At 47.1% G+C, this 72,089-nt stretch overlaps 1 long non-coding RNA gene across 3 annotated transcripts; it reads left to right on the top strand.

Moving 5' to 3' along the window:
* Positions 1-15,925: 15,925 nt before the first annotated feature.
* LOC129386755 (uncharacterized) lies at positions 15,926-50,832 on the top strand. 3 transcript variants are annotated; one of them, XR_011889891.1, is made up of 4 exons: positions 15,926-16,927; positions 24,413-24,524; positions 38,461-38,581; positions 50,592-50,832. It is a non-coding gene; the product is annotated as an uncharacterized lncRNA (long non-coding RNA). The 3 variants fall into 3 exon arrangements; XR_011889890.1 differs by lacking the exon at positions 15,926-16,927 and adding an exon at positions 19,675-19,898; XR_008614063.2 differs by lacking the exons at positions 15,926-16,927; positions 24,413-24,524 and adding an exon at positions 19,675-19,898.
* Positions 50,833-72,089: the final 21,257 nt, after the last annotated feature.

Below are 72,089 nucleotides of genomic sequence, written 5' to 3'. Positions count from 1 at the left end.
CAGTTGGACCATGTAACATGACGTCATAGATTGGAGTGAAAATGTCTTTTGCTATCTAGGTGCTGTTGGGCTAGCTGCGACGGTAGGGACGCCGTTGCTTTCGGTCGCAGCCAAGCGCGAGCACAGCGGTTTCGCTCCGGCTCCGAAATGCGTAGGCCACGCGTCATACGCACTCCTGAGGAGCAGGCACCTTTTGATCAGCAACGCCGCGAGCAGAACCGGGAACGAGCTCGTCTACGCCGTGCCAATGCTGCTGCCCGGGCACAAGAACAGGCTCGTGCAGCCTAGCGCAAGCAGAAACTCATTACCAAAGATCCGACAGCCTACCAAACCGTCGTTTAATGAACCGTTGGGATTAACCTAGTGGTAAACACTGGGACCGCGCGTTTCGACTTTTCTGGTTAACCGTCTCTGCGAAGTGCTTGGGTGGTCACTTTTTTCTAACTGAATGCGAATCTACTCCGCGGGAAACCGACCAGTGATCGATCAACGACCGACCGACTGACCCAGGCGAAATAATGTAATGGTAGAGAAACAAAGCCTTCGCTTTAAAATGTCTTCGTAATGTTAGTTCAAAAAACAACGGCTCGATCATGGGGCCTTTTGCAAATAAAGTTGACCTCTGCCTTTCTCTAGCACATTCTTCAAAGAACCTAGCAGCTATCGTCGTAGAAGTTCGATTGGTACCCCTGGTACGCTGATGAACGTTGAAGAAGCAGCGATTAAAGCACGCGCAAACACACGTTGCGGTGACATGTTTAATCGCAAATTTGCAGCTTTTCGTTCACACAGACCTCAATGATCAGCGTTCGCTGATCATCGAGGTCATCGAGAGGAATTCCGGATCAAGCTACAGAACAGATATTTGGCTTTAACTCAGGAAGAGGATCTTGGTGTTGAAACAATGAACGACAATCTTATGGGCATCATTAAGGAGTGTGCAATAGAAGTCGGTGGTAACTTCGTTAGACAGGATACAGGTAAGCTATCGCAGGAGGCAAAAGATCTGACTAAGAAACGCCAATGTATGAAAGCCTGTAACCTTACACCTAGACTAGAACTTGCATAAGTTTCCAAGTTAATCAACAAGTGTAAGATAGCAGATATAAGGAAGTATATTATGGATATAATCTCTTAGGAGCACAGAAAGCCTAAAAGCAGTGAAGAAGACAGTAGAAATAGGCAAGAATCAGATGTATGCGTTAAGAGACAAAGCCGGCAATATCATTACTAATATGGGTAAGATAGTTCAAGTGATTCAGGAGTTCTATAGAGATTTATGCAGTACCAGTGGCAATCACGACCATAATGGAAGAATGAATAGTCTAGATTAATTTGACATCCTACAAGTAACGCCACAAGAAGTAAAGAAAGCCTTGGGAGCTAGCTATGAGAGCAGGTTACCATTATCCCTCAAGAGAAAAGTGTATAACGGCTGTGTCTTACCAGTACGCACCTACGGTGCAGAAACCTGAAGGCTTACGAAAAGGGTTCTAAATAAATTGAGGACGACGCAAAAAGCTATGGAAAGAAGAATGATGGGTGTAACGTTAAGGGGATAAGAAGAGAGTAGACTTGGTGAGGGAACAAGCACGAGTTAATGACATCTTAGTTCAAATTAAGAAAACGAAATGGGCATGGGCAGGGCATCTAATGAGGCGGGAAGATAACCGATGGTCATTTAGGGATACAGACTGGATTCCAAAAGAAGGGAAGCGTTGCAAGGGGGCGGCAGAAAGCTAGGTGGGCGGATGAGCTTAAGAAGTTTGCAGGGACAACTTCACTTTTTTTATTTCCTTACTTGGCCACAATTAGCAAATGATCGGGGTGGTTGGAGAAGTACGGTGGAGGCCTTTGCCCTGCAGTGGCCTTGCCAGGCTGATGACGATGATGACGATTTTAACACAGACCATAAAAATTTTCCTAATATTCAATCTACCGGTACACGGGATTCCCCTTCCAGTTTTCCTACACAGATTGCATTGCCAGTTTCTATTGTTCTTATTGGAAGTGCTGGCGCCCTGCACAGCTGCTAGTTCTCCATTTCATCGACTAAGGCTTTTCTTACAGTAAACTACTACTACGTTCGTATGTTAATTATCGAATCATTTACTCCATCCTCACACTCTTTGGTTTTTTCATGATTTACCTCACGGGAATTAGACTGTATGAACAAATATGTGCACGCTTTTTTTCGCAAGAAATGAAGGTCTGTTTTTTATCGCGCAGAAGGCTTAGGGGAGGAGACGCATTTATTTACTCATTATAATGTCCGGCATGGTCAATCCTGCGACCTTAAGTAAAATGAGTGTAAAGATGAAGTTGTTTATTCGATAAATAATACACGAACATAGTAGTCGCTTACTGTAAGAACTGGTTTTTCATGAGCAAGTACATTTATATTATGTCGAGTTGTTTTATCATATATCCTGGCAAATATACGTCTCTACACCTTCAGATAGTGTCTTTGCCCGTGGTCATAACTGTAGCAGACGAGCATCCGCTTTGCCCGGTGCCAATGTGTCCGCATATGCAATATGCATGATAACGCATGGCTCTAAAGGCGACATTCTATCATGGATTCAAACCAATTTGCCCGCCAACGCATTCTAACTAAAATTAACTAGCATGGTGTCCCGCGTGCACACGTAAACATGAACACACCTCCCTCGATGAGCGCGGAAACTGCCGAAATGCTGGAGTGAGGAATCGCGGCAGCAGCAGCGATCGAATTGACCTTCGTGCATCTCTCGCTTAAAGGCGAACAAAACATTGAAAACACTGTGCAAACGAAGCTACCGGCACTACTGGCACCCTGCAAACATTGCGGATCGCTTTGAAGATGAGGCCCGCGTGGTCGCGGCCTTTGTCCACGTCACAGAATGCTTTCAAGACGCGGCGCCCGTACGGCCGTGCCGTAAGCAGCAACAGCCGGAAAAGAACGCGCCCCCTCCCTCGCCTCACCCCCGTGGTCCGGGCGTAACAGGAGAGGACGCGTTTCCTCGCTGGCACACGCAAGAATGAGTCGCTTTCACCGGGTCACCCTCGTAAGCTTTCACTCGCACATACAGAATACGTTGCGCAACGACGATTTCATTGCCCTTGGGCTTTATACGGGACCTCATGGCGACGGCGACGCCAACAGCAGAAATGCGCCAGCACCATCCATATAACTGAGAATAGAAAATAATAAGAGAAACACTCTTCTGGCACCTGCGACCCTTCGCATGCTCTGTGCTAACATGTAACCCATCTCCCCTGCATTCATCTGGCTGTGCCTTTCCATCTTATTACAGCGAAGTTACATATGGCTAGCCGATTTGTCCGTCCTTCCGTCCGTATGTCGTCTGTACGCAGAAAGCGCCTCCGACGCACCTCCACGCACACGCCAGAAAAAAAAGAGAAAAAGAGATAGCCCCAGTTGTGGCGTACTCGCACTCCGTTGCAGCCGAGCATGCGCTCAGCAGTTTCTCTCCGGCTCCGAAATATGTAGGCCACGCTTCATATGTACACCTGAGGAGCAGGCAGCTTTTGATCAGCAACGCCCCGAGTAGAACCGGGAACGAGCTAACCCGAAAAGGAAGAAAGGACAGATGTCTAAAGACTTTCGTTCTGTGCCATTATGAGCGTCATCGCGGTGCAAAGACAGCATGTATCATTTCATCTTTTCCTGAAAGAAGCAGACGACGCGCATCGGGGAGCGACTTGGGTAAGAAGCTTCCGCATTGGGAAAATGTGGCTCATACTATACCGGTTTGTTCCAAACACTTCATTCAGGATTACTTCTTTCTTCCCGGCGAGTAGGACATTGCTTTTCTTTTTTTATTTTAAATATCTTGCTGGTATTTGTAATCACGGGATGAGCTCTGTTTTGGCAAGCGCATTAAAGGGGTCCTGAACCACCCCTGGACCTTGGTGAAATAGCATAGTCCGCTGGTAGAAAACGCTGTTGCGAAAACCTCAGCCCAACTCACGTATTTCACCTAGCCTTAGTGGCTACGCGAGTGCCAGATGTCCGATGGAACTTAAAGGCCTAAAAATAAATCACTGTAAAGTGCGCCACATGTAAAAGTTGTAAAATAACGGCAGTCTCTAAAGTATCCTTACGTGATTTGAAATAGAAAGCATTGTGACTTTTCTAAGTTATCACTGTTAAATACTTAAGTACATCAACGCGCTTGCGTTCCGTTCTTCCGTTTCCTTTCTCTGATTTCATTAATCAAAAGACGTAAACCATTCAAAACTCATAGCCAAGTCACTGTGAGTTCATATTGTGATTACTTCATTACATGTTTCATGGCGCGGCACGTAACGTGACTTCATGCATGAGCATCTCGGAACCAATTTCACGTCCAGTTACCACGCGACCTTGATAGGTGACGCGATACACTGCTACGTACCCTTAACAACTCTATCATAATCCACCTTGCTATAATTTGTAACAACCTTAATCCAATTTATTCCATTGTAATCAACCTTCATACACTTTAGTTCACATTAGTTCACTTTATTCCACCTTAAGTCAGATTAGTCTAACTTAATTACCCCGCAGGGGCGTCAGCGGCAGCAGGCGTTTGGTGTGTTGCGACACCACGTACCTGAGCACATGAAGGTCGGACCCTCCCACGTGTAGCTGTGCGTGGCTTAGCCGTGCCAAGGGAAAAGGGGATCCTGGGGGTTCAGCCAGTGCCGTGTATTCGGACTTTCAAGGCCTCCCGCCGGAGGCAACTAACCTCTGTTGTGTCTGCTTCACATACACAGGCCCTCCAGACTGGCCCACCTGGAGTAAACTGGCTGTTGCCTTTATTATTAATATTAACATGTGGTATTTAGAAGTTATTGTCGCTTTTTATTTGCGTCGGAAGATTGACGTCGACATAACGGCGAAGGTGTTATCATGACGATTGCGAAATAAGAATGGAACAAAGTTACTGAAGTGGTGACACTAATAAAACGACATCGTGACAATGACGGCAAGACGGGAGTTTGATGACAAAGCTAGAATGGCAACTATGCAACGTCCACGATGGCATTATCGTCTCGTCAAGAAAAAAAAAACAGCTTTTCTCTCTCGCACCTTTTGGAACCCGTGCCAGCACACGAACGGCTGGCGATTCCTGAAATGAGACACTCGTAATGGAACATCATGCGAAGAACAGTTCCAAGTGTAACAAAGGGCCAACGTCGCCATCCAATGAAAAAGAGAGAAAATCGCTTCGGTTTTGTAATGAGTTGGTTACCGGCGTTATATAGTCCGCGATCTGTCTCCTGTGCACATGTAACCGTCAACGCAGTTGAATTATGGGACAAGCTCGCTGCCGGCAAGCTAATGTTTGTCGCCAAGAAAGTTTTAAAAAAAGCCAGGTTTGGAAACATTCCGTGGAAGTCGTTGACGTGTAGACCCTATAACCAGTAAGGAAAGGGCAGTGCGAAAGCTGCAAAGCTTTCTCCGGCTATGATTGTGGGAAAACAGGAACGTCGCACCCGAACCGCAACAAGTGCAAGACTGCAAATGACACCACATCGATGTCTTCCTTCTTAAACGAGAAGGAACCCTAGGTTTCATCTAGCGTTAAGGGGAATCTGACGACTGCGTGCGTCAAGTGATGCGCACAAGACATATAGCCATTTGACGTTGTTTGCGACGACCGCTTACTAAAAGATGCCGACGAGCTGATTGCTATTGATGCCATGTACGAAAGCATACTAGCAAGAACCTTGATTCCGCATCCTTTCGGCCGTGTCTCGCAGACGGTTCGAAGTTGCAAACTGTGACAAGTGGTGATGTCTGAAATCCAATCAGCGTTGAAGGCAAGTCTCGGCTCGATAACGTTTGACATGTGGGCCGACGCCGGCAAGAAAGTAGCCTATATCCCATCAATGGTTCATTATGCGACCGAAAAATAGAAACTCAGGAGCCTTGTTCTGGTGGCTAGCGACTTCCGCCCAGAGAGGAAAACGGAAGAGAACATGTGTAAAGATGTTGTACGACGCAGTGCGAATTTCGGGATTGATGAAGGCATGTTGAGCAAGGTGGTGTTCGGGATAGACAAGGGTTCCAATATAATTAACACGCTGCGTCCGTACGCCAGAATGAACTGCAGTTCTCGCGTCTTGAACACAATTTCTCGGAAGACGTTCGATGGCCGGTACCTCATTCAGAAGCTGCCCCAAATTTTCGAACAACTTAAAAAGAGAAGGTTATCCTGACTGCTCCCAAACAGTGCGGACTGATGAGCCAGCTGCCATACGGTGTGTGCAGGAGAACTGCGTACGGTGGAATTCGTAGCTCCCCATAATCAGCTTCGCTGTAAAAAAGGTCAAGGAAAAAAAAGTAGGCCGCAGAGCTGCAGCCGGATATTTTAACGGCCAGAGCCCGGTATGGAGCTACAGCAGGGTCATCAATAACCGAAGAAAGCTGTACGATTCAGTGAAGTTTCAGCTCAGCACTCGAACCACACAACCTGCTAGTACAGAGGCGCCATACTTTAGCTACCATGGAGTAACAAATTTCGCGACATGGGCTACCGCAGCGCAAGCGAAAATCATGGCCACCTTATTTCATAAATTGAAGTAGGCTGAAACCGCACAATAGCTGCAATGTGGACTCCCGACTTCATCTCCCGACTCCCGACTCAATCACGACAAAATCATTACGACTTAAGAACGCACAGGCAACAAACGCGTAAGACCAAAAATAGTTTTACTGAAATGTTGAGAGCAAAGAGCCTTTATTTCGGCTGAAACAGCCTAAGTTCAAATAGTTGTCGTAAGAGGTTCCCAAACAAATACAGTTTTCACCACTCAAATTAAAGAGAACTCATAATCGAAACCGACAGTTTCCCTTCTTTTCGTTCATTCATGTCACGGGCCCTGCGTCCGTTAACATTTTCAAGTGGGCTAATAGATGTAATGGAGCAAGGAGAGAAAAAATTGAGTCACTTTAGCATACGCCAAAGAAGGTTACGACAAAATCGTGTGCACCCAACAGACATTCATTAAGCTAATTTTGATTCCCATTCAAATCCGTTGTTACTTCTTATTGCTTGATTTCTCCCACCAAAGGTCGTGGGTTCGCGTGCCTTAATTGACGCTACCTGAATTACTTTTGTCATAATTAACTTCGCACTAATCAACATTGCAGTTCGTTGGTTCGACTCCTACAAAATGTCGAGGGTCCAGCTGGCGTAAATAAATTTATATTAATTGTTTTGTCTTAATTAAGTTCGTCTTAACACCAAAGGTAATGTGTTCTACTTCAACATAAGCTCCACGGTTTGACTCCCACCGAAAGGGGTGGTTTCGATTGCCTGAATTAGCTCTATCTTAATTAACCTTGCCGTTTTATTTTGGCATCATGAGGGACATCGGAGCCACCTGTGGAAGAAGATGCCGATGAATGCGAGAGGAGCGGCGAGCGCGTGTCTCCGCGAGGCGCGCTCACGTGACTTCATGTACCGCACGCCACGTTTTCCAGACCATCGGCGGCTTGAGTCAACGCTTTGGCCTTGAAAATTGTTGCAGAGTATGCGTTGAACTGGGCCAGCGGTTTAACTTGACCGGACGAAACTTTGTATTGAATTGGTTACGATAATGTAGAGCGGGCTGCTAATGGACGAACCTGTCCCTACAAGGAGGGCAGTTTCCTGTAAGTGCTCAATATTTTATATAACATTGTGTTCCTTTTATTCATATATATGTTGTTATATAAGTTAAAGAGCACAGATGCGCAAGCTGGTTTCTATATATATATTTGTTTTCGAAAGAACAAATATTACAGCATTTCTGGTTTTTACACCGAGTGCGTTGTGATGTGAGGCATATTGCTCGCAGTCTTCTATCACAACATTCCTTTAACTCGGGTATACCACTAGCTAGCGTTGTGACTCATGCGGAATTCTGTTTCAATAATGTCAAAGCTGAAATGCCAACAGGTAAAAAACATTCGCCGGAGACACTTAAGATTGCTTACGTGTATGAATACTAAAGGATTGTAGTCCCTTAGGTGAAATGTCATTTTCCCGCGTCTTCTTTCTTATCACATGCTCTCGCCTGCGTTCTAACTGCGCTTCGGTAAGGCCAAACACAACTCGGTCGATTGCCCTCAAGGAGTTCATAACTCGAAGGACCGCTCAGTGGCGTTCGATTGGACCCTAATGCTATTTTATTTATTTTATACAATCACTTTATACACTCATCACGTGGCACCACCTAATACCCACTGGCTGCGCCATTATGTGCCCAATGGCACATGCATTACGCCACACCTTTCGACGTGACGTGTTCGATGACGCGCACTGAGCACACCTTTAGTCATTCAGAGCCATGGAGCCGCCGAGACGACGGGGAAGCGTGCTCGCATCGCACCCAGGGGCTCGATTCCCACCGAGCCGGAAATTTAGCAAATTTTCTATTCGAAGTCGTCTTAATATATGTGACGTCAATCCAAGCAATTTCAACGTGTTTTTACTCTCTGCTTCTTCGGCCATTTTCGGCATCATCGCTCGGTGACGAGGCCGAGCACGGTGTACTTTCGCGCAATGGGGAATACAGCGATTTCGAAGTAATAAAGGTAAACTGCATGCAGCTTACGTTGCCACTGCGGTTTACGTAGAGATGCATTCAATGTAGTACAGAAAGATTTTCGAAGTTTTAAGACCGTTTGTCCATGTTTGGCGGAACGCGCGTAGTCGCAAGAAAATGTCACACTTCTACAGAACTTCATGATCAATACTACTATTCAGCGCGCAAATAAAGTAAATGTCAGAGAAGGAACGTGTCAGCAATCATTGACGTCAGCTGTTCGCCACAAGTGGGCAAAATAATTTTATGCGTGTGCTAGTGACGATGTCCAGAATATGAAGAGCTCATTAAAGCGTTCAAATAACCTTTGAAGATTCCACTCGTGCGACGTCAACAGATAGGTTTGCTGCGCACTCCATGCATTATTATTTGCATCCCTTGGTTGAAAACCGTAGAAATGCTTACTGCGCACATCGCTTAGACATTCTTTTCTGCAGAAAGTACATAAATGGAGGAGTTGACCAATCCACATTCCTTGTTTCGCTCTTGCATACCTCATTGTCAATGTCCTTGTTTGCAAAGTTGTGATAATAAATTTGTAATGAAACCTAGATAACAATGTATTAAAATACAAACTAAAGCCCTTCGAGTCTGTCAACTGCAAAGATTTCCAGACAAACATAAGAAAATTTGCACTATCCGCAGATATGACAGCAGTGCTGGCTGACCACTCTAAGCAACCCAAACGCTATAAACAAAGCAGCGCAATACCTAGTATTCCACATCGTATTACATTTATGGGTGATATTGCAGAAAATACAGTATAACAATCGAACGGTGACCTCGGGATCTCACATATCGTCTCGGCAATTCATCAGGTGTCATTATTGAAAGCCTATGAATAAGTTTTTCTCGCCAACATAAGGCGCCGCTAATGTAAGATGTGGGTAGGCTTTCAATGAAAATTCTGGAGGTAATACTGGTAGCGCAGTTAGAGGGATCTGCTTTCTTTAATGGATTTGCATTCTTAGGGTCTTGATGCTCTGTTCGGGTGCTGGCTAGATAACTTTGAATATTTCAATCTAACCGTTTTTTCTCTCATATGGTTCATCGCATAATCCCTGGACTAATTGGTAGCGCATTGGGCTGCACGGCTGAGAGATATGCGTTCGTCGGACAAACCGTGGGACCAGCTTGAGTCATTGACTATGGGTCATTGTGTCCATATGTGCCGCTCTGCAACGAACCTCTTTCACAACGGCATCGCGGGACTGGGTAGGTACCGTTGCTCCTTGAAACCTCTTTGACGCGCCCGTAGGTGCGTGTCGCTATTGAAAGAACGTCCTTGACGCAAACTTAGGCCTCTGGTGATGCTCCACTGAAAATATGCCGCTCTACACGGACGAAAAAAATGGCTGTGGCTTAGCTAAGGTCAAGCCCAGGATGCGAAGCATACTAGCCTTTATTTTAGTTGTTGAACCACAGTTTAGCCTGGTGAACTACTGTTGCTTGGCTATATTTGGTTCGGCTAGTAGAAGAAACAACTCATGCGTTACTCTGCTTCGCCTTCAAGAGTGGAACGCGACAGCGTTCCCGTCGACCCGCCAAGGGGTGTAAGACAATGGGCTACGGCGCAGCGACTACGCGCCCCGTATTGGACGCGGTGAGCGTCGAGCAACGCAGCGTTCGCCGCGGCAACGAAATGTGCGCCTGAGCAAGCGACGCACGCCTGAGCCTTAGAAACAGCTCGTTTCTAAGGCAACACCGCATTCACTAGAGGCGCTTTTGTACCGCTTCGCAGCATCGTACTCGTGGCTCAGTGGTAGCGTCTCCGTCTCACACACCGGAGACCCTGGTTCGATTCCCACCCAGCCCATCTTGCAAGAGTTGACCCAAAGCCACCTAGAAACAAGCGCAGCTGCTTATATACCACCGTGACGCCGCGAGCGACGGCGCGAGTTGGAGCCCCGTTTCTCCTCTGTCGTGACGTCACGGTGTCACGTGGTATTGAAGGCGACACCGCCGGGCCTGAGGAGCTGGGTTGTGCTCTAGTAATATGCTTCACATAAAAGAACCCTTAAGTGTTTTGTGATGCTACAAATGTATCTACGTCACAGGGGTTCCTCAAGTACACCAACCGGACGCTTGAGTAGAATGGGCCACAAATGCACTGGGCACGGGCTGTTTGTCAGTGAACGTGTTTCACGCAAACGCTTTACCGAGCTGCTCCATGAATACGCTGGGTATATGCCGCTCTTGAATGACCATCTCGCCACCTCTAGTCACTGAGTATGTGCCACTAGTTCTGCGACAAGCGAGGGAACAACCCTTGGCGTTCGCAGACGCAAGCGCGTCTTTTGAAACCTTTACTGAGCCAACGCGGGCAAAATAGGAAAATATACTGTGAAATCCGTGGCGTTACAGCGCCGTGCCAGCGTAAAAGTTTCGGCGCGCAAAAAAAAAAAAATGAACTTTCAACTTCAATTGCTTACCTACTAATTACCCTATTAACGCAAGTGAACCGAATTAAGATTTTCATTCTGACCCGTTAAAGTACATGGGGGGAATGTTGCTTAAAAAGAGTTATGAAAGACACTCGGAATTCTTATGTAAACGAACATTTCTTGTAATGTGCTGCTGCTGCTGCGTGCGTGTTCAAAATTTTGCTTTTGTTGAAGGGGTCCATATATATCTAGCCACAGCTAAAAGCTTACACTGAATTCGTTTTATAGTGCTGAAGCCGCGAGCCACGACATTGTCCGCAGAATAACCAGTGGCCATGGCTGCAGCAGCACGGCATGCCATCTGGATGGTCATGCCAAGCATGTATTAAGTGTACGTGCTTCCAAAAGTAGGATCTCAGTATCGTTTGTGGATACGTTTATCGAGATATTACTTCGTGAAGCTTACTAAACAGGCTAAATATTTATGCAACAATATTCCACTTGCTGCTTATTTTTGTTCGTAGACACTATTGACGCATTATCGTGTTCTATACAAAGTAACACTTAACATGTCCTGACGTTTAGAATGTTTTCTCGTGTCAATCGCTTGGCTGCAAGTTAAATTTTATTTTTGCTTAGCACAGTATATTTCTCTCTTTATTTTGGTTTTATTTGTTTGAAACTCTTTCCTGTGCTGTAGCATTTATTTTCATATTTTTCTTTCTGTTTATGTTACACGCATAGGCAGTGGTTGTCCATTAAGAATTCGAAGTGCAGTGTGCCATATATACCACAGGTCTAAGCATGTGCCGTGCATACCAATGTTTTTGCATACCATTTCTGCTGTGTTCTAAGAATAACTGTCACTGGCAAATACACATTTGATGAACTCAAGTTTCCTGAAATAAAATAAGAAGTGCACTATTCATTGTGCTGAAGTTATTTCGGTAATAAGCTGTCTTTAGGTTAGTTTGCTGTGTTTTCTCTCCCTTTCTTTACATTCTTTGCAAGCTACCGACATTCATGCAAGCAGGCATTGCAGCAGTTCTGAATGTGTGTCTACTGCAACAATATTGAAGCTAGTTTGCACACACTACAGGATGCCAACCGATGCCCATCACGGTTATTGTACATTTCTCAGAACCAGTCGAATCCACTAGGTGAAGTTTCTAGTGCCCGTTTGAGATCGCCGGTCAGTTCATGTAACTTTTCAGGAATTTACACAGTAAAGGAAGGGAGACCATACAACATGACCTCGGCTAACAAAGGGCTCTTTAAGTTGATCTAAGGATTTAAAAACTTGCACAGGATGTGCGTTTCTATTATGCATAGGTTAATTTGAGAGGGAAGGCAGAAGTTGTAATGCAAAGGCATCAGATCACAATAAACGGTGTTTGCATAAAAAGAGTATTTAAATAGGCTCAGAATAATTTCTATCCCTTGCCATCAAGAAAGGACGCCTTTCTTCATGCATTGATAATGGCGGCTGGCTCGCACGTCTTGTTTTTTATGTGGTATGCCTCACTGATTTCTCTTCCCTATATTAAACGGTGGGTGAAAAGAAATAAGAGATCTCAATCCGGCGTGAAGCCCAATTGTGGCAATGAATGGCCAAGTCGGACGAGCACACCGGTCTTTTGATTGGAATATGTTGATCTTATAGGTACATATTTGGCACTGGCCAATCTGCCCTGTGCGCCATTGACCACGTCTGAATAGAATATAGTGCACTGCGTCTGAAACACACGGGAAAAATTGGCGCTATCTTTAACAGAGCAAGCCTCGCTCTCCTCCTGGCCTTTCTCACTTCAAATTGGAACAGTTCTGTATAATCTGCATATCTGATTTTTTGTAGAGTGAGAGAGAGAGCAAATGATAAATGAAAGGTAGGGAGGTTAACCAGGACTGAGCCCGGTTGGCTACCCTACACTGGGGAAAGGGAAACGGGGACGGAAAGATTAAAGAAAGAAGAGAAAGTCCACCGGGGATATCGTTCAGTCACTCAGTCCGGATCACAGACGCTTACTCAATCCTGTATCTTTCAAATATCGCAGCAGCGCTTTTGTGGCCTTTTGTAGCTGCGATATGTGAGGCCATGGTCCCAAGATCTTGTTCAAGGTGAACGGTTTTCTATCTAACTGGTTGAGAGCTGTGCAGAGTTCTTGTCTTTCATTTTGAAATGATGGGCAGTAGCACAGTAGATGGTCTATAGTTTCTTCGACACCGCAGGCATTGCACTCGGCGCTATCAGCCATTCCAATTAAAAACGTATATGCATTCGTGAATGCGACGCCCAGGCGTGAGCGGCACAGCATTGTTTCCTCATTACGCGGAAGCCCTGGTAACAGCCGCAGTTGCATAGATGGATCGAGGGAATGCAATCGATGTTGAGTGAAATCCGGTGTGTGCCACTTCTCCAATGTCATACGGTGCGCTAGCTTGCCTAAGTGTTGGGCTGCGTCAGCCCGCAGTAAAGGTATAGAAATAAGGGTTGCTCCTTCATGTGCTTTCTTAGCAGCTTCGTCAGCGACGTCCTGATTTATATATATAGGCACCTAGGCAGTGGAGGCTTGCTTAGTTAAAGATACTCAAAATTTGTCTCGTGTCTGTCAGAGGTAGTGTATTCTATTCTTTTGATCATGTGTATATTTAGTCCAATATACATGTGGCATGCAGACTGGCCGGTGTCTCAGCAGGCGCCTAGGAGAGCACCATAATTCACTCAAGGGACCAATGGGCTCGTCCCACTTGAGCGCGCATTGACACGAGGAGCTGTGCGCCAGATTCAGATTATTCGTCTGTTTTGTTCAGTCATGGTGAGCAGTTGATGCAACAAAATTTGTGACGAATACGAAATCCGAAAAAGGGGCATGTGTCAGCCAACATTCATTATGATTGCATGACAAAGAGGAACGCTCTCTAAGGACATGGAATAGCAATCGCCATGCTTATTTATTCAATTTTTATGCACGTATTCATTATCATGCTTTTATGCATTCTTTTTCAACTTGTGCCCTCCTTCTGAAAGAAGCGCTCTGGTCTAAACGATAGAAAACACCAGACATGATGTGGCGTGTTTCTTGATTGGGATATATGCCAGCAGCTTTGAGGCGAACACAGGCATGACATAGTAGGCTTGTAATGTACGCGAGCTGTGCCAGTAGGTGATGGAGATATTCTATAACGACTGGCACTTGGATGTATTGGGGATGCATTGGGTTGCCCATACACGTGCGCTCCTATGCTCATTTCCAAGCCGAATCATCGGATAGTGAAAAGATTTTCGAATTCCCGCTAGCTATCGACAGACGCTGCTGCCATTTCTCGAGTGCAAACCGAATCAGCTGAACTTGTTCACAACATGTACACACGCCACAGCGGACCCACGCTGTATGTTTGTATAGCCAAGAGCAATTTCCGCATACTGTAGTTACTGCTCTACCCGAAGGCCACAGAGTCGTTTCTCAAGACCTTTGTTTGAACCGACGTCGCATAAAATTATAGCGGAACTAGCTATACCATCTCCGAACCGTTCTGCAGCAATTCATACAGTCTGTATTTTTATGGTTGATTGTCAAGTTTTCGTAATTTTCTGTCCTTTCTCCCATGCAGAGTACACGTACGCTCACTTCAAGACGACGACCCTCACCTCAAGAAAAGCCTCTGCTCAATGATAACTAGCGAGATTAAATTAAATGAAAATATCGCATCCTTAACAGAGGGATACTATGTTTTACTTTCATTTAACCTCCTGCATTGGAGGAAGCATTGTAATTCTCAATAATTCTTTCTGTTAACTTTCTTTCGTTGAGTAAGGTCCAACATGCAGCATATGTACGGGCCCACGTACATGACAAATGTGCTGCACCTTTGCTTATATATATAAATATATAAATATATATATATATATATATATATATATATATATATATATATACATATATATATATATATATATATATATATATATATGTAGTCTGCATATATCAAGCAAAGAGGGCAGGCACAGGTAAAATCGTTAAAAAAGATCTGACTGCCATCGGGACACATGCGAAAATGTGATCACCTGCGGCGGCAAATCTTGCTATAGAAATTATGTGAACCCTGGCAATCTAATGCATGAGCTCATTAGAGGTTCGTTAGGAACAGATGAAAGAGCCACAAGAAAACTGCTGTGGCGCGCACATTAGGAAGATCTTTCATGCTCACAAGAAATACACTTGTGAAGTATTCAACAGAAAGAGGGCGTCCAATATGTTTTACAATAACATTAGGAATGTATAAGAAAATTCCAAAGAGACACATCAGAAATTCAAATAGCTGTGGTGTCAAAACTCATTAGACTTTCATGTGAACCGAATCTCATATTTTCTTCAGGGTAACCGCAACCGATGTACGGGCTGTACGCTCAAGTTACCATGACCTTTGGTGACGTCCCACTCTATAGCCTTCATCGGCGGTGATATAGGAAACGTATTGAAGGATTCAAATTGCGAAGAATTATACAGGGTGTTTCACTTAATTTGAGCCCAACTTTAATCTATGCGAATCCTACGTAGCTACTATAGAGAAACAAGATAATGTTGTTTGCGATCGCTTGGAGATACTCAGATATGTTTTTTTGCATTCCCGCAGATTCGATAATTAGTCTTAATTATTAAACTGCTCAATTAGTGTATTTAGATGTAAAGTCTCAATGAGAAAATTGTAGAGCAACATGATAAATTCCCGATATAGCTTTCTGTTGCTCATCACGTGCTGCACAGAAATGTTGTGCGAGTGTGAAAGCTCGCGAATACACACAATGTGCCTCGAGCGGCGAGTCGTGCAGCAATATATATATATATATATATATATATATATATATATATATATATATATATATATATATAAAGTGAGTGTGTGTGTGTGTGTGTGTGTAAAGAAACTTGTAGACTGGAACTAGACCAAAATAAATGTACGGCTTGTCAACTTTTGTTTATAGACAATCTATAAATCGGGAGTAGACAAAAATAATCATCTTATCGACTCTCGTCTGTTGACAATTTACAAATAATCAATAAGGATAAATGGAGAATGTATCGAATTTAGCCTACAGCTAATCTACAAGGCGGGAGCAGAAGAAAGAAACAAGCATCATATCGACTTTTTTCTATAGACGGGCTATAGAATGTGAGTCGACTAATATAAATAGATACCTAATCAACTTTTGTTTATAGATTACCTATAAACTGGGAGTAGACAAAAATAAACACCTCGTCGGCTATCCTCTATAGAGAGTTTGTTCACATAGAATAGAAAAAAACAGAGACTGTATCGACTTTTGTCTAAGATGGTGTATATTCGGGAAATGGACAAAAAGAAACAAACACCTTATCTACTTTTTTTCTATAGACCGTCTATAGAATGCGAGTAGCGAAAAAGAAATAGAAACGTTATCAACTCTCTTCTATAGACAGCCTTTAGATTTTGTATCACCAAACGACCAAATCTATCGAAAGACCAAGTCGTCTATAAGAAGTCTATATACTTTCTATAGACAGTGTAAACTCGAGAGGAACCACCTCAAAAATGTAGTGTTTTGATTGATTCCAACGCAGCTCTACATTGCTTGTTTTGCACCTTGCGCAGTGGACCTAACGAAAAACCCTTTCTAGAAACACGAAAGCTGCTTCATCGTCTCGTCGAAGAAGGACGCGACATCACATTTCAGTAGCTCCAGAGACAGGGTGTGGTGTAATGGCCAACGATCATGCCAAAGAAGCTGCTTGATCTGCTCATGAATATGGCGTGCAGGAGCCAATCCCGCTGCCAAGAAAACATGCAGCATCAAAACATCGAGTGTTGCAAATGATGTCACACAATCGTTGTGGAACACACCTAGTCTCCAGCACACACGTCCGCATCGATGGGACCACTGTCTTTGACTTCGTCCTGCACCTGGACCATACCGAGCCGAGGTAACGGTACTTTCCTGACTGTGGATTGGCATAGCTTTTTCCAAAATCCTTTGCTTTCAGCACCAAAGGAAAGATAGTGCTGCTTATGACCACTGCGGCAACGAGGAAACTATCGAACACGTTCTTTGCCGTTGTATAGGATACAGCGCACAAAGGCAGTCGCTCGCGACCGTTCTTCTGCGTCTTAACGACCGGTCGCTTTAGGAGCAAGCCGTCCTGGAACGCCGGCCACACAACCAGTTGGTTAAGGCATTCTTGAAATCTTTCGCGGAACGCGCTTCGCGTTCAAGTAGCAAGACGTGCGGCACGTCGGCTCCGAGCGAAATCTTTTAGTGCGAACCACACGCCCTAATGCCACAGCTCATGTGCCAAGCACTTCCTAAAGGTGAGCCCTGTTCAGCCGTTACTTCCATTATTCGATCCCAATCTGTTTTCATACTGTCACCACGTCAAAATATCGGCCCCTCGCCGGCCGGCCCGCTGGGACTTGCCTCGCTAGAATCTAGGCCTATCAACGGCAGCGCACGCATCACCAACAGCCATGAAGGTGCAAGAGCAGGGTGAAGCCCTCGACATGGCAGCGCTCAGACCTGAAATCTCTGAAAAGCAGCTGTACCCCTTCATGCAGCCCCTGTTCCAGTTAAGCCATAGGATTATTTACGAGGGGGTAGGGGGGGGGGGTTCCCCCACACTTTGAAAGCGCGCACTTTTGGCTGCTTGCTGGAGAGTCCAACGAAACTACACCTCAAGCTAAAATTTCGTTCTTAGTAGAGAGGCCACGCAAGTAATGCTTTGCTTTACTACGCATCCCCTGCATGGGCCACAACGATTGTCTTTTGTGCCTCCTCGGGATGGGCTGCACCGGACGGCGCGCTGTATTCGCCATGCACGCTCGCGTTGCGGAGGAGGCCTGGCTCAGGGCAATTCCCGACCTAACAAATGTTAAGTTGTGCTACTTGCAACATGCCCTGTTTTTTTTTTTTTTTTTTTTGGTGCGACCTCTACAGCTGTATTTGAAAACAATCAGCTGGCTATATTTAACGTGCGGGCGATGGGGAGGTACGGACAGAGCATTATAACCAGCAGCGCCCAACGACTGGGGAGCCTTACGGCATGAAAACGTTAGATTATCGAATGCTAGAACTAATGAATTTTCATCCAGGGGTAGCCTACATAGTGTTGAAGTCTCAGTATTTGATCGCCATAAGAATTCTAATCGAACCGCTTATAGGTATAACCACCGAAATTAATTGCAATCACTAGTTATCGCAGATATGTTTGTGAAAATGGCCTTGGTCGAACAAGCAGAGCCATTTCAATACCAATAGAAAACTGGGTTAAATCTTTCCTAAAGGCATGTGGCCCCTTCTGAATGTCGACTTCATTTTCAGGATGTTTATAAATAGGAGCTACACTACTGCTTGTTTCCTGGAAGCCCCGAGATATCTTATATATTGAAAAAGTGAGGACCACTTCTTGCTGGCGTGTACTGAAAATTTGAACTGCGTAGGTTGCTTATGGGATCTGAAAACAGTGGCTGAATACTTGTTTACGTCGAATTTTTATGCCTTATACACCGCATTTAGTTGTTTTCCTCTGAAATCATCGGTCAACTATGCCGGGCCCTGTGTGATTTATTAGAACTACGAAGGAACGTTTTGAGTTACGAGGGATAAATGTTTATTACATGTAAGTTTCATACAGCTTTTGTAGAAAGCTACTCATCGCCGCATTACTGAGTGTCATACTGCCGCTGATCAAAATGGTTCCCTGACTCCAAAAACAACAGCACTAGACATGGACTTGAAATTCTGAGCAAATAGGACAAAATGTAAGCCCAATGCGTTGCGAGACGTTTGTTTCGCTACTCTAAACGCAAGTTCTGCAGATAACTAGTAAACCTTCGTTTATTTATGTTTTCTTGTATTTCACGTGATTTGCAGTTTCTTTCTCCAGTGCCCTCAGTGAGCTAAACAAGGCATATTGTTTATATCTTGAGGAAATTAGGAGCATTTTATGAGTAATGTGTAAGCAACGTTCCAAATGGGTGGATAAATGTGTTTTTTTTTTTCAGTAGAACACGTATGTAAATGGTCCATAGCGTCATTAGTCTATTTTACTAGTTGTGCGAAACTTCAGTGGCTATGCTGGCATGATTACAATTACAACTTAGGTGCAATTTTGCGAACATAGGAGGAAAATGCGGTAAGTTTATGTGCGATGGTAAATGTGTGTTGATTAAATACAGCTTTTCAACAATTGTAAGCAAGTATTCGAAAGTATCACGCTGCTATTATTAGCTGTGTTTCGCAATGTCTCAAGGTAATTCTGCGTTTCGGATCTTTTATACTTTCAAGGAATGGGGAGCACTTTCTGTGCAATGTGTCACGTAATTTTAATGTGCCTTTCTTATTTTCTAGCGTTACGAATAATTTTGAACCACCATTTTTATTCTTTTTTATAATTCCATGCATGATATATTTGGTTCGCCTGGTGTCGTCACTGAACTAAAGGAGTAAGGCGTGTCCTGCGCCGAGCGGTACTGTGTAACATTTGGTAGCCGTTGAAGCGCCGTCGCCAGAGCAAGATGAAGTACACGCGTCAATATATTTGTGCACCGTCATCGACATAGTCCTCAAGGCTAAAAATTCTTTTAAGCTAGTTCTGGCGAACGGTTGACGTCAATTATTTCAGTGACATTCCAGCTCAGAAGCTTATGTTATATGTGCGGCTGGTTTCATTGGAAAGGGCAACTCACAAGAAGGACGGGAACAGCAAGCCGCTCTTTCGGCGTTTATCACCGACCTTGACTGCATGACTCGCACTAAACTTTGGCCAAGGCTTTACAAAGCACATAAACAGCACCGCATCCACCCTTCCGAGCTCATTGCAGTTTGTGCAAACGCTACGAGCACTAGTACGGTACATGCGCTAAAAGGCCGGACTGGTGATTCTTTTTCAAGTCACAGAGGTACGTACTTTCCAACTCTGTATCAAATATAGATTACTGTAATTCACTCATAGTTCTTCCTTCACTTTTGCCAATGTGTCTGAAGCCATTGGTTTTCATGTCTTTGGTGCGATAAAACGTCTTGTGGTACGATGGCGTCACATTATTTTCCACGCAATCACTCGTTAATTTGTCAATTGCCCTAAGTTTATTCATGCGTGCTCCGACCTGGAAGATCAATTTTACGACGTTTTGCAGTCGCTTACAGATAAAGTCGTATTATTATTCGCCACTCTTTTACGGTGTGGCTGGGGGCAAAATAGCCAGCTTCACAATTTCTTGCGCATCATGTGTCAACCACTCATTCCTAGGCACATTCTTCAAGGAGTGCACTCATATCAAAGCTGCGACTATGATCCTCAGTTACTTTCATTGAATGTGGTTGGACTTAGTGGAGACAAGAAAGGAATAATACATACAAGCGCTCGCGACTGTTCCAGTACTAGATTGCTCCGATGTCCGGTTATAATATTGCGGGGGAACTTTGCTATTGACAAAAATGTTCTCGCGAAATATTTTTCCAAAGAAAATTCGCGGTTTGAGTACATATCTCGGTTCAACATATTATTCTCGATGCTATTCAGCCCAATTTTCTTCTATTGCACATTACTTTTTCGTGAACTGGTTTCATTGTGACCTGCTGACTGTACACTTTAACTGCTTCAAGAGGTGCACAATAAGGAGCTTTCCTTTATTTGCTAGGTTATTTCTATGTGACCCGAGCCTTCAGCCTGCCGTTCAACTTTGCCAGTTCAGGTGATCATTTATTTGATAAAATATACCTCTGATTTCAACTAGGTTAAGAATTGCGGACCGCCCGTTCACGGTATTGCAACCAACCACAAAAATATCAAAGCTTTTTCTGTTGATATCAAAGGCTTGTGTTATTCTTTGCCGCACGGTGGTCTGCTGTCCTGTGTTGAGGCCGCAATTGATGAATGTGGTGCCGTCGATTTCCAGAACGCCTGTGGTATGAGTACGGCGGGCTTCTTAGAGCTTTTATTCTTGTATTTGACGTCAATTTTGTTGCCTCTGACAATAACACAGCTGCAAAAGCAGGGTGTTATTACATAGGATCACGTATTGCACCGGTTTTAAGCGATTTCTTTTTAGCTCATTGTGGCGAAGCTCTTCTTGAGCGACTAGATGATCGGAGGGTTTTAAAAGTTTTTCGCTATGTTGATGACTCTTTAATTGTTTGAAATGGACCTGCTTTTTCAGACCCTATTGTCTCTCGTATTTTAGAGTCCTTTATCGCATGCTTTACACCGCTTACATTTACTGATGAGTTGCCCGCCCTGGCAGCATTAGGTTTTTAGATCTTTGGCTGCATTTTAACCACGATCATGCTAGCTGGGTGTATGAGCCTAGAGTTAAAAGCCTCCTTTGCCGTTCAGCTCGGCTCAGTCGAAGCTGGTAAAGAGAATTATTGTTCTTTCCCTCTTCTCGAACGCGCTCTGCAAGTCATGCGAAGTGTTCAAAAGCAGGTAAAGCGTTTGGAGGCAGCGGGTTATCCATAACATATCAATGTTTCCGTCGCTGAAGGTTTGCATCGCAGAAAGAAAATTACATCATGCATGAACGACGGGCAGAGAGCTTATTGGAAAAGGAAAATGGAAGAAAAAATGAAGAAAGAAAAAGTAGCCGTGATACCTTTCCTGTATACAGTGTCTAACAATCTAAAGAAGGTAGGGCAACGTTCTGGCGTAAAAGTGGTTTTCACGGTGCCAAAAAAGCTATTGAGTGTCTGAAAAAACCGCTGCCCTATACTCGAACGCGGGAGCCTGAATGCAGTATGCAACCGCGATAACTGAGTACGTCAAAGTGACGTGTACGCGGTAAAGATGAATTAATATGACAAATAAAACTGAATTATATATATTCATCGCTGACAACGCCTCGTAGTATGAGCGCCGGCGGCGAAGGCGCCGTCCCGATGCTTGGTGGGTCCAAGTGATATAGCTTTATTCTTGTGACGTGGACGATGTCACAGGCAGACCACGCCATGGTGACATCTAGATCTTCGATTTCAGATCTGACGTCGGTTATATAGGGAAGACACGATACGGGCCAGAATATGGCAAATCAACTTCTCTCAAAGACCAACACGTTGTGGTGGTGTCCAGAGGAGGACCACGTCACCAGGGTTGAAATGGGCATCGCAGTGGCGGGCGTCATAGACGCGTCGTTGCTTTTCCTGCGAAACTTTGAGACGCCAGCGGGCAAGTTCACGCCATCCGCAGCTCTAGAGATGACACCACGGGTGTATTATGACGTCGTGTGAAGGGTTGTGGCAAGGAGGGTGTCGAAAGAATGTGCGCGGTTACGAATTTTAAAAGAAAAAAATGAAGACACCTGCGGAATGATGGCAGGACGCGTTGTAGGCAATTGTTAAAAAAGGGAAGGCGGCGTCCCAGTCCCTATGCTCAGCAGACACGTAAATGGCGAGCATGTCTGTGACAGTTAATACGCTCTGTCAGCCCGTTCGGTTGGGGCTGATACGCCGTTGTAAACTTCTGTTGTGTAGCGCAGCAGTGCAAGATGTCCTCAACTTGCGATAGAAAGTGCCGTCCCCGGACGGCAAGCAGTTGTCGAGGAGCGCCGTGGTGAAGTATTGTATCTTCGAGGAGGAAGTCAGCCACGTCGGTTGCACAGCTGCTAGGGAGAGCGGGTGAAGTCGCATAACGCGTGGTGTAGTCCGTAGCAACTGCTATCTATTTCTCTTCATTGACCGAGTGAGGAAAAGGGCCAAGGAGGTCAAGACCGAGGCAGAGGAATGGTTCTGCTGGCATTTCAATGGACTGAAGGCGCCCAACTCGAAGGGCGACTGGTTTCTTGCGGTGCTGACAGGATTTGCTGAAAGCAACGTAGCGGGATACAGAACGGTAAATTGCGGACCAGGAAAAGCGACGTCGCACGCGGTCATAGGTCTTTGAAACTCCTAGAGACGCAGCGGTGGCAACATCGTGCAACTTTGCAAACATGGTCTGACGCATGCGCCTAGGAAGGACGAAAAGCACTTCAGGTCCATCAGGGAGCATGTTGTTTTGCCTAGGGCGTGCATCATTCACGTCACTGCCTCCGTCACTCCCTTCAAAGTGTCACGTCCTCTTCGGATTTCACCGGCGCCGTGTCTACTGCGGTGTACTCTTGACGCCACATCAAGAGTGTATAAAATGAGGTGTGCCTAATGCATGCGTCATTGAACACGTCACGTCACTGCCCCCCGCGCGTCATTGCTCTTCGAGTTTCATCGGTGCTTTGACTGCTGCCATGCACTCCAAAGCGTTTACCTCAGCTGCAGCTGCGAAACGTGGTAGCCCACAGAAGCACGCCTCAGAAGACGAAGCAAGAGAACACAAAAGAAGACGACATAGTCCCGATAGAGCTACCATTACGCATAAAATAAAATTAATCGTTCTGCATCAGAATGGCCCAGATGCTTTCAGCCTGTGGCCAACGTATACGCGAAGAAAGACATCGCTTTCACAGGAAGAACTTTAATGCATCTAGAAAACGTCAATCGAGAACTTTTCACATGAGCTATTAAAATGTTTTTCTATTCCCACACGTAAGCAGTCTTAAGTGTCTCTGTTGAATTTTTTAGGAAACCTTTACGACTTCATATTATTTCAACTCTCCACACACACACCCACACAAAAACATCCCTTCCTAAACACGTCTACGTTTCCAGCAGCCTCACTGTGACAATGTTTCAGAAAAACAAAAAGCGTGAAGCGACTGCATTGAAACACTCACACCTTAACAGCCCTAATACGCCCGAATATTATTTTTCATGTTTTCCATTTCCAGCAAGGCCTACCCTTGTTACAAAGAGGCAAATGCAAAATTTTGTACGACCGAGCGAATTAATCGCCTGCGAGTGTAAGGTGCGACTGCTCGATCACCCATACAGCTCCGCTTATACGCGCGTACGATAGGACACACGTAATCCGTTACGTTGTGTCATCTTCATTTGAACAAAACATAATACCTAAACGAAACAAATCGAAAGCTAACTCAAATTCAATGGGGAGCTGTTTCTGCATCTACAGCACCTTATGTCTTTGCAGGAAAGGTTCTCGCACCTAGATCAGACTTCCTTATAACAGAATATGCAATAGGACACCCACTAAATCACTCGGCGTCAGATTCGGCCACACGTTATTTTGGCTGGACGAGTTTTGAAGACAAACCTTACAAGACATGTGGGGGCCACGCGCTAAACATAGCACCACTCAAATGTTTTTTTTTTTTTTTACATAACTCAGTTTTCGTCAGCAACTGCATATACATAAAAAGCGTCATTTTAATGTATCTGCAGTTGCTGATCCAAAATATCCATTTGAGTGCTAAATGTTGCGTGTTGCCATCACAGGGCTCAAATGGTTTTGTTTTTATGCTGACATTCTTTCGTGATTTCTGCTTTTCGGACGCTCTTTTAGTCACTTGCGCAAATGGCACTTACTTTTCAGACACAGGTGAACAGGAAAAAGAACAGAAGCATGATTGCGCTTCTGCTGGTAGTTTCTGTTTTGTTAGACCTAACGAACACCAGGTCTTATAGCGGAGTAACTTTTTCAAAAGGTGAGTAAAGCAAAGAAACGTATACAATAAAATTATGTTAATAACATAGTTGTTGTATCATTTCTAGTATTGTGTATATCCAGGTAAACGCTAATCTCTCACTTCTTACGGTAAACGTTATCTGTGAAAGGGATCGATTAGTACTTAGACGCTGTTTAATACTGCACTGGACTGGAAAGATTTATTATGGTCCTGCAAGACGCGCTTAGCGCTTAGCGGGCGTCTCCCACGTAGGGACTGACAGAAAGTACCTCGCGGCTGCTTCGTGGGCCTGCTGGACGGCCTATTGCTGGTCGGCGAGTGGTGAGCTTCTCAGGGACATCTCCCACTTGTCCAAGGTAGAGTCGGGAAGAGCGTTTCTACACTCCCTGCGAATGTGTACGAGTGTCGCCGTGTCTCCGCATGAGGGGCACGTGTCGCTGAGATACGTTTCAATATAGAAAACGTGTAATTTGGCAGGGTTTAGGTACATGTCTGTCTGTAGTAACCGTAGTGTTAGCGCCTACGGCCAGTTAAGTTTGGGGTGTGGTGGCGGGAAGATGCGGCTCCCCAAGTAGAAGTGTTTTGTAATTTCGCGGTACGTAATTAGCGCGTCCCGATTGTCTTCTAGCTCGACGAGATGGGGTTGCCCGGGGACGGTGCGGTAGGTAAGCAAACACACTGTGCCGTGGGAGATCTCGTTGATTTTGGGCGCGGAGCCAGATCACAGTGGCGTGCTTGAAGGTGCTCGGATCCTCGCTACGGATGATGCTCAACGCCTGGTCGGAGACGACGCCACGTTCTGAGGCCTTTATGGCCAGTCTGCAGTCGCTGTAGCTCACTTCCTGTTTGCCGTCGAGCATGGCCAGAGCTATGGCTACTTGCTCCGCCACCACGTGGTCTCGGGTGAGGATTGTGCTGGAGTTGAGGGTCCGCTGCGTGAAGGAGGCCAAAACCGCGGCTAAGGCTGGTTTTTTGTGGTAGGCGGCGGCGTCCACGAACGTGACGTGCTCCGCTTTCATGTCTATGCGCTGGAGAAGGGCAGTAGCCCGCGCGAGGCACCTGCTCCTGTTGTGGTCAGGATGTATGCTTCGCGAAATATAAGTGATTGTGATGAAGTCTCGGATCTCGCTCGTTTCCGACGTCAACTTCGGTGGATCCCTGGTTGACGAAGAGAAGAGAACCCGAGCTCGCGCAGAATGTGCCGGCCCGCCTTGGTGGTCGTGAGTCGGATCACCTGCGTTCGCTCCTGAGCCACGGCGATCTCTTCCAGCGTGTTGTGCCCGCCGAACTCAAGGAGTTCCTGCATGGAAGTGGTGACTAGAAGGCCGAGGGCCCGTTTCACTACCTTTCGAATGGGGGCGTTGAGTTTATTGCGCTCGCTACGTTGAAAATTGTGCATGGCAGCGACGTAGGTGAAGTAATAGAGAACAAACGCGTGTACGAGACGTAGCAGGTTGTCTTCTATGAGGCCTTGGTGACAGTTAGCCACTCTGGGTACAAGTCGTATGGCGTTCTCCGTCTTGGTTCTGAGCCTCTGCTCCGTTGGGTGTTAGCTCCGCGGGACTCGATGATCATGCCCAGGACCCTGGTGGAGTTTAGTTTGGGAATGGTACGACCGTCCCTGGTGCGAAGGGTGATGTTGCATTCGGCCGGAGATTTCCACCATCTGGGCTTGGCGCCCGGGCATTTGGGCAAGTAGAGCAACAGTTCCAACTTGGTGCGGGAGCACTTGAAAGCAGTGCGTTCGATGTAGCAGTCGTAGGTTTCGACGGCCTCCTGCAGGGCGGATTCTATGAAGCCATCCGCCCCTTCGGAATATCAGGTGGTTACGTCGCCTGCGTAGATGGTGTTGTTTAGCCCACCGACCTTCGAGAGTCGTTCGGAGAGCCGGATTATCCCGAGTTAGAAAAGCGTCGGCGAGAGGATTGATCCCTGGGGGGTGCCCCGCTGTCCGAGGTCAACTGCTTCCGACACAAGGCGTCCTGTGCGTAGGACAGCCTTGCGCCGGGTAATCTAAGGAGCGATTTTAGTTATTATACCATAATAAGCCAACAAACAAAGACACCAAGGACAACACAGGGGAAATTACTTGTATTTACTAAATGAAATAAATAAATTATAATTTAACGAAATTGAAATTGGATGAAAAACGATTTGTCGCAGGTGGTGAACGATCCTACGTCTACGCGAGAAAATGACGCTGTGGTAGCTCAATTGGTTAGAGGATCGCACGCTTAATGCGTAATGGTGTCTTTGTTTGTGGGCTGCTTATGATACTTTCATGCTTTGTCGTTTCTTTATTAGGTCATTTGGCACTTTGGAGAACTTGCGTACTTGTTGCTTTTGTTACTTGACCTTCCACTTCAATTTCTCCTTCTGTAACCGCCTAGTTACGGTTTCATTCATTACCTCTATGTTATCTTCATCTTGCTGTTTTAATACTAAAGCTGCCTAATTGTTTGCAAGCCCCAGCCTCAATGGAAATAGAGAGATGGAATTGCACTATATATATACATAAAATGTGTGTTGGCAAAGAGCAATTCTTCAGGCTACCTTTCAAGCGTAAAGAACTTGAGTGGTGCTACAAGGTATACTTGTTCTGTTTACCTTGTAGCACCACTCACATATATATATATATATATACCTGGTCTATGTTTATAATTTGTAACTATACATTATCCCCATCTTTTTCGGTGGAAGTGCTGGGTAAACCTGCCAGCTTGCCGGCTCCGTCAGCCAAGAACGGACCTTCGAAGCGGTAGCCGTTTTGGTTGCTCCACGATGACCAGCGAAGTGATGACGGCGCAGCAGCCATCTCAGCGACCACAACAAGTGCGGCCCCACGCTAATGTTAGCCAACGTGATTTTCTACCTGAAAGGAACGGCATGCGTGTGGTACCGACACATGAAGATCTTACAAGTTGGGACGCTTGCAAGGAGAACCTGCGGGAGTTGTTTGGCCGACGATTTGGCCGTCAGCAGGCTGCTAGAAGGATGCTGGGATCCCGCGTCCAGACGACCACTGAAACGTAGTACATTTCGTACATACAGGACGTACTGGGCCTTTGACGAAAAGCTGACGCAAAAATGACCGAATCTGACAAGATTTGGCCCATATTGAAGGGAGTAGCTGACGACGCTCTCAATCTACTTGTATTTAAGGACTGCATGGCGACCGACGCCATTGTTAAGGAATGTCAACGTTTCGAACGTCTTTTCGGCTGCCTAACACCGCCGCCACGTCATCGTGCGAAGACCCACCGATGTCTGCGCACTCTACAGTATCGGAAAATGCAACTCGCACTGTCCGCCGCGAACTCGAAGCAATAGCTCCTACGGCCGTCACTCCAGATGTTCAGTCATCCAACCTGTCCACCATGTCGCTCATACAAGCAGTCGTCCGCCAGGATTTCGCGAACCTGTTTATCAAGCGCCGTCTGTTCCATCCGTGCACCTGTACGTACTCCTGCAAGTGCCACCCAGAACCAAATCTACCCTTCGCGCTACACAAACCTGGCTGACTGGAGAACTACAGATGACCGACCCATATGTTTCAACTGCTCGCGCGTTGGACACATTGCCCGCCACTGCCGCAGTAGCTGGTCATCGCTTTCAATCTGGACCACTGGATCCTGGCGTCCTCCTCGACGCAACAGGCGACGTTTTTCCTCTCGCTCTGACCCACATGCTTGCGATGCCTCCGTTCCCCACTCCAAGTTCAGCCACTCACCATTCCCAGAAGGCCGTCGATCTCTATCGCCACGACCATGAGCAAGAGCCCCTGTCAGGCCATATGGCCTTTAGCTCTTGTTTCCTCTTTCTGTAATGAAGAAAGAAACTTCATACTTCAACTTCAACCATGCCGGTCCTCCTCGCCTGCACGGCCTGGCACCTACGCTCCGGAAAATTAAGCTGTGAAGCTCCCTGGAGGTGACGCTGTATCAGTGACCCGGTATAAAAATCCTCTGTTGACTACCTACGCGCCAAAACCTCCTGGACATTCAAGTGGACAACGTTACAGTTACAGCCCTCGTAGCCACCGTAGCGCGCATTTCAATAATGAGCGATGCTCTCCGTAGTTAGCTCAGCAACTTATTACACCTGCTATGCAGAGCACAGTGCGGGTCGCTGGTTGCAGCACGTCTGCTGTTTGGAATGTGCACTGCCCGCGAGTATGAATTGCTGGCCATTAGACCACTGTTTTGTTTGCCATGCTTGCGAAGTGTCCTGAAGACGTGATCATTGGCCTAGACTTTGTCTGGACGCACTCTGCCCTTATCGACTGCTCCTCAGGTGTGCTTTAACTGGAACTTCCTTTTGACGTCCACTGATAACCAACACTCCCAGCCGCTTGCATTTTCTAGAGTGCCTTCATCTGCCACCTCAATTCGCTACGTGCGTCCCGTTACATCCTTCTCCTCCTGTGTGCGATGGTGAATATATATATATATATATATATATATATATATATATATATATATATATATATATATATATATATATATATATATATATATATATATATTCAGGACCCTATACAGCCCGCAAGCAGTGAAGCCATGGAAAGCAGCGGGGTAATTAACTGTGCTCCAAATTAAATGTAAAGCATAAAGCATAAAAGTGGAAAGAAGGCTAGACGCTGGTGCGGGCCTAAGTCTCAGACTTCGTATTACGCGTGCGATGCACTACAAATTGTGCTACCGTGAGAGCCATCAGTATGTACACTAACTTGAGCATTCCGCTAACTTGAGATCATAAGTGTTAACATTTGAGTATTAGCCAGCGCTACTCCGAGCCATGTCGGGTGGACGTGGAACACCCTGTTTGGCCAATGGCCTCACGTAGCACGTGAACTTAGGCGAGCATCCACGTGGCTAATAAGCCCTCGTATGCTATCTCATGGCATCATGCCTGCCAGATTCGGGACCCTCGTCGTGGGTGCGGACCCCATCAGCGACAAGATACTTTTTCAACAATGTTCATTTCCGCATTTCATTATTAGTCTCTACATTCAAAATTGAACGAGAGCTAAGCACCTGTATATGCTGCATGCTTCCTTTGCTTTTATGATATATATATATATATATATATATTGTAACGGATACGCAAAAGAAGAGAAGACGAAGATAACGAGGAGTTGGAGAAGCCGGACTGCGCTACGATCACGCTACGATCATCGTCCATCTCCTGTAAATAAAACAACTTATAACAATTTATTCGCACCTCTTCGTAACAGTTGTGGTGGAAGGTGCGGGGTAATCGACACCCGAAGACGGCGGCTGAACCACAAGTTCTTGGATGGAACTGTCGCCTTGCTGGACTCCCACCGAATCCACCGGAGTTGAATATGTCCCACGACGCAGACGAACAACAGCCTATTCCAACTGCTGCGCCGACCATTTCCGTTCTACAACTGAGAGATCCGCGTCCCTTCGCCGGAAGACCGGACGAAGACGTCGAGGAATGGCTCATCGATTATCGCCGGTTGAATTCCGCCAAGTGGAACAGCGCTTCTCAGCTTTCGAACGTCGCGTTCTTTCTAAGGGATGCTGCGTTGGTGTGGTTCGACAATCACGAGGAAACGTCCACAACATGGGGACGATTTGTTTCGTAAATCAAAGAGCTATTCGGCGACTCCGCGACGAATACGAAAAGGGCAGAACAGACGCTACTGCAACGCGCCAAGTGCCAGGCTAAACGGCTAAACCTGCACGACGTACATTGGGGCAGTAATAAAACTGTGTAGGATGGTGGACTATGGAATGTCTGAGGAAGACAAAGTCGGGAACATCCTAACAGGAATTGCCGAAGATGTTTATAATTTTCTCATCGCAAAAGACAACCTGGCTTCCGTCGCCGACATCAATCGGCACTGTCGCACTTTTGAGCAACTGAAGACGAGGCGCATCACGCCGAAGTATGACAGGCTAGCCAATGTGACGACAGCCGCCAGCGTAGACAGCAACCAGCCCCTCGATCTTCCATCAACGATCCGACAAATAGTTGGGGAAGAGCTCAGCCTGCACGCGAGCGTGACACATCCAGGCACTCATAGCTTCCGCCTACCACCAGATTTCGAGCCAAACGTGGCATCCTTCTCCCCGTATCCTGCGGCGAGGAGCACTGAGGATTATGAACTCGCTCCCCTACAGCAGCCACGTCTCTACGACACAGGCCCTACGCATGACGCACGGCCACAACGAGAACAGCCTCGTTTTTACCCCCGAGGCCCTGCGACTTCTGTCAGGCCGCGACAAGAACAGCACCAACCCTACTACCAGGACGTGACTTATGAACAATATAACTGATCTCAGCGATCAGCAGAGACACGTTATCCACATGACAGCGAACTTTCTCGCCGCCCAAAGCAGCCTACCATTTGTTTGGAGGAAGGTGCTGTGAACCGCGACCTTCTCGTGTGCTACAACTGCGGTTCCACAGGCCATATAGCTCGGTATTGTCGCCAAGGCCGTCAATCACGGACACCACCCATATTCTCGCCACCCGGAACCCGTACTTTATATGACTTGAGGACGACCGATTTGCTTCCGGTGGACCACTTCTCACACGAGGCCAGACGCAGCGATTCGCCAGCATCTGAGCGGAGTTTGACGCCACCAACTAACCGTCCCCGTCGCTCTCCATCCCCTCGGCGCCATTCTTCCTCACCACCGCAGGGAAACTAGCATCCGCGGCTAATGAAGGGGAGGTCGCCGGACTGTCTTTGCAAGAAATACCTCTGCCTGTTGTGATGCTCAAAAACAAAGTGAATGTGTCGATGACGGAATACCGACCATGCAGTTAGTTGATACTGGGGCGACTGTGTCTGTGATGAGCCTCGCTTTGAAAAATCGTCTAGGCCACTAAGTTATGTTTTCTTGGAACGACGGTATTACCTTTCGTGGAGTAGGCGGCGAGTGGCTTCATCCCCTTGGTGTTTGTGCTGTGAGTGCTTTGTTGGCTGGGAAAGTGTTTGTGTCGGAATTCCTTGTTCTTTCTCGCTGTTCGCACGATGTTATTCTTGGTATCGATTTTGTTGAACAGTGCGGCGCTTCCCTGGACTGTGGTTGTGGCGAAATCTCATTGAACAAGTTATTTATATCAGCACATTCTGAACAAAGCTCGAATGGTGAAGACAGGGATACAGACACACTCGGTGTTCTTGATGAAATGATTGCACCTTCGTGGTGCCTCACGCCCGTTCGTGTTTCTGCAACTACTGTTGATGCTGATTGTGTTGACCTTGTAGTTAGGCCTCTCCGCACCAACTGTGCTAAATATATACTTGTGCCCTGTTCTGTCGTGTGCATGACGAAAGGAGTCGCCACATTGTGGGCGCTGAACTATTCCGCCACGCCGGTTGTACATACATACATACACACATACATACATACATACATACATACATACATACATACATACATACATACATACATACATACATACATACATACATACATACATACATACATACATACATACATACATACATACATACATACATACATACACTTTCTTCAACTTTGGCGCTTCTAATGCTCACGCATTAAATGACGAGATCGACACTCCTCCGCTCTGAGCGGGGAGCCGGAATGCAGATTCCGCATGATCGACTCTTTACAGTGCTCGTCGTTTTCGGTCTATTTAACATGCCAGGAGGGAAGGATTCAAATTGAGTCAAATACTCGCGCACCGATACCTAAGCACGCGAACACACTCATGCATGTTCACCGGTTGGAACAGGGCCTTTCCAGTTTTTTGAAAGAGTCAGCAATGTCTTATTTGTGCAAGCGAATCTTTGTAGCACACTTGGCGTTGTTTTCGAGTTTCTTGAACGAACAATCATCCCGCGGCAATCAGCCATTACAGCGTGTCTTACGAGATAGGGGGATTCTAATGGGCATCCGCTATCCGGTGGATTTCGCTTATTGATGCTACCATCCACTGCTGGCTGTCTCTCAGCTTTTCTTTAGTTCTGTAGACAGTCCGCGGACCTTTTCTGTTGATTATTTTGTTCCACACCATGGACACTGTTCAATTGCCGTTTGATGTTGTGCAACAATTTCTGACTCACAACAAGTTTCAGTGCGAGCCCCGCAGAATATCCAGATGGTGAAGCAGCAAGCACGAGACAGACTCTCTCTGTGGTGCGTCCTAGGCTTATTTCCCGTTTTGCACTCGCCTTCTTCACCACAACAACCTAGCAGCCCTAAAAACGCTCTCTAAATTTTGTCACGCTGCCGAACATCTTCTTAGTGCATGATCCAAATCTTTCTCACAATATACAAACACCTATGTGAGAAAGAAGACTAGGAAATTCAAGCTAGAACACACGAGCCTCATTCTCGACTTATAGTCGCAGGAACGGCACACTAAGACAAAACGTACAGCTCGTTTGTTCTCCGAAACCTACGTGCTAGTCATGTCATGCTCGTGCCAACGCCATAAACTGCGCATCTTTAATATCTTCGTCCTCTTATGCTGGCTAACTCTGCACGCCTCCTTAACGCGCGGAGGGAGGGCAGTACAGGGCCACCAGCCTATATGGCACGTCACAATTTCAAGCCTATGGTACATGGCACGCTGGTGACGTCGACGTCCACAAGTAAGCTGTGATGTGGTGTCTCTGGGTAGGGTGGCTCCGCACGAACGACACTGACAACCCCCTCACGGCCATACTGAAAAATCGTATCTTAATACCCTCTTCATCGAAGGACGAAAAACGGCCTATGTTAGGCCGGCGTCAAAGGCGCTTTGAAGGCATCCCGTCACAGAGACATAGTGGCAGACGTGAGGACAGATTTTGCAAAGATGTTATGGTCGGAAATGTGAGAAGGGACAGGGCGTACAACCTTGACGCAGTCCTAGAGGCGCCGAAGGTAGCGTTATGGCTGGGGTGGTGTATCTTTGGAAGAAAAGTCACCAGAAAGCCCCAGTTCAGCACCCAAAAAATGTCACCCGCCGAGCGACCCAGTTCATTGCAATAGACCGATCGCAGACCGAGCAGTACCTGTATAAATGGTCAAGCCAGTGTTCGCGGTCGAGGTGCGCCGTAAGGGCAGTGTTCAACTGGCAATGTGGTTGTTCGATCACGCCTTTGACACCGGGCTGCTTTGGTATAATTTAGAGGCTAAATTGCCAGTTAAAGTGAAAATGTTCGGCAGCATGCTACACTCCTGTGACACGTGAAGGCGAAAGCCTGCTGCACACTTCGTGATGTGTCGTCTCGCATCGTCGCGTTGCTTCTTTCGCAGTTCGCATTCTACGGCTCGTTTTTGGCGCATAGCTGCGGCCTCACGCGCTCCTATAGCGCGGTCAGTCTGGCGCCAACGATGTTTCTCTTCGACTTGACGTTGCATCCTCTCAGCAGGAGATTGAAACGTATGCTGTTCTGTGTGTTCTATGGGTGGTCTTAATGAATGTATTCGCTGTTCGCTTCACTTCACTTTGCCCTCGGCGGTATGAACCATTTTTGACGGGGCAGTGAGCCATTGAGAAGGTTCCATGATTTTTTTGTACCACTTGATTAGACACCGCGTTTCTGTAAGCTGTGTCTGTGATTCCAATGGATGTATGTACTGCACTCTTCTATTTTCGGAGTACTTGTAGCCTATGAACTACGACAAGGATGAGCCATTGGATCTTTTGCTTGCTTAGGCGGGTATGGGCCATTGCTGATAATGATAGGAGGAGGGGCAATAAACGTTTACTTTTAAAACAGTATCCCGGGGTAAGCCCCGGTTCTACTCTAGGTGGGAGGTCTCCTCATTCCAGAAACCCTCTCGCGTTCACTGCCTCCTTGCCCTGGCGACGAGGCATTGTTTTTGTTCTAGGTCCTTGGAGACGTGCTTGGCCTCCCATGTTTCTATGAGGTCTTCGCTTTCTTCTCTTGCGTTACAACAGTCCTTCGGGGAAGGCAATGCGTCTTTGTCTAGATGCCATCAACATTCGAGGATCAGGTGCGCTAAGCTTTCCGGTGCGCCGGACATCGGGCAATTGTATCCTCGTAGCGTTGAGTATGGTCTATGCATGAGGATTCTGTGGGTGTGGGTATTACTCTGTCGTCTTCTGAGTGTAGTGTTTTATTCTTTGTTGAGCTTTGGGTGAGGTGATGGGTACACCCTGCGTTCCAGCCTGTGATGTTGAAGGATCCCTGACTAGATGGTGGGTACGGTCTCTGCTCCCGCTGACGCAGACCGGGCGTCCCGAGAGTAGAAAGGGTTGGCCCGGCAGGTGTGGCCTCCGGCCGCGGCGTGTGCCACTTCGTTCCCCTCCAGCCCCTCGTGCCCAGGAACCCATGTCACGCAAAAGTAGGGGATCGGAGTGCTGCGGTGCTTCGATATATTCAGTGCTTCTGTCGAAACGCGACCCTTAGCGTAGTTCCTGACAGCTGCTTCAGAATCGGAGAAGGAGACAGCTGCGTCCTTGCGTGTGGTAGTTGCTAGGGCGATCGCCGTCTCTTCTGCAGTCTCAGGGTTTTGTGCACGGACTGTGGAAGACGCTAGCTCTCTGGACTGAGAATCTACGAAGCTCAGGGTGTAAGCGTTTCTTTGTGGGTATTTGGCTGCGTCGGTGTATCTGGCGTCCGGATCTTGCCTGTGTCTACGCCGTAGAGCATCCATTCGGGCTTGTCTTCTTTCCTTGTGGTACGTAAGGTGCACGTTGCGTGGAATTGGGGCTATGCACACGGATTATCGGAGGTTTGAAGGAATTCTTTCTTTTCGGTCCGTGGTGGCTATAAAGGTTTCACCGTAGCTCAGTCGTTGCACCACCGATTTTCCGGTACGCGTGAGCTTCAGTCGTTCTAATTGACTGGCTTTATGAGCTTCGTCTAGTTCTTGCCAGGTGTTGTGTATGCCCATCTTGAGAAGCCTCGTAGTCGAAGCCGTGGATGGTAGGCCCAGGGCAATTTTGATGGCTTTGCGTGTTTGAATGTTAATTTTTTCTAGCTCAGCATTCTTCAGCGCGAGGTAGGGCCTGCCGTATGTTCTTCGGCCGGTGAGGACTGCTTAACATTCTACCGGACTGCTCGCGTTTTTTTTCAAGGCCATCAGGGGTATAAGCCATTTAAGGCTTTCGCCTTAATAACATCAACAACCTCTTGATCCAAATTAGACAGCGGAAATGAGAGTAGGTGGTAGTATCGTATGGTCTCCGAGATACCCCGGTGAAAGTGGAACTGCGCGTCCACCTGAGCAACCCGCACCTCCAAAGTGTGTCGGCAAAAGAGCGGCATGCGTAGCTGGTGGTGGTGGTAGAAACATTTATTGCCAATGATATGAAAGGTGGGGGCGAAGCCCCCTACATGGCACTTGAGTGCTCCCTTACTATGAGGGGGCACCCTTACAAAGCGAAGGAGAGTCCTTGAAGCGCAATCCTTCTTATTGCACTGGAGATGATCCGGCACTGGTCTTGAGCGGAAGTGCAGGTCAGAAGAGTCTCCCAGTAAGACACCGCCACGGCAGGTGATGGGGGATGAGGGAAGGTGGGGCATGTGAGGAGGGTGTGCAGGAAGTCTCCTGGTTTGCCGCAAAGTTTGCATGTTGAGGGGAATTGGTCTGGGTATCTGGCATGTAGTAGTATGGGGTATGGAGCAGTCCGAGTTTGTAGTCGACGCCAGTGTGCGGCCTGCTCTATGGTGAGGGATGGGGCTGGGGGTGTGTATTCCCTTCGTTTGTCCCGGTAGTACGAGAGAGGGAGAGCAGGCACTCCCCGGCCCGTAGAGGGGGCTCGGCTCCCACTGCCCGGAATGTGAGACCTCGGGCGAAGGAGTGAGCCTCCTCGTTGCCGGGGAGGCCAGCATGTGCTGGCGTCCAGATTAGGGTTATGCGGCGCCGGGGCTGCCAGAAGCGTAGTAAGCGCGCAGCGGTGCGGGAGATGTAGCCATTGGCACAGTTGAGAATGGCGGATTTGGAGTCAGTGATAACTTTGGTGGCGGATGAAGAGATGAGAGCAAGCGCGATGGCTGCCTCTTCTGCCTCTGTGGTGGAATTGGTGATGATTGAACTGGAGGTTAGAAGCTTTGCTCGATTGTCGGCTACCGCCAGGGCCATACGGGAGCCTGACGTATATTCCGCTGCGTCCACGTAGACCACCTCATGGTCCTCGCCATACTGTTTGTGGAGGGCCCGAGCCCTTGCTATTCGGCGGTTCCCGTCTCGCTCAGGGTTCATGTTCTTGGGGACAGGGGGTATGTTCAGGTTAGAGCGGAGGATAGGAGAAAGGGGGACCCTCTCGGTAGGGTGTGTAATTGGGGTTAGGCTTAATTGGGATAACAGAGTGCGGCCAGGCTCTCACTTAGACAGACGGGATATTTGTGCCGTAAAGGTAGCTCCTCTGAGTTCCTCAAAGGTGTTGTGGACACCGAGTTTGAGGAGTCGGTCATTGGATGTGCTGGGAGGAAGGCGTAGAGCTGCTTTCGTGCAACTCCGTAGGAGCGCGTTTACTCGATCTCTCTCCTTCTGTCGAAGGGGTAGGTAAGGAATAGCATATGCGGTGCGGCTTATTATGTAAGCCTGGGTGAGGCGAAGCGTGTTTTCCTCGCGTAAGCCAGCCCGGCGGTTCGCTATGCGGCGAATCAGTCGGGTGGTCTGTTGAGCGTGTGTTTGGAGATTTTTTATGACTTCTCCGTGCGCGCCATGAGAGTGGATAACTAGCCCTAGCACTCGGATTTTTGATACTAGTGGGATGGGGTGAGTACCTAGCGTAAGGGTGATGGGAGGAACAACTGAATCGTGTTGCTTGTGGCGGTATAGAAGGAGCTCCGATTTTGATGGGGAGCAGGTCAGGCCACGCTCTCGTACATATGTGTCGATGGTGGTTAGTGCCAGTTGTAGGTGTTGTTCTATTTCGGCGTTACTGCCTCGGTTTGTCCAGACAGTGATGTCGTCGGCGTATAGGCTAAAATGGATGTCGGGGATTTGAGCTAGTTGTTGGGGTAGGTGAAGGAGTGCTATATTGAATAATATAGGGGAAAGGACGGCTCCCTGGGGCGTACCTCGTGCCCCGAGTGTGATACCTGGGAGGCTGTGGTCACCGAAAGTAAGTGTGGCTGTGCGGTGGCTGAGGAAGTCTCGGATGTAGTTGTACATCCTGGCTCCGACTCCCAATTCCACCTTCGGCTTAGTCGTGCTGGAAGTAGTTACAACGTCTTCAGCTGTTGGAAGGGCGGACGGGCTCATATCTGCGTCTGGGTCACCACTATAGACATGGCACATAAGAAAAGCAAGCAAAAAATGAGGGTCACACATTTTCATTTATCCACTTTGACTCACACACTTGAAAATTTGCCTGCATATTGTGCCTGGCATTCCGGATGTTTCCTTAAAATATAAGTGATTTTTTCTTTTCTCAAAAAGTTGTGAAAGCTGACGTAAAGCCTTTTTGAATGCTTCTAGTCGCAATAAAAGCTTCATAGTAAAATTCTTCATTACATCATAACTATTCCCCTCATTCCATTGAGATCTTTCCGTAAACGTCAATGGTTCGCATATGTCATGAGGAGAGTGAGAAAGAAAGAAAGCTTTTTATTGAAAAGCAGATAATTCTGCCGGCATGTGTAAAGTCGCCCACATGCTACTTTGCATGGGGGAGGAGATGAGGGAATGAGAGATTCTAAGAGAGGATGGAATAAAAGAAGAAGGTGTAAAAAAGATAGACTTAGTATTTACGTGTGAAATGATATTCCCTATGCCACATCCAGAATTAACGCTATGTGAAAATTGAGTGTGTGTCATACGTACTTCGCCTAATCTTTAACAGCAGTGAAGCAGTTGTTGTTGAGCCGTTATCACTTTGATATTATGGCACTGCGTATATGTATTGTGATTTTTGTGGTCTGTGTTTTCTGATTCTACATTCATTTCCTTCTTGCAGGAGTGTCTGAGATCTTAGGAAAAGCACAGCTTTGTCAAACTTCACGTTGTAATGAAGTATTTTTCTTTTCGTCCCATAGTGTGCTCAACATGTAATTATCTTTCAAACATTCTGTCTGACGGACAAGTTGCATACCTGGGACCTAAGCCGTGCGAAAAAGTGACATGTCTAGCCAACGAAAGTAAAATAATTATTTTAGGGTGAGTCCATGGTTCATTCTAAAGCACTAGCGTTTATAGCGTAATTCTGAAGCGTAATGCATAATTAAAATGAAGTATACTTATCCTACCAGTTGCACCTGTTTTTTACTGCCGACAGAATTCCGCTGCAGAATCCCGCTGAATCCGGCAGAATCCCGCTGCAGCGTCCATCGTTGTGCCCTAGTCCATGCGTGATTTCTTTAACATAACTAGGTTACAGTACCATAACATAACTAGGTTACAGAACTAGGTTCTTTTATAACTAGGTTACAGTACCTAGTTATATGGCCAGGCATGCCGAAGAAGTAACACAGTGGCAAAGAGCGAACTTCAGTATGCAGATTGAAGTATTGTGCCGAAGACATCGGTTGAGGGCAACGAGGCTCTTCCCCTTGAAAGTCGTAGCCACATTCACCGAGTGATTCCAAGTAGCTGAAGGGGGTTCCCAAAGAGTGTCTCGGAAAACGGAGGAGCTGCAACATGGCGCCGCATAACGTGCCTGTTTGTAATGCCACTGGAGCTCCTCGCGAACTGTCTGGCGGATAGCGGACGAAAGGTCTGGGGGCGGAGGACTCGTGTCCACATATGCTACCGTCGTTACATTGGCCAGCCGTCCAAACTATTGTGTAATTCGGCAAGCCTTCAGCGCCTCGAACGTATGGCAGTGCCGTATCAGTTCTGATACAGTGTTCAAGTTCTCTTTACCAATGAGGAAGTTGTACACGTCTTCTGATATTCCTCTTACGACGTACCCCACTTTATCTTCTGTCATCTGACGGTTGACGGTTCGGCGCAGCTTCAAAATTTCTTCCATATAGGTAGTGCAAGTCTCGCCGGGTACCTGAGCTCTCTGTGAAACGTGCGGAATGTGAATTCCGCACGTTTCTTTTTTGCGTCCGACTCACCGAAACACTTCTTGATCTCCTCAACGAAGCGTGTCAATGCAGTTAGCATGTCCGCGTGGTTGTCATACCATACCAACGCCGTGCCGGCAAAGAAAACAACGTTCCTAAGCTGACTGGCAGCGTTCCACTTATTGTATTGGTTTACCCTTTCGTAATGGGTTTAGGTGCACGTTCAAGAACCCCAGGTGGTCAAAATTTCTGGAGTCCCCCCCTACGGCGTGCCTCATAATCAGAAAGTGGTTTTGGCACGTAAAACCCCACAATTTAATTTTTTATTTTTTCGTAATGGGTTATGCACTCATTCGCATCTTCCTCTGCCTTCGCCGAGAACGTGCGTGGCTCTCGGTAGTGCTGAATAGGGACTGGGCTCGCCAAGGCACTGCCGGTGAGGGTATTTTGCTCTGTGGCTATGATTCAGCGCGATGGCGAAAGTCTGGCGAGGCGACGGCTTCGGCGTAGTTCTTGTGCTGATGGCTCCGTAGAAGGTCGCGGGAGTTACCCAGCACCGCTCCACCAAATGTTACACACGAGGTGTTTAATGCAGAGCCAGATGAATCTGGTTGATAGGCGCGTTTTTGAGAGTGGTCCCGAGGCAGCTTGGCTAACGTCGAGCTGTTTCTTTTTTCCAGCTGGTTGTCTGCGCGGCAGCCGTGGTTCATGACAGAGCTCATGACAATATTTTAACTGTGAATTTGTGTTTTTACTTATTAATTTTCTAAGATGAAGTAGAAGAAAATCAAATATGGAAATTCCAAAATATTACTAAGGCAATCTTTTTGTGTCACATAGGAAATTAAGAATGCCTAGACAGACGTTCGTGTGGCTGTATCCTAATACAGTTGCTTTTACGGAGAGTATAACAGTACTGCTTAAAGGCAGTCCAAGATTTCGAGGCGGAATTTTTAGACATCAATGATAACAATATAATTGATGGACTCCAACTCATTGCGGAGATAGCATAAAGGGGACACCATCAGACCACACCTGTGCAAGTAAAAATTAAGTGTTGCAGTATGGCAACGACAGCCTTGTAAGCGATACTTCAAATTGCCGGTCAGGACATCATTGTCAGTTCCAAGAATAATTTAGATGCATGAAATCTGTAGATTTTGCTAATGACAGGCCTTTTTTCTCTTCGGTCAAAGAAAAACTGCCTATATCTGGCTGCAGTGATGTGCGCAGTTGCCGGCGGCACAGATATCACCGGACCTGCTAAAGAAGCTCGTGCTAAGGAATCGGCTATTTTACCGCTTGGCGATCAAGCCGCCACCGACTTCTTCCTTTTAGATGTGGCGCATGTCCACGTTCCACATGAATGCGTTTTCAGCGTTGTTGGAAACGGAGTGTCGTGGCTTTCGGCAACGAGGCATGGCATTGTTTTAAAGGCCCGGACACAACCTTTGCGCAATGTTGCACAGGCGTTTCTTGAAGCATTTCTATCTGCTTCACGTGTGTCGGATACGCCACAATGCAACTGATGCGTGCTCCTATCACCAAATGGGCGTCAGTGACCACTGCTGCATCGCGTTCACTGCGGCGGCAGCCCAGCGTTGGAGCGTAAACAAACCTAAATCTCGGAGGCAACGTCGGAAGCCACCGCCCTGGTTGCCGCCATGCTAGCGGAAGTGGTCTGCGGCGACAGCAATAGGCGCGCAGCTCTGAGCCCCAGGCGCCTAGAGGATATGTTTTCCTTATACACCTCTCGGCGGAGGCAGGGTTACGTATTGGCGGTGAGCTCCACTACTGGAAAAGCTGGCGCCGCCGTCGGCGTGACGTGACATGAGGGATCACGTGGACACAGCGGCTGTGTCGGCCGCTTCGGAAGCGCCTAAGCGAGCTGAAAACGAAAGTATTAAGGCCCATCGGGCGTCGCGGTTCTGATTAAGTGGTGAGGCTTTACCGCCTTGGGTGTCAACTTGACAACATCTGAAACTACTATAATGGGTAGTGACTGCCTTTGGAGGCGTGTAGCATGGTAGGCTACTGCTCGGTGCTGCAGTGCCGGACTTACGCAACGGAGCCCGGTGTCAGCCTCATTCACATGTAGCCGCAGGGCAAGGAGCTGGGTGAAGCTTCGCTGGTGAAACTTAGAACCGGCAGGCAACCATCGGCTACAACTCGGGTATGCAGCAAGCACACCCACGAGGTAGATTTCTGCTACGGCACCGGGATTGCGCGATATTCGGTGAGTAGCAGAAAACGCGCACTGGGATGCTCGCCCGCGCGCGCTGCTCCGCTAATGTCAAGAGGGTTTGGTCTGTGAACTTGTTGATGCTAGACACAGGCAAGCTCACTGCAACGGAAAGAGAGCGCCAAGACGCACATTAAAGAAAGGCATGGCATATGGTCATGTTTGTGTTAAGAATTAATGCACTGGATTACAAAAATGAAGCAGAGAGAAATCGCACGCTGAGAAGACCGATAAACAGGCAGTGCGACGCAACTTGAAAAATAATAATGAAATGTCCAAGAATTTAGAAGACAAAAAAAGGTTGAATCGTCGCGACGGCACATCACACTCGCCGTAGGCGTCGAAGTCTCTATAACGAAATTACTTTTGAACATTTCTGATAGCGTCCTGGCAACAATGGTTGCTAGTGTACATCAAATGCTCATATGCTGCGGCCGAAAGCTCACGGCACGGTGTGAACACGCGGTCACAGCCAAAGCAAAACATTGTGTGTGGACATGCATGCAGACGCACAGTCCGTCGCTGCGACCCCGTGCGATCGTTGCATTGAGGCTTCATTATGTTATGCCCCATTTGGTTATACAGACAGCGTACTATACGAACATATTTCACATGGTTTACTTTCAGCGTTTGTATACTTTTCACGCAAGAAAATTAAGCCGGGTCGGGAGACTCCATCGCAACAACCACGCGTAGTGGCGTTCGCTGTACGTATTTGGTAAAGAGATAGCGTCTGTAAACGATTCTGTGCTAGCCCAAAGTTTGCCCAAGATTATTATATCGACAGTCAAAAACTTCCCTCGTCTTGAGAGCACCTACATAATTGTCCAGGAGGGCTGCCACGTGGTGTTTTTATTGAGCGCCGTAAGCGAAACCTATGAGGAGCGAGCCGCGTGATCCCTCATACTACGCAAGGGAGGCGCTACCGACAGATGGCGACTTCGTAACTCCTCGCCCGGAAAACATATCCCCTGGGCCCCGGAGGGTCAGAGCTGAGTGGGCGGAACTAGAATGGTTGTGTTGCTACGCCAAGTAGTGCCAACGTTTGCTGGCGGTTTCAGTTTAGTTCTACCAGCCCGGTCAAACACAAGCTTGTGTGTGTGTGTGTGTGTGTGTGTGTGTGTGTGTGTGTGTGTGTGTGTGTGTGTGTGTGTGTGTGTGTGTGTGTGTGTGTGTGTGTGTGTGTGTGTGTGTGTGTGTGTGTGTGTGTGTGTGTGTGTGTGTGTGTGTGTGTGTGTGTGTGTGTGTGTGTGTGTGTGTGTGTGTGTGTGTGTGTGTGTGTGTGTGTGTGTGTGTGTGTGTGTGTGTGTGTGTGTGTGTGTGTGTGTGTGTGTGTGTGTGTGTGTGTGTGTGTGTGTGTGTGTGCGCGCGTGCGTGTGCGTGTGCGTGTGTGCGTGTGCGTGTGTGCGTGTGTGCGTGTGTGCGTGTGCGTGTGCGTGTGCGTGTGGGCGTGCGTGTGCGTGGGCGTGTGCGTGTGCGTGTGTGTTCACTTTCGCATAAACCTCTCGGTGTATCAATACTATCTGCGAAACTGCGCTAAGATAAATCGCAGATGCATAGCCTTTAGCAAAAGCAGACATAACTAGTGAGATAATTTATAAATGCACCTGAAGGAACAAAACCTCGATTAGTTAGTGGAGCTCTTATTGTGGGCGTTTTACTTCAAGGTCTCTATTCATCGCAGTGCTATTTGCGCTCTTCAATATTCAAGCTATTTATTGCAGTGCGCTATTTGCGTTCGCAAATGTAGCTGAAGTCTTAGGGCAAGCCATACGATATTTTGCATCGCGAAGGAGAGTAGGAAGTACTACTATTGAAGCACGCATTTTATATAATTTTAAATACATAACCAAGACAGGATAACTTGCAAAACACAACCAGTAATAAATCATTTCAAAGTCGCAGTTTCGCCCGACAGGCGAAGCACCGATTGCAATAGCAAATTAGTAGGTAGCTGTACGAAGTAAGAATAGTAGATTTCTTGGCCGTATAAACTCATAAACATTCACTTACTCATTAAATTAGCAATGATAGAATGTGCAAGCGTGACTCAACGAGGACGTAGAAAGAAATAGAAACACACAGACAGCGCCGCATTTGTGTGTATGCTTCGTTCTACGTCCTTGTTCAGTCGCACTTACACATTCTATCTTGGATTCAAGCGAACTAGCCCGTCAACGTGTTTTGACTAAATTAACCAACACTGTGTCATGCGCGCGGTCAAACATGAACACATCTCGCTCGATGAGCGCGGAAACTCGCTGTCAAAATGCTGGAGTGAGGAATCGCGGTAGCAGCACCAGCGAATTGACCTTCGTGCATCCCTCGCTTCAACGCCAACGAAACGTCGTGACCACAGCGCATACTAAGCTACCGGCACTGCACACGCTCTGAAAACATCGCAGACCACTTTGAAAATAAGGCCTGCGCGGGTGATCACTTTGGCCCCGTCGCAGATCGCTTTCAGGATGCGGTGACCGCACAGCCACGCCGTAAGCATCAGCCGTCCGAGAAGAACGACCCCTCCCCCCCCCCTCTCCTTACATCACTCCCCTGCCTTGGCGCGAAAGGAGAGGGCGCGCTTCAGGGCCGTTTCCTCGCTCTCGCGCCCGAGATTGAACCCATTGAACCGCGTTTGCCCGCTCACCCTCGCACATACAGCATACGGCGCGCGGCGTAGGTTTTATTACCCTTGGACTTTATACGGAACCTCACGGCGACGGCGATGGCAACGTCGACGCCAGAAATGCGCCTGCAATGTCCATATAGTTACTATCGCAATGAAAACATAACCAGGAAATATAACGATTACTACCAAGGACGGCGCAGTCAACAATCGTACATGGAGGAATACAGCCATTTATAAATTACCGGGCATACAAGGTCGGTCTTCTTGCTTGTCCACGTTTGGAGATGCAAAAATTTCCTGTTTCGCCTGAAGAGCGAGGCACTGACCGCGATAGCAAGGTTTAGCATTGCGCTTATATTTCTCGAATGATCTTACACGCGAGTCCGACAAGCGCGAACGCGACACACAGGTATGCGCCAAAATTTCTAGCACATATAAAAGCCTAAACACGCCGTGTAGGGCCTGCAATGACATCGAAAAAGTGCCACTACATAACAGCTATTACGAAGCATATATATGATCGTGACGAGAATTAATTTCAGGCCAGGAAACGTGTTCGTGTGTTAATATTGTCACGGGGAAAAAGAAGTGCGAAATATACTTGCAGGACATTTACAATAACTGTAGCGGTTGAGAAGGTGGTAGCTAGCTCGCCAAGAGCGTCGCCTTGTTTGACTAATTTAAAACGTCTTCTTCATCGGCCTGCCACATTATTCGTGGTTACGAGGCGGTCGAGTGATACGGCTTAAGACGCGCGACGCCGACTGTATACGTCGCAGTGAGGCTGAGCCACGGTGGGGCCGAGACGGGTGATTTCGTACGTGACGTTGATTACTTGACGCATGACGGGGTAAGGGACAGAGTAGCGTGAAATTAATTTCTCCGTAAGGCTAACGCGTCACGACGGCGACCAAAGGAAAACCAGGGCGCCCGGTGTGTAATGGACGTCATGGTAGGGGGCGTCATAATAAGCGCCACTGATTTTCCTGGGACTCCACAAATCGACGTTGGGCTATATGGCTCGCTTCTTGTGCCTTCAGTGTGGCTTCACGGGCGTACTCGGATATGAAGTTCAGAATAGCCCGCAGAACGGTGTCGAGAAAGGTAGCGTAGGGTCGCGGCCAAACAACAGGAAGATGTCATGGCGAGAAGGTGTCATGGCGAGAATAATTATAGTCAAAGGTAACGAACAGCAATGCAGCGTCACAGTCGCGATGATCAGCTGAGACATATATGGAAAGCACGTCGGTAAGTATTAGGTTGAGGCGCTAAGTTTGACCATTTTTTTTGTGCATCGTAAGCAGTAACATGTTTGTGTTTTGTCGTGCACGAGTGTAGAATGTCATTAACAGCTCTATAAAGAAAGTAGCGGCCTTGGCCAATGAGGAGCTGTCGAGGGTGCCGTGGTGAGGGAAGATGTTCTCTAGGAGGTGGTCGGCGATATTGGATGCACGGCTTGTCGGGAGTGCCCGTGTGATTACGTATCGGGTGGCGTAGTCTGTTGCTACAGCAATCCACTTATTTCCCGAAATAGGCATAGGAAAAGGGCCTAAAATATGAACGCCTACACGAACGAATGCTTCTGATGGTACGTCGAGTGGGTGAAGGCGGTCAATAGGATCTGTGGTCGGCTTTTTTCGTCGTTGACAGAAGTCACAGGCAGAGATATAACGGCGCAGACAAACGAGGTCAGAAGTCCGTGACACGCCACGGTGACTGGCAGTCGGCACATCATGAAGCTAGGCGAGAACAGTCTGAAGATGCGCAGGCACGACGAAGAGTCGGTGAGGGCCGTTAGGGCGCATTTTAGAGCGGTAGAATACGCCGTCTTGAAGGTCAAACATGTGAATGGAAGGTCGGGTGTCGCTGAAGCCACCCTTTGATACGGTCTTGTAGGGAGGCATTCCGGCGTTGTTCCACTCTGATATCGCGAAAAGTAGTCAGAATAAAACAGTGACAGGTTTGTCTGTAGCAGAAACGTCAAAAAGAAACGTTGACAGGATAGCGCGACAAGCAGTCCGCATCTTGTTTTAACCGGCCGGTCCTGTACATACAATACAACTGAATATCGTATTCTTGAAGGCCCAGAGGCTAGCGACCAAGGTGCTCACAAGGATATTTCAGGGACGAAAGTCAACACAGAGCGCGGTGATCAATGGTGACTGTGAATAGCCAGCTTTAATAATACGGGAGGAATTTACCCACTCCCCAAACGAATCAGACGCTCGCGTTCAGTGATAGAATATTTGCGCTCAGCATTGGAAAGAAGGCGGCTGGCGTAGGCAATAAGACCTTCTTGCCCTTTTTATTTGCTGGCCAGGATAGTTACTATACCATGGTCACTGGTATCAGTACGGAATTCTATTGCAGTCGACGCATCAAAATGGGGCTAGAATTGGATGGGATGTAAGCAGCCGGATCTGCTCGGTGAAAGCACCAGCTAGCTCAGAGCCCCAAATGAAGGCAGCGTCTTTCTTGAGGAGCTGAGTAAGAGGGCACACAACATCCGCAAAACTTCAGAAAAACCAACAGAAGTAGGATCAGAGGCCCAAGAAGCTGCGAACGTCTTTGACGCACTTTCGCACGGGAATGTCCTTCACTGCCCGTGCTTTAGCTTGATCAAGGTGTTAACCAGAAGAATCGACCAGATGTCCAAACATGGAAATTTGAATGACATTTCGATCAATTTAGTCGTAGTCCGGCCTGATGGAAAACAGATAGTATCTTTAATACACTTTTGAGGTGCATAGCAAAAGTCGCAGAAAAGATGATCGTACCGTCCAGGTAGCAGAGGCAGATGGATCACTTTAAACATTGCAGGAGGGCGCCCATCGTTCTTTCAAGTATGGCCAAGGTACTACATAGACCGAATATTATCACTTTCAGCTAATAAAGGTGGTCGGGAGTAATAAAAGCTGTCTTCTCACGGTCCATGTCATCGACGGCTATTTACCAGAAACCGGAGCGAAGGTCAATGGACGAAAAATATTGTGTTCCACGGAGGCGATCCCGACCATCGTCAATGCGTGGTAGCGGGTAGACGTTCCTCTTTGTCACTTTGTCGAGGCGTCGACAAGGCACGCAAAATCACCGACTGTTCTTCTTTTTAACTAGCACAACATGGGATGCCTAGGCACCGCGGAAGTTTCAGTGATGCTAGGACAAAGGGCCTTGTCAACTTCATGCTGGATGATGTGTCGCTCAGTAGGCGAGACGCGGTAGGGTCGCCGATGGATTGCGCTCACGTCGCCTGTGTTAATTCAAGGTTTAACAACATATGCTTGTCGTAGAAAACGGTCTCCAAAGTCTAACATATCCCTACACGAGGCAAGGAAGCAAGGTAGTTCATGAGCACGCTGGGGAGGACGGTCTGGAGCAATCATTTTTATTAGGGCATTCAAGTCTGAAGGGGCGGGAGGCGAAGCAGAGTAGTACGCGAGGGGCTGTCACAAGTGAAAGCCGAAATGTGGTAGTCTCTGGCCGCTGTAATTTGCGCAAGTGAAGTGCCACGAAGGAAAACATGTGCACAAAGTCCAACGTTCACATGCGGAAGACAGGACGTGTGGTCCGTAATGGTAATGACGGTGGGAGAAACGCGACGTCTGAATTAAATGATATGATGTATCACCGTCTGGTATAGATGGAATGGGTAAAACACCTAAGTAGGTAACGGCGAGGTGAAGGAGGCGAATCTGCTATGTGGAACATAGCGGGATCAGATCACTATCGGCAGGATCAATAGCAAAGGTGGAGTGACTTGCACAATACGAGCAGTACAATCGGCCAAGGTGGAGTGTGCTACCAGAAATGAAGTCCCAGGATTAGACCATGATGACAGTATTCTAGGACACAAAATAAAACAGAAGCATGAGGTGCGGCGACATTCACGTGAGCCGGACACATATAAAGGCCCGTGTTCCACCGTCGTCGACTCGAATGAAAGGCGACGGGGCAAGGCTGAGGACTTCAGATGATTGCGAAGCTTAGCACTAGTCATAAACACGTGCGCGCTAGTTTCAATCAGAGCCGTAACAAGTGCACCTTCCACGTTCACTTTGAGGAGGTTGAAATGTGTGGACAGGATCAGAAGAGGATATTGTCGTCAGGTCTTTAAAGAATTATCGCTCCAGATGCTGCACCAATTAGTTTTCCGAAAGTGTGCGCAGGAAGGAGATAGGGGGACGGTGATCGACGAGATGGGGGCGATGGGAGAAGCACCGATGTGACGAAGGAGCACGGCTACATTTCGTGGGGAGAGAATTGTCGCCAAGAATTACTCGTTGCGTTTGCAGTGGGAAGCGAGAAGCAGCACTACGGGGACGGTGGGATGGGAAATAGGGCCAAAACGTAGAATTCCACGAAGAGCGGCGGCGACGTGAAATTTGGCCGATACGACCACAAGTGAAGCATATAGGCCTGCCTTCTGAGGTGCGCCATTCGGCCGAGTTGCGATACCGCGTAGGAGCATTGAGGTTTCGGTTGCGTGTGACAGCGGTGGACCGAATGTAGTCAGGTCGATTAATTGAGTAGACGTTGGTCAAGCCAGCGTTGACTAATTCGTGGGGCACGACAGTGTGGATCAGTGAGACGGTTGCCTGGCAAAGGGGAGGGTTGGGGTTGTGATAGGAGATGCAGCTTCTATTTCACGCCAGGTTCACAAAGTCAACAGATCGATTGAACGTGGGCACGCTGCGCAGGCCTCCGCAGCTGAACGTAGCAGCCGTGTTGGGAAGTCAGGAAAATGGGTGGGCAATGCGGCGGCTTTCAGCTTGTTCAAATTGCCAGCATTCGGTAATGATGTCTGGCACAGTGGAATAATTTTTAAAAACTTGAGGTGAAAGGCATCATCTACTATGCACTTAATGACATGCGCGACTTTAGTAGCTTCGGACATCATCCGATCCACTTTGTAAGACAGAGCGAGACCATCCTGGATGTACTTGAGGTAGGATTCGGTGCACGCCTGGACTCGCGAAGCGAGGTCTTTTGAGACGGCACACTGAAATCCAATAGGCTTGCCGAACAAATCCTTGAGTTTCTTTTACAAATATCGCAGCTAAGTTCCTCTTCGTGGTTCTAAAACCAGGCGCGTGCCATTTTCTCGAAGTAAAATACCAAATTAGCTAGCGTGATGGTTTGGTCCCAATGGTTTATTTCGCTCATCGGCTCATAAAGTTGAAGCCAGTTTTCAACTTCAATGTTATCGGCAACGCAAAAGGTTCGTGGGTCGCGCAGTTGCCCCAGTATGACGGTGGGCGTGGGTGCCGACGCGCCCTAAGCATCCTCGCCTTGAACTGGCCTTGTAGATGCAGCCGAAGAGCGCCCGCTGCGTAAATCCGTCTTGCTTTTGAGCCCACAACCTCCACCAAAAATGTTACGAGGAAAAGAGAAGTACGAAATATATTTACAGGACCTTTACAATAACCCTAGGAGCTCACAAGATGGCAGTTAGCTCGCGAAGTTAAGAGTGTCGTCTTCTTCGGACTAGCCTAAAACGTCTTCTTCATCAGACTGGTCACAATAGGTTGATGATTCCTACTATGACGCATAGGGGGACTATCCAAGAAGTGGGTTGTACAATTCGTCTCAGTGCCGACTATGGTTTTGAGATGAGCGTCGTGTGTTGGTGATGATTATATTTGCCATAGTTTAAGCACGTACCCACAAGTAAAGACCGACCAAAAATCTCTCTTTGTGTTCATTATGATGATAATGATTTCCATACAATGGCACATATCGACAACGGGGGTTTGGCGATAGAGGTGCAAATCTGGCGAACTCAAACTCCAGCCAGCTCTTTTGATGACTGTTGATGATGATAATGGTTTCCGTACTATATTAGATACAACGGGGGAATCTCCAAGAAGCGGGGGGTGCATTGAAAATAAAAAGAAGGAACAGAAGCTTATAGTGCTACTAATCAGTGGAAGGGCGTACAGCAGCTATAAATGTGAAATGAATGTACGTCTTGGTTTATACGATCTCATATTTCAGCTTCGACGTATTGTTCAAGAAATTTTTCCGAAGTATGCTACATGGTTGCCTTCACACTTACAAAAATGTTCTTCACAATCATAATAATTTGGAAGACATTCTGGCCATAACAGCAGCACTTTCATTCATACGATTTTCTTACTTGCGGTTAGCCTTTAGAGCGTGTGGTTCCTGTTATGTAACGCTCAATTGGCACGTTTCCAAGCTACTAAGACTAGAAGCATTTCCTTATACGGCTTCTTTGGTACATATTCATACCCGAAGCTTTTGTTACTTTTTTTCCAAATTCAGTTGCCCAGCACCAGTTGAATGCCCGGATGGAGACGACGAAAATGTGTGGCCGAACTGCTGCAAAAAGGCTACAGAGGTATATTGTGGAACTGGACCACTTTAGTATATGTAATAATGCCAAAGCTAGTATGCTTTTCTCGCCATTGTTACAACCATACAGAATGCTACAAAAATCACCGTTTCCCAATAAATGATACGGTCAGTGCGGAAAATTGAAGACTTTAGATTAAATGAATTTATGTATCCCTCAAAATGGTGCTGCATTTTCTTTTATTCACCATGTTTACACATGGGATAGTGCACAATTGTGCATCTTTATTTTGCTCCCTTCTTTATATATCTTAGTGCCCATCAACGCTCCTTAAACACGATGCATCTCAACCCATTTATAACATAGCTAATTGTTATGCGTAGTGATTTGATATATTCCAGCGTATGCGATAAGCTGACTGCGCCAACGAAATGCGAAAAAATTTGAATGAACACTGCATTAAGAAAACAAGTATATCTAAAGCCCAGATGCGTGTTTTATACGGTTGCTGGGCTCTTCAGAGGAGATGAGTACTTATAGTCGAAGGCTTCTGTGAAAACGCGCTGATTAAGCGCAGTCGAGGATGGCAGAAGACTAGGTATGGCGATGAAATTAGAAAATTCACAGGCGCTAGTTGGAATCGGTTGGCGCAGGACAGCGGTAATTGGAGATCGCAGGGAGAAGCCTGAGTCCTGCAGTGGACATGAAATTGTCGGCGCCGCCGTCGCCGCTGCTGCTGCTGCTGCTGCTGCTGAAACCATAACAGTCGTTCACTTCGTCATGTGTGAGCCTCCCCGTTATGTTGTGTTCCAAGGAGCCGTTGCGTAGTGAAATGTAGAAACAATTCTGTGTAAAAACAGCAGCATGACAAAACTTGCCAATATTCCAGGTGAGTGAGGTGCGCACATGAATTTTTCCAGACGTGCTTGTTTAGGACCACGTAATTTCAACACCTAATTGACATGGTCTCATTGGACGCGTAAAAATCCCGGTACTCAAAGTATCTGTTCGGAAGAAGGTGCCTATTTAACAGGAATATTTCCTTATCTGCTTCTTCTCAAACTTTGGTACTATAGCAAACGTAGTCTAGGTCCATATAAAATGTGACACGGACGTGATCTAATGTCGAGCAGGACAGCATGGAGCACACTTTCACGAACGAAGTACCGACGACCAGCGCCGAGAGCCTCGTCTGGGTGAACATTCACACGCCGCCAATTCGCTCACGGAACTCCGCCATCTGGCTCACTCTGGATCGGGCATTCTCCATTCCCTGGCGCATTGCGTCGCAGCGTCTGAAGTATCCCCACCTTGTCTCGACCCTCTCTCACGTGGTAGTCAACGAGTTTCACAAAGTCTTGAACTTGACCCGTGCCACCATCTGCTACGACTACTTCAAAACGACGGTGCCGCAACGCAAACCCATGTCTGTGCACAGGCGTCCTTAGCAGAGCCCCTTAACAAAGCTCAGCGCGCGCCATCCGCCGTTCATTGAAGAGCGACCACACCTACTGGTACATAGCCCAATGAACCAAGGGGCCATCGAAGAGATTCGATATAGACCTGCACAGACTGAGTGGCAGATACCCAGTGCTGCAAGTCAACGTCAATTAGCTCTGACACGGAAACGTCACGGGCTTAAAATAAGAGTGGGCAACATGGCTAATTACGCTAAGAAATCACAACGAATACAAAATTCAGAACAATTAGAGATATGGCAATGGAACTGCCGCTCCTTCTTCAGGAAAACGGCAGTGTTCCACCAGTTTATCAAAAACTCCGGAATCGCTCCGGACGTGATATGTCTGCAGGAGGTCGGGGCCAAGCCGGCCAAACTGCAGGGATACTACACTCTGAGCGATCCTCAAAATTCGAAGGTCGCCACGCTGGTGAGCAAGTCAATAAACGCTCAATTATTAACACTTCCGCAAACTGAGGGAGAGACTAATTCCATAGTTATCAGTGTGATGCCAAAGAAACGAAGTAAGGCATAGACACTAATCACAAATCTGTACAGTCCTCCCAAAAGCAAAGGGGACGACCTACCCCACATTCTCTCAGCAACAAAAGATTTAGCGGGCACTAGGGATAAGGCGGTGATAGTGGGTGACTTTAATGCACCCCACATACTATGGGGATACGCGAAAACGTCGCCCAAAGGGTTCCTACTCGAGCGCACCACAACGGCCTTGGGCTCACGGGCAATCAATCAGATCGGCAAACCGACGCACACGGGTAACAGCGTCAGCAGAGACACGGCGCCCGACCGTGCCTTTACAATTAACATTAGAGACGCACAATGGGTTTCCTTTGACGAAAACCTGGGAAGCGATCACGACATAATCCGAGTAGCGCTCTCCACGCCCAACATACGGAGAGCAATAGTAATGTCTAAATTAACTGACTGGCCTCGTTATAGAGAACTCCAGACAGCGCTGAAAGAGTCGGATACAGCCCCGACCATCATGCGAGAATGGACTGAATTCCTTCGACGAGCACACAGGGGCACCACTAAAGCCATTGAGCGTACAGCGGAGGTGCCGGTGATAGACTCTCACCTGGTCAGCCTATGGGAAGAGAGGCGGAAACTGACCAAGAGGTGGAAAAGACAACGTCTAAACAAACACCTGAGACAACGCATCGCTCTCTTGGCAGAACAAGCCCAAGTCCACACCAACGAGCTCGCTAAAAACGAGTGGACGGCGTTCTGTGGAACCCTATCAGGAACTCTGGGAACGACCAGTACGTGGCGAATACTACGAAGCATGCTAGACCCTATGAAAACGCGTGCTGAGAATAACAAGAAGCTCCAAATTATAGCAGACAACTTCGAGGGTACAGACCAATATCTAGACCATGCTCTTCAGAAAAAGTACATAGGACCTTCACCGGCCACGGGATCGTCCTACGCGAGGAGGCAATACGCGGGGGAGGCGAATCCTAAATTAGACTAAGAAATAACGTACGCGGAAGTGTATGAGGCGGCAAAATCCGCAGTTAAAACTCGGCACCGGGCCCAGACTCGATCACAAATGCAATGATTCGAAACATGGATTCGGTAGCCCTACAGAAAATAACAAAGATTTTCAATAGCGAGTGCTGGGCCGAGGGAGACTTGCCCCAAGAATGGAAATTGGCTAAAATAATCATGATGCCCAAACCAAAAAAGAATCCCTCGATTGATACACTGTGACCGGTGTCGCTCACGTCCTGCCTGGGTAAGCTCTAAGAAAGGGTTATCCACAGCAGATTGCAGCGATACCTGGAAGAGCGAAGCTGGTTCCCGGACTCCATGATAAGATTTCGCACGGGTTTATCTTGCCAGGACGCGTTCCTCCTACTTAGAGACGAAATTCTAACTAATATACCGTACGGTGACGAGAGACCAGTCCTAGCACTAGACCTCAAAGGAGCCTTCGACAACATGTCTCACGCCGCAATATTGGAGGAACTCGAACTCGCGGGTTGTGGTGAGCGCACAAACAATTACTTAAGAGCGTTTCTTTCCAAGCGCGAGGCGAGCATCAGTATTGGCCAAATCACTTCGGATTTGTTTAAAATGCCTGACAAAGGAACACCTCAAGGGGCTATATTATCTCCTCTTGAACATGGCGATGTGTCGCCTCGCGCGCGATCTGGACGGATACCCGACCTAGGCTACACGCTCTACGCGGACGACATCACGCTGTGGACGAGCAGAGCTCCACTAGGGGATGAGGCATATACGCTCCAAAGCGCAGTATTAGCGATGGAGAAATTTTCTACATGGAGTGGCCTGAAGTGCGCACCCGAAAAATCTGAGGTCATCCGGATATACGGGAAAGGCTACAAATCCAGAGGACCGATTAACATCGTGGTTGAGGGCCAATCTGTCCGAGAGGTACCCACGATGCCAGTCCTAGGTTTGTGGCTTCAGAACGACGGGAGAGCAGTACAGACACTCAAGACCCTCAAATCCACAGCCCACAACATAGCCCAAATGATCCGTCGCGTGACGTATAGAAAAGTGGGAATGCGAGAAGACGATACCCTAATGCTCGTACAGGCCTTAGTGGTTAGCCGAATCACGTATGGCTTACCGTACCAAATCCTGAACACGGAGGAGGAAAAGCAGGCTAACACAATAATCCGAATCGCTTTCAAAGCTGCTCTGGGCCTGCCTAAAGGTACTTCAACGGAGCGCATGTTAGCTTTGGGAGTGCACAATACTTTCGACGAACTGAGGCAGGCCACACTGATGCGACAGAGGGAGCGCCTCAGCTTCACAAAAACTGGTAGGGCAATATTGGCTAGACTCAATATCCCAGCATACCCCACTTATCTCACAGAGCAGGCCGTACCTATCCCTCCTTCGGTGAGATCCAAAATTACAGTAGCCCCAATTCCAAAGAATATACATCCCGAGTACAACAAAGAAAGGCGCAAAGCACGCGCACAACACATTCAATCAGCGTACTCTAATAACCATAGGTACAACACGTACTACACGGACGCAGCTGAGTATGCAGAGGCGACCGGGCAGCGCTACCAAAGGAGGTAGGCCCTGGCAGTCGTGAGCGCGATCAGCCAACAGCAAATTACCGCGTCGGCCACGGTGGGATCCCCCACCTCGGCGGAAATATTAGCAGTGGCGATCGCACTCGCTCACGCGAAGCGTTCGCAAAGGGACTCGGTCGTGGTCACGGACTCCCAGGAGACATGTCGCATGTTTCACAAGGGGCACGTGACTGCGGCTAGCCTCGCGATAATCCCCAAATCCTTCAACCACCATCATCGCCTACTCTGGTGTCCGGGCCACGTGGGGGTAGAGGGGAACAAAAAGGCTAACGCATTAGCTCGAGGGTTCACTAACCGAGCGACGACGTCCTCTTCTAACCCCAACCACCCGCAGTATCCCTCACAAAATTCCACCAATTTAAATGCCAAAGACATCCTTGCTCATCAGCGGGGAGTCCGCAGAAAATACCTGCCGCCTCACCCACAACTTAGCGGGGAAGAGGCCGCCGATTGGCGTAAAATACAGACCGGGGTATTCCCCCATTTAAAATTGCTAAAAGCCATGTATCCCACTCGTTATATAGTCAACTGTCCTTGGTGCGGTGGCATACCTACCCTAATACATGTAACCTGGGAGTGCACTAAGCACCCTCATAGGTCAAATACCAGTGACACAATGGAGCAGTGGGAGGCACAGCTCACCCGCTCCGACTTGGCAGGACAAAAGTCCTTAATTAGCCAGGTCAGGCAGGCGGCAGAGGCCAGTGGGGCCCTGGACTGAGAGTCTCCGACCACCCCTCCTTCAAATCTTTTCCATTACAATAAAGTTTCTATCTGTCTATCTATCTACCCAGTCCAGGCACGTACCTAGGGTGAAGGGGCTGGGGGTCAGGCCCCTCCTCCCTGAAATCAAGCGGCATACCGACCCACTTCTCGCCCACGCCACCATTCTTCACACATTCCTAAAGCATTCCTAAATCAATGTTGAGATTTGACAGCTATTCAGCGGTCAACATTTTGCTGCCTTTTTCACTCCTTTTCGACTGCGGTAGTTATCGGCATCTCTTGGGGTGTGAAGGACAGTTTGCTCATAGGATCGGTGCCCGCGCTATTAACTCGACATGCTTTCAGTTGTCACCATCTATTCAACAGTCGCGCGCATCGCTATTGCTTCGTTAGTTAAACCTTTTTTTATTCAGGCTGATCCAGGGACCAGGAAAGGGATTCGGTTCCTAGTCAGCTCTTCTGTATGCTCGTGGAACGAGTTGCGGCTGGAGAAAACGCCAGTTGCGTTTAACTTTTCTTTTTGCTCCATTATTTCCTTGAGTGACGGCTCACAACAACGCTGGCAGATCCCCGGAACCACATACCCGCGATATGGTTTAAATAAGGTGGAAAATAAAATAATGCAAAACAGCGTCGATCATCAAGCCCTGCAATAACCCTTAAACCTATGAGCAATATGAATATCACCTATTACCTCGTCTGCTTCTCCTCCAATTTTACAGCACTTTTCATGCAAAATTGGCAACTAGAAACAAGAGTCACAAAGTATTGATAAATTAAGTGATCTACTAAGGGAGAGAGCCAAGGCAACAGCCAAACAGGAAGGAAAAACGGAAATTAACAAATTTCACCATTGTTTATGAAAATATTTGGGGATCAATAGTTTTTTACCTAAAAGGGAAGTAGACAAGACGCCGCCGGGAGTGGCGAACAATTCCGTGTGTTTTGAATCACGCTTCTACAGTTGTCAGTCGAACCGCCTGACGAAGCCACTTCTCTGCTGTGCTTATGTGGGTGTTTTTCGAACCTTTCACGTTGGGCGCAGTACGTCTAGAACCGCAGCGTCCTGCGCTCTACGCAGTATTACGGGACTGGCGGCCACGCATCATTACGCAACTTTCCAAATAACAATACTAGTCGGTTTTGACACTTGGTAGAGCAGTAAACGAGGGCTCCAAAAGAAATGTGATTGTTCCACAGATATATATTTCTCTGTAATTCTTCCTGAGCCAATTCAAAAGACGGTACTGCTGTCGGATACAACTTGAGTCTGAAGTGATGCCCTGCCCACACCGTCATAACCGCCAGCCACTGTTCCTCCGCGAGGGTGAAAATAATTGGTATTTCCGTTTTTTTTTTTTACCCAATGAAGGCGGTAAGCACAAAAACAGTATTAATACCACGTAATTTTATACATTTTCTTCCGCCTAGTAGAGTGGAATGGCGAACGTCTAATTCTTTATTGAACCTAAATGTCCTTTTATTGTCAATTTTCGCTTCAGTTAGCAGTGAAGTTTCACGAGTAAAACGCGCTAAGCAGCTCAATGAACTGTACCACAGACTTTTGAACAGTAAAATGCTCAGACTCCATACACTTTGTCCATGTCTGTTGCACACCTCATCGCTTTCGCCGATGAAAAGAATCTTCAAGAACAGCGGACGCTCTGGACCTATCAAGTACGACGTCATTTTGAAAAGGCCGTATGACGATGATTTTGCTTGCTTCTGTGATTGGCTGGCGGAGTAACACAAGGCTTCGCGGTCCACGTGCCCTGGTAGCTAACTGCTGTCTTTTTTTTTTAGGTTGTATTCTATTATAGAAATTTTTATTTTACACTTTCGCCTGTTTATTTGTTCTTGGCAGTGTTCTTCCTGCGCCTCTTTCCTGCGCGAGTCCGTTTGATGTGGTTCCTTGTTCGCCGAGTAAAGGAGAGGTGTATCTCGCAGGCCTACATGTGAGATGCTATTTCATTTCTCTTTTGCGCGTTTACGCATCTTTATGGTGAATGGTGGACGTTATTAATATTTGTACTAGAACATGTAATTCCGCCTCATTTGCATAGAAAAGTTACCTTGGGTTGCCCCCCCCCCCGGAAAGAAATCCTAGTTGCGTGCCTCGTGGGCATGAAAGAGGTTCGTTGAAGAGCCGCGCGTGTTTACACAGCCACATACTCAGTGACCCAAGTTGGTTCAATGTTTCGAACCCTCGGCTACCCATTCAACCACAAACTACGCAGTGACCCAGGCAACCGTCAAAATGGTTAGATACAAACATACATAGACACAAATATGGATACAAACATAGATCGCTGACCTGATAACGTTCCTGATAGATAACGTTCCTGAGGTTCCCGAGAGTGTTAACGCATTACCATGCTCGTTTAAAAGAGCTCGCATTCTTAGGGTGCTTACGACGCGATGACAACAATGGCACAACGACGATATAGAATTATGACCACGCAACTACGATGATCGCTCGAAGTTAGACGCGGGACGACGACGATACGACAACGCATTGACAGCAGTGGAAAGGTTACGCTGACGCAACAGCGAAGAAATGACCACAACACCATGAAGGCGATGAAATTTAATTAAATTATGGGGCTTGACGTGCCAAAATCACTTTCTGATTATGAGGCACGCCATAGTGGAGGACTCCGGAAATTTTGACCACCTGGGGTTCTTTAACGTGCACCTAAATCTATGTACACGGGTGTTTTTGCATTTCGCCCCCATCAAAATGCGGCCGCCGTGGCCGGGATTCGATCCCGCGACCTCGTGCTCAGCAGCCCAACACCATAGCCACTGAGCAACCACGGCGGGTCGAAGGCGATAAAATGACGACGACAGAATGACGATCACTGCAAGAGGACGACGGCGTTTTTCTATTGGACTCACGTCCACGCTCACGTTTTTCACTTGTCTTCATGGGTAGCTTTATTTCATACGATATCCAGCGCGTATTTGCACAAAATCCAGTACCATTAAGCCACCTAATACTCACCATATACTTCCTTTGTTTGTTTGTTTACACTATCCAGTACCGCCCAATCGGGCCGCTGTAATTCGAACTATATCCAGTGTATTTTTGCACGAGGTCGGGTACTGCGCGAGCCATAACTATGTCTGGTACTATGTCTATGTCTGGTACTATGGCACTATGTCTGGTACGGGCTAGTCGACAATCCCTAATTCGCACTACAACCGGTGCCTGTTTGCACTATGTGTAGTACGAGCCAGTCGTGCGATACTATACCCAGCACCCAGCAAAGCTGGCAATCGCACAACGACGACGGCATGATATTACTTTGAGTATTGAGGTGTGATCCACGTATTCCGCAAGAGTTAATCGGCAAGACAGCAGTCAGCAGCAGCGGGAAAGTCTAATGAAAAGGCAAAGAAAGCTTTAGAAAACAAAATTTATGCAGATATAGCGTGCATGTTAGAATCTATGTGAAGCAAAGTTTTCATGAAGCGGCTATGACATGCTGTAAGTTTGCAATGTCGTTCCTGCATCTTTGGCGTAGAAGAAACTGGTGCGCAAGTGGTGTTGCGCACACGTGCTCCACAATGAGCCAAATATTATACAGGCTTGTGTTTCTTCATTTCTTCTTATATATGTTAAATTTATCCGGCCACTCCTAGGAAAGTACCTGGTTGCGTGTACGTACCACAGTATGGAAATCATGAGCACCATCCATACGCGGACAAGTTTCTTGGCCTCTGTCTCTGATCTGTGCATGGTGCAGATCACTATTATTGGTCATTCCATCGTTGTGGGCAGGTGCCATAGTATGGGTATCGACGCACGGCGATCATCACGAAGAGTGTTTGGACGAGAGGAACGCACGTGCAGCCGTGGCCTAATGATCGTATATGTACTTAAAGCGCATAATGAGAGCCTGATTGGTAGACACTTTTGAGTAGATGTTGAACTTTTCTTTTCAAGTTAGTGTTGTGATGGAAGGCGTTACTTTGTGTGGCGTTTTCTACGCATGCACTTCTCGTCCACCTGTCATTGCGTGTGGCCAACTGGTGCTCATAATAGTGCGTATCGTTCCTGAACTTACACCGTCTCATTCATTGTAATAAATACCAGGCAAGAAAGTTGTGGTCTAATGGCTGAGAGCATCGGGCTGATTCTGGGAGGGGGGCGAGGTTTAGATCCCGCGCGGGACACACTTTATTTTTACAGCGAAGCTGTATATGGCTAGCTGATTCGTCCGTCCATCTGCCCACCTGTCCATCGCCTGTACGCCGAAAACTCCTCCGGTGCAACTCTATGTGCATGCGCGAACAAAAGAGAAGAGAGGCGTGCGACTAGCCAACACCACCTTGATAGGACAAGGTCTGTTTACACCGATCCATGACATCACGCTACCTCGCCCGAAATTTCCGTTGACAAGGCTGGCGTGATGTCAAAATTACTGTTCCCTACTTAGGAGCGTCCCGATTAGATTCTATGGCAGTTGGGCCGGGTAATAGGACGTCATGGATCGGAGTGAAAAGGCCTTTGCTGTCTAGGTGCTGTTGGATTAGCTGCGACAGTAGTGACGTCGTTGCTTTCCGTCACAGCCAAGCGCGCGCACAGAGGTTTCTCTCCGGCTCCGAAATGGGTACGCCACCCGTCATACCTACTCCTGAAGAGTAGGCAGCTTTTGATCAGCAACGTCGCGAGCAGAACCAGGAACGAGCTCGTCTGCGCCGTGCCGATGCTGCAGCCGGGGCACAACAACAGGCTCGTGCAGCCTAGCGCAAGCAGAAACTGCCAACCAAGGATCGGGCAGCCTAACAAACCGTCGTGTAATGAACCGTCGGGATTAACCTCGTGAAAAACACTGGAGCCGCACGTTTAAGCTTTGATGGCTAACCGTCTTTACGGAGTGTTTGCGCGGTGAATTTTTCCTAAGTGAATGCGAATCTACTCGGCACGAAACCGACCAGCGACCAATCGAAGACCGACCGACTGACCCAAGCGAAATCATGGAAGGGTAGAGAAAGATAGCTTCATTTTAAGATACCTTCGGAATGTTAGTTCCAAAGCCAATGGCTCGAACATCGGGCCTTTTGTAAATAAAGTGGACCTCTGTCTTTCTCTAGCATCTTTTTCACAGAATCTAGCCGCTATTATTCAAGAACGTCGATTGTTGGTGAATATTGAAGAAGCAGCGATGAAAGCACGCACAAACACACTTTGTGGTGACATGTTTAATCGCAGATTTGCAGCTTGTCGTTCACATAAACCTCGATGATCAGCTAACGCTGATCATCGAGGTCATCTGGAGGAATTCCGGATCAAGCTACAGAACAGGTATTCGGTTTTAACTGAGGAAGAGGACCTTAGTGCTGAAGCAATTAACGACCATCTTATGGGCATCATTAAGGAGTGTACAGCAGAAGTCGGTGGCAGCTTCATTAGACAGGGTACCGGTAAGCTATCGCCGGAGACAAAAGACCTTATTAAGAAATGCCAATGTATGAAAGCCTCTAACCCTACAGCTAGAATATAACTGGCAAAACCTTCCAAGTTAATCAACAAGCGTAAGATAGCAGATATAAGGAAGTATAATATGGATAGAATTCAGCATGCTCTCAGGAACTGAGGAAGCCTAAAAGCAAAGAAAAAACTTGGCTTAGGCAAGAATCAGGCGTATGCGTTGAGACAAAGCCGGCAATATTATTACTAATATGGACAAGATAGTTCAAGTGGCTGAGGAGTTCTATAGAGATTTATACAGTACCATTGGCACCCACGACGGTAATGGAAGAGGGAATGGTCTAGAGGAATTTGACAACGCACAAGTAACGCCGGAACAAGTAAAGAAAGCCTTGGGAGCTATGCAAAGGGGGAAGGCCGCGGCGGAGGATCAGGTAAATGCAGATTTGTTTAAGGATGGTGGGCAGATTGTTTTAGAAAAACTGGCCACCGTGTATGCACCATCCCTCATGACCTCGATCTCGAGCGTACAGGAATTTTGGAAGGACGCCAACGTAATCCTAATCCATAAGAAAGGGGACGCCAAAGACTTGGAAAAATATAGAGCGATCAGCTTACTGTCCATTGCCTACTAAGTGTTTACTAAGGTAAGCGCAAATAGAATCCGGATAGCCTCAGTCTTCTGTCAACCAAAGGACCAGGCAGGGTTTCGGAAAGGCTACTCAACAATAGACCATATTCCTACTATCAATCAGGTGATAGAGAAATGTGCGGAATATAACCAACCCTTCTATATAGCTTTCATTGATTGCGAGAAAGCTTTTGATTCAGTTGATACCTCAGCAGTCATGCAGACATTACCGAATCAGGATGTAAACTAGCCGTATGTAAAAATGCGGAAAGATATCTATAGCGGCTCCAGAGCCACCGTAGGCCTCCATAAAGAAACCAACACAACCCCAATAAAGAAGGGCGACAGGCAGGGAGATACGATCTCTCCAATGCTATTCACAGCGTGTTCACAGGAGGTATTGAGAGACCTGAATTGGGAAGATGTGGGGATAAGAGTTAATAGAGAATATCTTAGTAACTTGCGATTCGCTGATGATATTGCCTTGCTTAGTAACTCAGGTGACCAATTGCAATGCATGATCACTGATCTGGAGAGACAAAGCAGAACAGTGGGTCTAAAAATTATTCTGCAGAGAACAAAAGTAATGTTTACCAGTCTCGGGGGAGAGAACAGCGGTTTACGATAGGTAGCGAGGCACTAGAAGCGGTAAGGAAATACATCTACTTAAGGCATGTAGTGACCGCGGATCCGGATGATGACACTGAAATATTCAGAAGAATTAGCATGGGGAGCTGGGGTGCGTTTTACAGGCATTCTCTGATCATCAATAGCAGGTTGCCATCATCCCTGAAGAGAAAAGTGTACAACAGCTGTGTCTTAACAGTACTCACCTATGGGGCAGAAACCTGGAGGCTTACGAAAAGGGTTCTACTTAAATTAAGGACGACACAACGAGCTATAGAAAGGAGAATTATGGGTGCAACGTTAAGGAGATAAGAAAAGAGCAGAGTGGGTGAGGGAACAAATGCGACGTAATGACATCTTAGTTGAAATCAAGAAAAACAAATGAGCATCGGCAGGGCATCTAATGAGTATGGGAGATTACTGATGGTCATTAAGAGTTAGGAACTGAATTCCAAGAGCAGGGAAGGGTTGCAGGGGGTGGCAGAAAGTTAGGTGGACGGATGAGATTAAGAAGTCTCCAGGGACAACATGGCCACAATTAGCACATGACCGTGGTAGTTGGAGAAGTATGGGAGAGACATTTGCCCTGCAGTGGGCGTAGCCAGGCTGATGATAATGATGTTCACACAGACCATAAAATTTTCCCAAGATTCAATCTACCGCTACACGGGATACCCCTTTCAGTCTCCCTAAACGAACTACATTGTCAGTTTCTGTTATTCTGATTGGAAGTGCAGGCGCCCTGAACTGGTGCTAGTTCTCAATTTCATCGACGAGTGTGTTTCTTACAGTAAACTACTACTACGTTCGTATATTTGTCGAACCACCCGCTTCATCCTCACACTCTTTTCGGTTGTTTTTTAACGTTGCAGGATCTTCCTCGCGGGAATTAGACTACATAAACCAATGTGTACAAGCGGTTTTCGGGAAAACATGAAGGTCTCTTTTTTCTCCCGAAGGAGGCTTGGGGGAGGAGACATATTTATTTATAAATTATAATGTCCCGCGTGGTCAGTACTGCGCACTTTAAGTACAATGAATGTAACGATGAATTTAGTGATTCGACAAATACACGAACGTAGTAGTCGCTTACTGTGAGAACTTGTTTTTCGTGAGCAAGTGCATTTATTTTATATCATCTTTTTCTATCCCATATTCTGGCACATATACGTCTGCACCCTTTCAGATATCCTCTTTGCCCCTGGACACAACTGTAGAAGATGAGCATCCGCTTTGCCCGGTGCCAATGTGTCCGCATATGCAATATCAACCAATAAACCAAATCTTTATTTCCAACGACAGTTGGGGGTCCCTTGGGCGAAAAGCGGCAATAACACCACTGGAAAATAATCAATAGCCTACGTACAAGACAGTGGTATTAGGATCCATACTTTCAAAAACACATTTGCAATAATAGAATAAAAAATGCAGTTTTAAGAAAAATAAATTAGAAAGAGGTTGTGCAAATACAACAATAGAACAATAGAACAAATAAGGTCAATATATAAGTACACTACAGAACGGTTTTACATTTTAGCTGAAATATTCTGTGTTCACGTGAGCACATATCATAATATGACGAAAACAATAAACGCAATATAGAGAGTAATGAAACATTCTTGATCATGTTCGGACAGTATATTATAGAAGACGTTAGACAAGAGTTAGAAAAAATTCACGCATTTCCTTTTTTTGTAAACGTAGAAAAGTTGGCGTCTTTTTCTTCATATTTATTAAGTGGGGACGCCAGTGTGGATCTAAGATTTTGCAAAAAATAGGTCGTGCGGGAACGAAGAAGCCACTTGTCGGCGCTGCGAGTGCGTGAATCAGTGTAATGCATTCTTATATTAGATGAATCTTTAATAAATACCTTGAATTAGTCCTTTCGAAAGAAATAAGCATACGTTAAACGAAAATCCAACATGCGTTTCACACTGATTATCTTATAGCGAGTAAACAATGTACCCGTAGAACTATTATATAATAATATACCGAAGTGCTATTAACTATAATATACCGAAGTGCTATTTTCTACAATATGTGAATTGTTTTTCTGTTAGATAGGGTTGTCGTGCCCTAGACTAAGAGGCACCAATTTATATGGGAAGAAAACAGAGCATGATAAATCTGAAGTTTAGCTTTTTCTGGAAGAAAGTGCCTACATCGTGACAGAACACCAGCAGCACATGGTAATGACTGTGGGAGATACGGGGTTCTCCTCCGTACTCTTGGGACAAAGGAACGACAACACAGTAGTGCAAACAGTCACAAGGGCATTTATTGCACCTTTCATAGATCAATGCCTGCTAGCCGAGTTGCTATCCCCAAAACATGCCGATGGGCGCGCGACAAGTCTAGAAGGTCCGACTTACCGCGACCGCATTGCGAGCGAATATGTTCGCCCCATGCTGGATCCCAACGCCTGGTCGTTCGCGTGTACAGTCACGCGAATCGTGGCGCGTTCGAAGGCGGCCACGCGAGACGGTCTCGCAGAAGCATGGTCAGCGCACGCGCGGGCGGCACGTCCGCTCCCGCTCGCTTCCCGAACCCAAAGAGACCAAGCGCCTTCCGTTCGGCGCCCCAGTAACCTCGCCTGTCGGCGGCGTTAGCAGCGCAACACTAGCGCCATCTCTCGCACTGTGCTTCAACCACTCCGAGCGCCGCGGGCGCCAGGCCGCGCGGCGGGCGAAGCCGCCCTGCAGGAGACGCGCTATGCGGGAAAAACATCAGGGGACGCGCGAGAGTCGCGCATCCCCACATGACTTAGCCAGTGATTCAATATCACACGTCCATGTCATATGAGCAGAAAAAGTCACACCCAGAACTTTATGTTTCTCCACTATTTCAACGGGGATTCCCTCAAGCGTTGATGATTGGTTCACCTTGAGTTCCGTGTGTCGTGATCTGAAAAAGACAGCTTTTGTTTCTTTTTTCGCATTTATTCGTAGGCCATTTGCAGTGGATCATTGCAGCACATCTGAAAGTACACTTTGGGTTCTGGCAACACTTTCAGTTGGGTTTTGTCCAGGAAGAAAATACTAGTGTCATCCGCCTAGAGTAAGAATGAGGCCTCATTGTTTATCTTAACAGTATCATTTATATATATATTGAAGAGGATTGGTCCTAGAATGCTGTTTTGAGGCACGCCACAAGAAATGGTTTTAGAAGACAAAAAACATCAATTGAGACGCATTGTATCATCTCAGACAGATATGAACTAAACAATGAATTAGCTACATCACATACCCCATGAGCGCTTAACTTGCCGAGTAAAATGTAATGGTTTAGGGTATCGAAGGCCTAGCTATATTCAATGAAAACACCCAGCGTAAGCAATGTTTCTTCGATGTTATTAATTATCAATTCTTTTTGAGCTAACAGCGCGGTCTGTGTAGATTTACCACGTTGAAAACCGTGCTGATACTCTGAAAGTATATTATGTTTGTTAAAGAAGCTGTTTACGCGGCAGAATATTATCTTCTCTATTCCCTCAGAGACGTGGTCGGTAATTATTAGCATCAGTAATATCTCCACTTTTAGATATTACAGAAGCTTTTGAGATTTTCATGAGATTTGGGAAGAAGCCAGACTGAAAGACTAGATTAAACACGTAAGCTAGACAAGGAGCAAGCAGGTTAATTACATGCTTAATCGCGTCTACCTGAAATCCATTGACATCGACAGTTTTACTGTCTTTTAGGGAAAGAAATGTGCGTACTATTTCTGCTTTATCTGTAGGTGCGAGAAAAATTGTATCAGTATTATGGTAAGTAATATGAGTATGAGCAATGCTTCCCAGTGGTTGCACCGAATCAGCAAGGTGGTCGCTGAAGTACTCTGCTAAATGCCCACAGGAAAGTTTGTTCCCGCTAAGGGTTATTTCCGTTAAAGCATTCTGATCCGCCTTGGGGTTAAGTGCCGGATTGATGGCTTTCGAAACTTGGTTTGGGCGTCATTGACAGATGTCAGAAAACATGTGGTTTTAGTAGGAGGTCCTTGCCTTTTTCGGGCCGGAAGTTAGTTTATTTCTGTAAGTTTTAAAGCCCTCAAATTTCTTAATACAACGTGTGCGCAAAAACTTCTTAAAAAGGCGACCTTTTCTTGATTATTTTGATACGCTCGCGCCCTACCCAAAGTTTTCTTCCTTTTCTGCTAGCTTTGGCGCTTACGTAAGGAAAAGATTTGTTGTAATGACTAGTGAATATAGATAAGAATTCACGATAGCCCTCATTTGGGTCTAGCTTATCATAAACAAAAGACCAATCTTCACTCAGCATACGCATGCGGAATAAGGTCATATTTTTGTTACACATACATGTAAGTTGAACGATATCTTTGCAAGTTATTTCATTTTCAGTAGCTTTAGGAAAAGCAATAAAGATAGGACAGTGGTCACTTACGCCGGCGCATACCTTACCCGCTGCGCTTACATCAGTGTCTATGCTGACGATAAACAAGTATAGTATGGACTAGGAAGTTGTTGTTACGCGTGTTGTCATACAAATGACGTTATTGTAGCCACAAGCGTAAAGCTTGTTTAGGAATTACTGGGTGGTCAAATTATCCCTCATAAGGTTTATGTTAAGGTCGCCGCCTATTATAGTGTTACACTGATGAAATGTTGAGAATTCTAACATTTTTTCAATAAATTCCAATACACTCATATAACCAGATGTTGGGCGATAAAACGCCACGTACATGTTGATATTGCTCTTTATGCAAAGCACTTCATAGTCACCTGTTATGCACGTAAATTCCAGGATTATGTCGCAGAGAATGTGTTCTTTTTACGTGCTTTGCCACTCCGCCACCACGCCGGTCACTTCTATTAATAAAGTAGTGATTGTGGTCAATCATATTTAACATGTCGCTTCCTTCATGATACCACGTTTCAGTCAACATGAGCACGTCGAACGGGAAGTTGAATTCGTTAAAGAATGTGCTTAACTCATCTAGCTTAGTGACGGAGGAACGTACATTGAGGTGAATAGCAGTGAACATGCCCTGCGACTTCGCCGGAAGTTTAAGTTCACATGGCAGACAAAATTCTTGATATATGATCGCGTGTACAAGAAGAGGTATCACAGATTATAACCATAAGCACTCTGGGCAATCTTGACGAGGTCATATTCTGTTTCAATGCGCACCACATGACTGTACTTTGTCTTGCGCGCGAAAATCCTACCATTCTTGTCCACACAAACTGCCAATGATTCTCTCGCTTTTTTTTTTTTTTTTTTTTTGCAATTGCCTGTGCATGCAGACGCTTCAGTGTCGAACAGAAATGCTCATTCACGAAGGTTTGTGCTTCGATGGAGATTCTTACGTCACGATTCCGAATGCGTCTTAAAGGGGGAGTTCTCGACGGCATGGTCCCATTTCTGCTTGCTTTTGAACTGAACAATAACGTTCGTTTTATAGCCATGCATAATAATACATGGCTGTAAAGGAGACTTCTATCACTTATTAAAAACTTAGAGCGCCAAATACAGAAAATAGGTACAGGGAGAAACACACCGAACGCGCATTAGATAGACAAATTTTTTAGGATGCTTCAATAACACGTCGATTAGCTCTCAGTTCCCGGACGCGTTGATGCTTTTAAATGCGTAAACATTTCTATGGCTGTCTAACTAGGAAACCTCTCCGTTCGTGCGTCCATCTGTCATGAAAAACTAATCGCTATAAAGGAATTTTTGAATTAAACAAAAATTCGAAAGGGAAAATGTAGAGGTTGGTGAGTTTCTAACCTATGACTCCACTCTTGTTGTGTGAGAGAGAGACAGAACAACTTTATTGAAAATGCCTGCAGAATCGGTTAGGCTCCCTCCACGCAGGAAGGACAAGCTTTTACCGCGACGCTGCCACTACGTCAATCTCATGCATTGTGCTCCTCGGGGTCTTGGTCCCTCGCTACTTCCGCGAGTCCGAGAGGGCCACCGCCCCCTTCCTGGGGGTGCTGCCCCCCTTCTCCTCGGTTTCGCGCGGTCGCTGCCTCTTTAAAGCTGCCGAGACCTGCTGGACCGCCTTGAGTTGTGTCTCTTGATCATACCTCCTTGTTGCAGCCTCTAGCTGCGGCGGATTTCGTCGTCTTCTCGCTGGCTTCTCGCGGATTTATGCTACAGTCCCAAAGGATGTCAGCCGCGGTGGCTCTCTCCTTCGCGCACAGTCTACACACGTCACTCGCGTACACGCTCGGACACACGTGCTTAGCTAGCACCGAGGTGAGCAGGGACCCCGTCTGTAACTGTCTGTATAACACTGCTTCCTTCCGGGTAAGCCCCGGGTGAAGTGGCGGCATAGTCTGTCTGTTCAGTCTGTACCACTTCACTATTTCGTTGAAGGTGGTCATCTTGTCCTTGCCACTGCACCGCGACCAAGACTCCGAGTCGGCCGTGCTTGCAGCTGCGCGGTTGGTTAGTGCTTGCTCGGCCGAGTTGGCCGTCTCGTTGTGGTTCACGTTCCCGCGTTCCGACACGTCGCCGCCCATGTGGGCCGGAAATCACTTGATCACCACAGCACTTTTGCGTGCGATGTCTTCGGCCTTGCGCAGTTTGCGCGCGGCCTCACTACATACCCTACCCTTCGGGTAGTTCTTCACTGCCGTTCTAGAGTCACACAACACTGTAGTGCATCCGGGGTCGGAGACGGCCAAGGCGATGGCCACCTCCTCCGCCCGGTGCGCTTCTCGAGTCCGGACGCTCGCCGCGGTCTTCGTTACACCCGTCGATGCCCTGATAACCACCGCCGCGTCTGCGTCGCTGCTCCCTCGATACTCCGCCGCGTCCACGTAGACGGCGCCTTCTTCTCTGGCGAGGAGGTCCACGAGAGCACTGGCCCTCGCCAACTTCCGCTCCTTGTTGTGCTCGGGGTTCAAGTTCCTCGGGATCGGGCAGGCCCTAAGCTTTCTGTTGATGCTATCTGGTATAGGTGCGTCTTTCTGCTGCTTGCCTTCCCTCGGCTCGAGGCCAAGGTCCCGCAGTATCTGTCTTCCGGTTCTCGTTTCAGAGAGACGCTCGAGTTGCGCCGTTCTCCGTGCTTCGGCTATTTCGCCCAGCGTGTTGTAGACGCCCAGCGCCATGAATTTTTCGGTGCTCGTGCTTCCGAGGAGACCGAGTGCCGCCTTATACGCCTTGCGTATGGTGGCGTCTATCTTGTTACGTTCGCTTGGCCTCCAGTTGTGGAAGGCGGCCACGTACGTTATCTGGCTAATTGCGTGTTGTAACGGCGGTACAAAACCAATGCCAAAGGAGAAGTGTTTCTACGAAGGGTTTCTTGAACCATTAGGTAACTTTAGAGAAAAAGCCATCTTTAGGACTACATGCAGAGCCGATTTGGATCATTGAAGACATCAGGAAAATTCCGATCTTGCGAAAATTTATAGCCAAACGCGCCACATCCCCAAAGCGTTTCGGTGGTCGCGAGATGCGCCTTCCGTTGGGGCTCTGAAAAGCGATAAGGCCCTATAATGGTCGGGGCCATTCTGATAAAGTAAATAAGTACCGATAAGGGTTGATAAGGATCAGATCAAGTCCAATAAGTTTGACAAGGACAGATAAACGTCGATAAAGTTCGGATCATGTCCGATAAGGTTGATAAGGACGGGTTGATAACAACCAGATCAATTGCGATAAAGTTAATACCGACCTATAACGATTGATAAGGCTCGGATAGAGTCGTGTATATTGGTCGGATCAATTTTCACAACTTTGACAATGACACCGGGCTACGTGGAGATGACCAACTGGCACATTGCTTACGCATACTTAGACAACTCGCAGAGGAGTTTCTCCATGAATCTTTTTTCTACAGGTACCGCCGAACGATGAATTATTTATTGAATTCTTATAACTCCTGTTTTAACGTGGCTATCCTGGACCATTGGCGATAGTCAAGCTAGCAGGGTCTTTCAGTTTCCAAGGTCACATGTGTGCGATATTCGGCTTTCGTCATACACTTCTGCGCCACAGCGCAAACGCGAATTCGCTTGATCGCATTGAAATGTTGTTGCAACATTCAGATGTCAAAAGGTATCACCAGCGGGTTCATTGCATTTCAAGACCTAGTGCAATACGTCTGCAAATGTCGTAAACGGAGTCACGCAGAACACACAATGAGCGCCGCAGCACGATAATGACTTCAGTCATCCCTAAAAACTTTTAGCCCCCTCAAATTCTTCTTATCTACGTCAGCACATCCCCCGAAACCGCAACTTCGTGAACAATTAATCATTGCTGTGGGGAAGATGAACCTAGGTATAGTAGCTGGAGTACGTAAATACGGGATCATTGACATTCCCTTACTAACCAAATTAATAATTATATCATATCTAAGCGTGGCTGAACGAGGACGTAGAAAGAAACACAGAAAGAGACAGCGCTGTCTCTGTTGGTCTGTTCTTTCTATCACAATCTATCATGGACTCAAACCAACGAGCCCACTAAAACGTTATAACTAAATTAACAAGCACGGTGTTATGCGCTCACGCGTAAACATGAACACATCTCGCTCGATGAGCGCGGAAATTGTCAAAATGCTGGAGTTAGGAATCGCGGCAGCAGCAGCAGTCGAATTGACCGTCGTGCATCTCTCGCCTAAACGCGAAGAAAACGAAGCTACCGGCACTACTGGCACTCTGCAAACGTGGCAGATCGCTTTGAAGATGAGGCCTGCGTGGCCGCGCACTTTGTCCACATCGTAGAATGCTTTCAAGACGCGGCGCCCTCATGTCCTTGCAGTAAGCAGCTTTTGCTGTGACACGCAGCTGAGAGCGCGGCTGTGAGCCCCGCATTGCTTCTTCACCGTTCTTGTTATTTTTTTCCGCCTTCTTTTTCTTCTCTCCCTGATATTTTTTCTCCCCACTCCGCTTTCCCTGTGCAGTGCTGTTGAGGTGTCCTCCTCTGAGAGACAGTTACGGCACTGCACTTCTCTCTTCCTCGTCTTCAAAAGTCACTACACACACACACACAGTACGCAGCAGCAGCCGGAGAAGAACGCGCCCCCTCTCTCGCCTCAGCCCGGTGCTCCGCGCGTAACAAAAGATGGCGCGTTTCCTTGCTCGCACACGGAAGAATGAGCCGCGAAGAATGACCCTCGCAAGCTTTCACTCGCACATACAGAATACGGAGTGCAACGGCGATTTTATTGCCCTTGGACTTTATGCGGGATCTCATGGTGATGGCGACGCCAACAGCAAGAATGCGCCAGGAGCATCCTTAAAATTGAGATCGGAATAAAAAGAACAAGATAAACACTCTTCTGGCACCTGCGATCCTTCGCATGCTCTATGCTAACATGTGACCCCTCTCCCCTGCATTTATCTGGGTACGTCTTTCCATCTTATTACAGCGAAGCTGTATATGGCTAGCCGATTCATCCGTTCCTCTGTCGCCTGTACACCGAAAACTCCTCCGGCGCAACTCCATGCGCACGCTCGAAAAGGAAAAGACAAAGAGAGGCACGCAATTGGTTGCACCAGTTCTTGCGTCG

Source organism: Dermacentor andersoni, chromosome 8 (genome assembly GCF_023375885.2).
Source record: "Dermacentor andersoni chromosome 8, qqDerAnde1_hic_scaffold, whole genome shotgun sequence".
Taxonomy (NCBI): Eukaryota; Metazoa; Arthropoda; class Arachnida; order Ixodida; family Ixodidae; genus Dermacentor; species Dermacentor andersoni.
The sequence above is the reverse complement of the archived record's forward strand: the minus strand, read 5'-3'. Positions and strand labels throughout refer to the sequence as shown.